Source organism: Lolium perenne, chromosome 7, assembly GCF_019359855.2.
Source record: "Lolium perenne isolate Kyuss_39 chromosome 7, Kyuss_2.0, whole genome shotgun sequence".
Lineage (NCBI taxonomy): Eukaryota > Viridiplantae > Streptophyta > Magnoliopsida > Poales > Poaceae > Lolium > Lolium perenne.
In genome coordinates this window covers 76873169-76945257 of record NC_067250.2, presented here as the reverse complement: position 1 = coordinate 76945257, position 72089 = coordinate 76873169, and the positions used below count along the sequence as shown (strand labels likewise).

The 72089-nt window shown below is 45.9% G+C and overlaps 3 protein-coding genes and 1 long non-coding RNA gene across 13 annotated transcripts in view; 3 read left to right on the top strand and 1 right to left on the bottom strand.

The window, feature by feature from the left end:
• The first annotated feature begins 14292 nt into the window (after window positions 1–14292).
• Window positions 14293–15049, top strand: LOC127312963 (oleosin H2-like). The gene has a single exon (XM_051343512.2). The coding sequence runs from the start codon at window positions 14311–14313 to the stop codon at window positions 14866–14868; it is 558 nt and encodes a 185-aa protein (XP_051199472.1). The 5' UTR covers window positions 14293–14310; the 3' UTR covers window positions 14869–15049.
• Window positions 15050–23116: 8067 nt separating this feature from the next.
• Window positions 23117–26980, top strand: LOC127316981 (uncharacterized). 10 transcript variants are annotated; one of them, XR_007860751.1, is made up of 6 exons: window positions 23117–23461; window positions 23540–24200; window positions 25013–25210; window positions 25594–25711; window positions 25906–25994; window positions 26206–26515. It is a non-coding gene; the product is annotated as an uncharacterized lncRNA (long non-coding RNA). The 10 variants fall into 10 exon arrangements; XR_011749580.1 differs by adding an exon at window positions 26525–26980 and having other exon boundaries at window positions 25594–26329; XR_011749575.1 differs by having other exon boundaries at window positions 23540–23732; window positions 24070–24200; window positions 25594–26515.
• Window positions 26981–57470: 30490 nt separating this feature from the next.
• Window positions 57471–58454, bottom strand: LOC127316982 (oil body-associated protein 1A). Its single transcript, XM_051347490.2, has 2 exons — window positions 57866–58454; window positions 57471–57790 (listed from the first exon to the last, which is right to left on the bottom strand). The coding sequence occupies exons 1-2, from the start codon at window positions 58401–58403 to the stop codon at window positions 57615–57617; spliced, it is 714 nt and encodes a 237-aa protein (XP_051203450.1). The 5' UTR covers window positions 58404–58454; the 3' UTR covers window positions 57471–57614.
• Window positions 58455–70657: 12203 nt separating this feature from the next.
• The window catches only part of LOC127316983 (peroxidase 5), a 1590-nt gene continuing 158 nt past the window's right edge, over window positions 70658–72089 (top strand). The window contains exons 1-2 of the mRNA XM_051347491.2: window positions 70658–71004; window positions 71080–72089. The exon at window positions 71080–72089 is cut by the window's right edge and continues 158 nt beyond it. Coding sequence (XP_051203451.1) covers window positions 70747–71004; window positions 71080–71967 — 1146 coding nt within the window. The 5' untranslated portion in view covers window positions 70658–70746 and the 3' untranslated portion in view covers window positions 71968–72089. The remainder of the gene's footprint in view (window positions 71005–71079) is intronic.

Here is a 72089-nt window from a genome sequence, read left to right as displayed (position 1 = left end):
ATACTCTATACTCTCTTGTTGGATGATGAACACCACTAATTGTGCAGGGATACAAGAGCACCTCAATGCCGGAGTTAACAAGCTCCACAACATTCAATGTTCATGTTTAAATACCTTAGAGTGCAGGATTGATCAACACAACTATACCAAGTACTAACATAGCATGCACACCGTTGATACGCGTACAACACGCGTCCGTTGGGAACCCCTAGAGGAAGGTGTGATGCGTACAACGGCAAGTTTTCCCTCAGTATGAAACCAAGGTTTATCGAACCAGTAGGAGCCAAGAAGCACGTTGAAGGTTGATGGCGGCGGGATGTAGTGCGGCGCAACACCAGAGATTCCGGCGCCAACGTGGAACCTGCACAACACAACCAAAGTACTTTGCCCCAACGAAACAGTGAGGTTGTCAATCTCACCGGCTTGCTGTAACAAAGGATTAGATGTATAGTGTGGATGATGATTGTTTGCAGAAAACAGAGAACAAGATTGCAAGATGATTGTATTTCAGTATAGAGAATTGGACCGGGGTCCACAGTTCACTAGAGGTGTCTCTCCCATAAGATAAACAGCATGTTCGGTGAACAAATTACAGTTGGGCAATTGACAAATAGAGAGGGCATGACCATGCACATACATATTATGATGAGTATTGTGAGATTTAATTGGGCATTACGACAAAGTACATAGACCGCTATCCAGCATGCATCTATGCCTAAAAAGTCCACCTTGAGGTTGTCATCCGAACCCCCTCCAGTATTAAGTTGCTAACAACAGACAATTGCATTAAGTATTGCGCGTAATGTAATCAGTGACTACATCCTTGAACATAGCACCAATGTTTTATCCCTAGTGGCAATAGCACATCCGTAACCTTAGTGGTTCTTGTCACTCCTCCAGATTCACGGAGACATGAACCCACTATCGAGCATAAATACTCCCTCTTGGAGTTACTAGCATCAACTTGGCCAGAGCATCTACTAATAACGGAGAGCATGCAAGATCATAAACAACACATAGACATAACTTTGATAATCAACATAACAAGTATTCTCTATTCATCGGATCCCAACAAACGCAACATATAGAATTACAGATAGATGATCTTGATCATGTTAGGCAGCTCACAAGATCCGACAATGAAGCACAATGGGGAGAAGACAACCATCTAGCTACTGCTATGGACCCATAGTCCAGGGGTAGACTACTCACACATCACTCCGGAGGCGACCATGGCGGCGTAGAGTCCTCCGGGAGATGAATCCCCTCTCCGGCAGGGTGCCGGAGACGATCTCCTGAATCCCCCGAGATGGGATTGGCGGCGGCGGCGTCTCAGTAAGGTTTTCCGTATCGTGGCTCTCGGTACTGGGGGTTTCGCGACAGAGGCTTTAAGTAGGCGGAAGGGTAGGTCAGGAGGTGGCACGAGGGGCCCACACCCTAGGTCGGCGCGGCCAGGGCTTGGGCCGCGCCGCCCTATGGTGTCGCCACCTCGTGGCCCCACTTCGTCTCCTCTTCGGTCTTCTGGAAGCTTCGTGGCAAAATAGGACCCTGGGCGTTGATTTCGTCCAATTCCGAGAATATTTCGTTACTATGATTTCTGAAACCAAAAACAGCAGAAAACAGCAACTGGCACTTCGGCATCTTGTTAATAGGTTAGTTCCAGAAAATGCACGAATATGACATAAAGTGTGCATAAAACATGTAGATAACATCAATAATGTGGCATGGAACATAAGAAATTATTGATACGTTGGAGACGTATCAGCATCCCCAAGCTTAGTTCTGCTCGTCCCGAGCAGGTAAAACGATAACAAAGATAATTTCTGGAGTGACATGCCATCATAACTTTGATCATACTATTTGTAAAGCATATGTAGCGAATGCAGCGATCAAAACAATGTATATGACATGAATAAACAAGTGAATCATATAGCAAAGACTTTTCATGAATAGTACTTCAAGACAAGCATCAATAAGTCTTGCATAAGAGTTAACTCATAAAGCAATAATTCAAAGTAAAGGTATTGAAGCAACACAAAGGAAGATTAAGTTTCAGCGGTTGCTTTCAACTTGTAACATGTATATCTCATGGATAATTGTCAACATAGAGTAATATAACAAATGCAATATGCAAGTATGTAGGAATCAATGCACAGTTCACACAAGTGTTTGCGTCTTGAGGTGGAGAGAAATAGGTGAACTGACTCAACAATGAAAGTAAAAGAATGGTCCTCCATAGAGGAAAAGCATCGATTGCTATATTTGTGCTAGAGCTTTGATTTTGAAAACATGAAACAATTTTGTCAACGGTAGTAATAAAGCATATGTATCATGTAAATTATATCTTACAAGTTGCAAGCCTCATGCATAGTATACTAATAGTGTCCGCACCTTGTCCTAATTAGCTTGGACTACCGGATCATCACAATGCACATGTTTTAACCAAGTGTCACAATGGGGTACCTCTATGCCGCCTGTACAAAGGTCTAAGGAGAAAGCTTGCATTGGATTTCTCGCTATTGATTATTCTCAACTTAGACATCCATACCGGGACAACATAGACAACAGATAATGGACTCCTCTTTTATGCATAAGCATGTAACAACAATTAATAATTTTCTCATATGAGATTGAGGATATATGTCCAAAACTGAAACTTCCACCATGGATCATGGCTTTAGTTAGCGGCCCAATGTTCTGCTCTAACAATATGCATGCTTAACCATAAGGTGGTAGATCTCTCTTACTTCAGACAAGACGAACATGCATAGCAACTCACATGATATTCAACAAATGGTAGTTGATGGCGTCCCCAGTAAACATGGTTATCGCACAACAAGCAACTTAATAAGAGATAAAGTGCATAAGTACATATTCAATACCACAATAGTTTTTAAGCTATTTGTCCCATGAGCTATATATTGCAAAGGTGAATGATGGAATTTTAAAGGTAGCACTCAAGCAATTTACTTTGGAATGGCAGAAAATACCATGTAGTAGGTAGGTATGGTGGACACAAATGGCATAGTGGTTGGCTCAAGTATTTTGGATGCATGAGAAGTAATCCCTCTCGATACAAGGTTTAGGCTAGCAAGGTTTATTTGAAACAAACACAAGGATGAACCGGTGCAGCAAAACTTACATAAAAGACATATTGTAAACATTATAAGACTCTATACCGTCTTCCTTGTTGTTCAAACTCAATACTAGAAATTATCTAGACCTTAGAGAGACCAAATATGCAAACCAAATTTTAGCATGCTCTATGTATTTCTTCATTAATGGGTGCAAAGTATATGATGCAAGAGCTTAAACATGAGCACAACAATTGCCAAGTATCACATTACCCAAGACATTTATAGCAATTACTACATGTATCATTTTCCAATTCCAACCATATAACAATTTAACGAAGAAGAAACTTCGCCATGAATACTATGAGTAGAGACTAAGGACATACTTGTCCATATGCTACAGCGGAGCGTGTCTCTCTCCCACAAAGTGAATGCTAGGATCCATTTTATTCAAACAAAACAAAAACAAAAACAAACCGACGCTCCAAGCAAAGCACATAAGATGTGACAGAATAAAAATATAGTTTCAGGGGAGGAACCTGATAATGTTGTCGATGAAGAAGGGGATGCCTTGGGCATCCCCAAGCTTAGACGCTTGAGTCTTCTTAGAATATGTAGGGGTGAACCACCGGGGCATCCCCAAGCTTAGAGCTTTCACTCTCCTTGATCATGTTGCATCATACTCCTCTCTTGATCCTTGAAAACTTCCTCCACACCAAACTCGAAACAACTCATTAGAGGGTTAGTGCACAATAAAAATTAACATGTTCAGAGGTGACACAATCATTCTTAACACTTCTGGACATTGCATAAAGCTACTGGACATTAATGGATCAAAGAAATTCATCCAACATAGCAAAAGAGGCAATGCGAAATAAAAGGCAGAATCTGTCAAAACAGAACAGTTCGTATTGACGAATTTTAAAATGGTACCAGACTTGCTCAAATGAAAATGCCCAAATTGAATGAAAGTTGCGTACATATCTGAGGATCACGCATGTAAATTGGCATATTTTTCTGAGCTACCTACAGAGAGGCAGGTCGGAATTCGTGACAGCAAAGAAATCTGAAACTGCGCAGTAATCCAAATCTAGTATGAACTTTTCTATCAACGACTTTACTTGGCACAACAAAACACTAAACTAAGATAAGGAGAGGTTGCTACAGTAGTAAACAACTTCCAAGACTCAAAATAAAAACAAAGTACTGTAGTAAAAACCATGGGTTGTCTCCCAAGAAGTTCTTTCTTTATAGCCATTAAGATGGGCTCAGCAGTTTTGATGATGCACTCGCAAGAAATAGTATTTGAAGCAAAAGAGAGCTTCAAGAGGCAAATTCAAAACACATTTAAGTCTAACATGCTTCCTATGAAGAGGAATCTTGTAAATAAACAAGTTCAAGAAGCATAATGCAACAAGCGTAGAAAGATAAAACAAGTGTAGCTTCAAAAATTTCAGCACATAGAGAGGTGTTTTAGTAACATGAAAATTTCTACAACCATATTTTCCTCTCTCATAATAACTTTCAGTAGCATCATGAGCAAACTCAACAATATAACTATCACATAAAGCATTCTTATCATGAGTCTCATGCATAAAATTATTACTCTCCACATAAGCATAATCAATTTTATTAGTTGTAGTGGGAGCAAATTCAACAAAGTGGCTATCATCATATATAGGAGGCATATTGTAATCATAAAAGAAAATTTTCTCCTCAACGCTTGGGGGACTAAAAAGATCATGCTCATCAAAGCCAGCTTCCCCAAGCTTAGAATTTTCCATAGCATTAGCAACAATGGTGTTCAAAGCATTCATAGTAATAGCATTCCCATTAGCATGCATATAAAGTTCCATGGGTTTTTTAATTCTCTCTTCAAACACATCATGTCCTAATTCAAGATAAAGTTCATAAAGATCTCTCATATTTTTGTTGTTTTCCATTATGCTTAACTAGTGAAATAAAAACATGCATGATATTAAGTAAAGTAAGACAAGTAACTAATTTTTTTGTGTTTTGATTTAGTGCAGTAAACAAAGTAGTAAATAAAACTAAGCAAGACAAAAACAAAGTAAAGAGATTGGGAAGTGGAGACTCCCCTTGCAGCGTGTCTTGATCTCCCCGGCAACGGCGCCAGAAAAAGAGCTTGATACGCGTACAACACGCGTCCGTTGGGAACCCCAAGAGGAATGTGTGATGCGTACAGCGGCAAGTTTTCCCTCAGTATGAAACCAAGGTTTATCAAACCAGTAGGAGCCAAGAAGCACGTTGAAGGTTGATGGCGGCGGGATGTAGTGTGGCGCAACACCAGAGATTCCGGCGCCAACGTGGAACCTGCACAACACAACCAAAGTACTTTGCCCCAACGAAACAGTGAGGTTGTCAATCTCACCGGCTTGCTGTAACAAAGGATTAGATGTATAGTGTGGATGATGATTGTTTGCAGAAAACAGTAGAACAGTATTGCAGTAGATTGTATTTCAGTATAGAGAATTGGACCGGGGTCCACAGTTCACTAGAGGTGTCTCTCCCATAAGATAAACAGCATGTTCGGTGAACAAATTACAGTTGGGCAATTGACAAATAGAGAGGGCATGACCATGCACATACATATTATGATGAGTATTGTGAGATTTAATTGGGCATTACGACAAAGTACATAGACCGCTATCCAGCATGCATCTATGCCTAAAAAGTCCACCTTCAGGTTATCATCCGAACCCCTCCGATTAAGTTGCTAACAACAGACAATTGCATTAAGTATTGCGCGTAATGTAATCAGTGACTACATCCTTGAACATAGCACCAATGTTTTATCCCTAGTGGCAACAGCACATCCGTAACCTTAGTGGTTCTTGTCACTCCTCCAGATTCACGGAGACATGAACCCACTATCGAGCATAAATACTCCCTCTTGGAGTTACTAGCATCAACTTGGCCAGAGCATCTACTAATAACGGAGAGCATGCAAGATCATAAACAACACATAGACATAACTTTGATAATCAACATAACAAGTATTCTCTATTCATCGGATCCCAACAAACGCAACATATAGAATTACAGATAGATGATCTTGATCATGTTAGGCAGCTCACAAGATCCGACAATGAAGCACAATGGGGAGAAGACAACCATCTAGCTACTGCTATGGACCCATAGTCCAGGGGTAGACTACTCACACATCACTCCGGAGGCGACCATGGCGGCGTAGAGTCCTCCGGGAGATGAATCCCCTCTCCGGCAGGGTGCCGGAGGCGATCTCCTGAATCCCCCGAGATGGGATTGGCGGCGGCGGCATCTCAGTAAGGTTTTCCGTATCGTGGCTCTCGGTACTGGGGGTTTCGCGACGGAGGCTTTAAGTAGGCGGAAGGGTAGGTCAGGAGGCGGCACGAGGGGCCCACACCCTAGGTCGGCGCGGCCAGGGCTTGGGCCGCGCCGCCCTATGGTGTCGCCACCTCGTGGCCCCACTTCGTCTCCTCTTCGGTCTTCTGGAAGCTTCGTGGCAAAATAGGACCCTGGGCGTTGATTTCGTCCAATTCCGAGAATATTTCGTTACTAGGATTTCTGAAACCAAAAACAGCAGAAACAGAATCGGCACTTCGGCATCTTGTTAATAGGTTAGTTCCAGAAAATGCACGAATATGACATAAAGTGTGCATAAAACATGTAGATAACATCAATAATGTGGCATGGAACATAGGAAATTATCGATACGTTGGAGACGTATCAACCGTCACCGACAGACTATGAAAGGAGGAATAGATCACATCAATACCATCATAGTAATAGTTAACTTCATAATCTACAAGAGATCACAATCATAGCATATACCAAGTACTACATGATGCACACACTGTCAACATTACATCATGGAGGAGGAATAGACTACTTTAATAACATCACTAGAGTAGCACATAGATGAATAGTGATACAAAACTCATATGAATCTCAATCATGTAAGGCAGCTCATGAGATCATTGTATTGAAGTACATAGGAGAGAGATTAACCACATAGCTACCGGTACAGCCCTTAGCCTCGAGGGAGAACTACTCCCTCCTCATGGGAGACAGCAGCGGTGATGGAGATGGCGGTGGTGTCGATGGAGATGCCTTCCGGGGGCACTTCCCCATCCCGGCGGCGTGCCGGAACAGAGACTTCTGTCCCCCAGATCTTGGCTTCGCGATGGCGGCGGCTCTGGAAGGTTTCTCGTACCGTGGCTTTTCCGTCTAGGGTTTTCGCGACGGAGTCCTTAAGTAGGCGGAAGGGCGGCCTCGGAGGGTTTCTGGTGGGGCCACACAATAGGGTGGCGCGCCCCCCCTCTAGCCGCGCCGACCTGGCGTGTGGGGCCCCCAGGGCTTCCCTCTCATCCCTCTCTGGCTCTCTGGAAGCTTCGTGGAACTTTAAGATGCTGGGCGTTGATTTCGTCCAATTCCGAGAATATTTCCTTACTAGGATTTCTGAAACCAAAAACAGCAGAAAATAGGAACTGGCACTTCGGCATCTCGTCAATAGGTTAGTTCCGGAAAACGCATAAAATCATCATCAAGTGTGAACAAAACATGTAGGTATTGTCATAAAACAAGCATGGAACATAAGAAATTATCGATACGTTGGAGACGTATCAGTGACCGTTGCAAAATGGGAGCCCGAGCCAGCCCCGCGCCCGTGCCCGTGCCATTGCTTCCCCTTTCTTTCTCCGTGCCCCATTGTTCTTCTTCTCCGCCAGCGGCAGCCCTTCTCCGGCAGGTGGGTGATGTCTAGTTTCTCTTCGACCTCCCGTTCTTCATTGCCGTAGTATGGACCCGTGCCTTTGACAAGATGCCCTGACTGCCCACGCCAGGAGCCTCTGAAGCTGTCGATCTGTAAGACGGACGAGAACGGCAACCGTTGACGTGAGTTCCTTGCATGCGAGAGCTTGCCATATAGAGAGGGGGATAAGGTTAGATCTCGCTCCAATTTCTCTGTTTTCTCTCGATTTTCTTGCTATTCCCTCGAATTTGGGATTTAGGGTTCCCGTTGTTGTTTTCAGATCCTGAAGAAATGCAGGCACTTCGAGTGGATCGATGTGTACGTTCAGAGGCTTCAATTGCAGGAATCAATTGGCGCTATTGGGGAGCGCAATTTGGGAGGGGGGGACTTGCTGTAGGCAATGTGGCGGAGAGAGTAGCCGTTCCGATTATGCCTAATGCTCCCAATGCAGGACTGGTGGAAGTGAAGGGAGAACTGAAGAAAATGAACAAGCAGTTAAGGCAGCTAATCGAGTTGAAGCAGCAAGCTAATCTGATGGCTGGTTATTTTTCTGTTGTATAATTGCGATCGGATTCTTATCATTGCTCACCAGGCGCTAGAAGTTGTTACAAGGGATACCTTGTTACAAATTCATTATTCAGTTACATGTACTTGTAGTTGTTTTTATAGTTAGTGTGTGCATTCACCGAAATTACCAACTATATTGGAATGCTCCCAATAATTGTTAGAGGGGTGACAAATAATCTAGGGCTCCCAATAATCTATTCACCGAAATCCGCAAATATGTATGCCTCATGTTTATACCAAAATTATACCACTTTTGGGCCGTTTCATATGCCAAAACTATATCCCCTAAAAGAAAAGGAAAGCGAAAGATAGTTGATAATTGTTAGAGGGGTGACAATAATGCATTCACCGAAATCCGCAAATATGTATACCTCATGTTTATACCGAAATTATACCACTTTTGGGCCGTTTCAAATTACCGAAACTATATGCCAAAACTATATCCCCTAAAAGAAAAAGGAAAGCGAAAGATAGTTGATAATTGTTAGAGGGGTGACAATAATGCATTCACCGAAATCCGCAAATATGTATGCCTCATGTTTATACCGAAATTATACCACTTTTGGGCCGTTTCAAATTACCAAAACTATATCCCCTAAAAGAAAAAGGAAAGCGAAAGATAGTTGATAGTTGTTAGAGGGGTGACAATAATGCAATCACCGAAATCCGCAAATATGTATGCCTCATGTTTATACCAAAATTATGCCACTTTTGGGCCGTTTCAAATTACTAAAACTATATGCCAAAACTATATCCCCTAAAAGAAAAAGGAAAGCGAAAGATAGTTGATAATTGTTAGAGGGGTGACAATAATGCATCCACCGATAGAGAGAGAGAGGGGTGGCCACAAAGAGAGAGAGAGGGGTGGCCACGAAGAGACGGGGAGGGGTATACTGCCCGTTAGATCAGTTGATCAACGGTTTGTGGAGTCGATCCGTGTGATAATGGCTCAACCAATCAGGATAAGTTTGGGCTTCTGAGAGCATTTGTGACAGAACTTGGGGGCAAAACTGAGTAGTACTAACAATCCAAGGGCACATAAATAGTAAATAGACTAAGGGATTCAAACAAAAAGAATTACAAAATGAAAAATGCGTGTTTTGTACAATATAATTCATATTAGCCTACATCAAATTATTTGCAATTCAAATATACATGAGTGTGACAATTATGGCATCATTTAGATAAACTATGTTTTTGGGGAAGATGTTTTGCAAAGGGGTTTGAGTGGAAAACCATGCATCTTCATAGCTACACTAGTGATTCTGAGAAGTGGAAATTTGTGGTAAAACTTGATTTATATATGTTTGTTAAGGTTTTTTTGGTGGCAGGTTGCGTAGGAAGACTCCATGAGTAGGTGCCACTATGTTTTTATTTTTTTAAATTTTTTTACGCATGAAATGTCTCAATTAGATATGTTAATCTCATTTGTTGACTCTCTGTTGACTAGCTACTTGAGGGTAAAACTGAGTATATTGCACTTGCGAGTCTAAATACTCGAGGGGAAAACTGAGTACATATAAAATTTCTATATAAGGCCCGAGGTTATAACTGAGTACACCAAACGTCCCAGGGTTAGACTCGTGTCACGGTGCACCACTACTAGAAAACAGGCTATCAGTGGCGCACCACTTTTTATCATCAGTGGCGCACTAGTGGTGCGCCACTACTATCCAAAGTACCAATGGCGCACTACAAGGTGCGCCATTGATAACTCATGTGATGCGCCACTATTCCTCCCAATGGGTGAGCCACTATTACTCCCAAGAGGTGCGCCATAGGTATTAGTCGAAGGTGCGCCACAGGAATACTATGCTGTGCGCCATTGGTAGCATCGTGGGATAAAACAAAAAAAAAGTGCACAACACTCGTACGGTGTTTTGCTGCTCTGATTTTGTCCCTTTTCTACTTTTACATGTAACACCCAATATTTATTATATATAACCCATAGTTACAAGCAGTCTCTAAACTTTGCAACTAACACCCTAAAAGAAAAGAAAACAAAAGCAATCAAGTCCCTAGATCTACAAGGGCGGAGCGCGCCGGCTTCCTGCAGGCTGCCGGTCGACGCCGGACAAAACGCATGTTGCCGAGGACCTTGTCGCCGACGCGGAGCTCGACTACCTCGCCAACGACGAGGTCGCGCGCGGGTAGGCCGCGCAGGTTGACGAAGGCCGTGGTGCGGACGTCGCTGGCCTCTGCGCCGTCGTAGAGCGCGAGCAGGAAGGAGATGACGGCGCGGCGAGTAGGATGCGGACCAGGGCGCGCGGGATCGACGAAGAGGACGCGCGACCGGGGCGAGGTGTTGACGGTGGTGCAGGGCGCCAGGAGGCAGAGGACGGCGAGGCTGAGGCAGAGCTGCATGGAGACCCGCCGACGGAGCAGTCCTCGCGCGACAGAGGCGCACGCCCGCGGCGAACGAAGCGGAGGAGCCGGCTAAAACTGCCATGAAGAGAGAGAGAAAGAGGGAAGGACAAAGCAGGCGAGGGCTAGGGGCGGACTAGCGCGGCCGCGGCGAGTGGAGCAGGGAGGCGAGCCAAACGGGCCACAACGAGTGGAGCGGGGAGCAGAGATGCAGTGGCATGGAGCGGCGCTTGGGAAGAAAGATGGGCGGAGGGAGATGGATGGTGTGAGAAGGAGGCCTCTGTGAGAAGTGGAAATGCTTTCCTGCACAGCTCGTGGAGATAATTATCACATTTTCTTTTCGTGCACAGTAGACTTGTTTCCTTCCTCGGTTGCAGAAGCACAGGAGACCACATCGCCCGCTTGTTATTTCTTGTTGGATATATACGCTCGTGACAGGTCACCTCATGTACGTGTCTGGTGCAGTCGTGCCTGATGCAGTTGACAGTAATGCGTGGTAGGGTCATGGGACACTGGCAGGCATGTGCGTGGTGTGGCTCGGTAACCAACTTCCAGTGGCGCACCAACATCCAGGTGCTCCACTGCTAACTCAGATAGCAGTGGCGCACCACTACCAGTCTACCACGGTGCGCCACTGGTGAGTTCGTGATGGATTTGGATCTTTAAAAAGAATATAGCAATGGCGCATGGATGCAGTGGTGCGCCACTGGTACTTTATCTAGCAGTGGCGCACCTGAAAGTGGTGCGCCACTGGTAAGTCTGTGGTGGATTTAGAATCTGAAAAACCATAGCAATGGCGCATGGATACCATAGCAATTTACCTAGTAGTGGAGCACCTGAAAGTGGTGCGCCACTGCTATATAACAGTGGCACACCACTATCATGGTGTGCCACTGATAGTAATCTTACGGCTAGGCCTTTTCCTAGTAGTGGACGCAGCAGCCGTGCATAGCGGACGCGTGTTGCGGTACACGCCACCTTCGTCTTCCTCTCCCTCGACGCACGTTCTCACTGCAACCGCCTCTCCTGTCCCATCATCTTCTCCACAACCGAAGAAAAAACCCCGAAGAAAACCGCCGGAGATGGAGAAGAATGAGATGCCCATTGTCGGCGCATCAGCCGCCGGTGCATCGGCCGCTGCCCCCGTCCAGGTCCATGTCACTGCTTCCAACGTAGCAGCCGGCGCATCAGCCGCCGGCGCATCGGCCGCTGCCCCCGTCCAGGCCCCTGTCGCTGCTTCCAACGTAGCAGCCGGCGCATCAGCCGCCGGCGCATCGGCCTCCGCCACCGTCCAGGCCCCCGTCGCTTGGGACCCGTACGAACCAGTGCCGTACGTCGCGCCGGAGAACCCCTACGACACAAGCATCGTCGACGACGAGCCGGAGGTAACCCTTTGCTCCCTTGTTCTTATCCCATTTCAATCATTTTGTGTTAGATCTAGCGTTATTAGGGTTCGTCTGTTCCTAGTTCAATCCATTTGTGTTAGATCTAGCGTTATTAGGGTGCGTCTGTTCCTAGTTCAATCCTTTTGTGTTAGATCTTGCGTTATTAGTGCTTGTGATTTGCTTTTGTTTAAGATTTGTGCCGATGATGATGAATATTTGGCCACAAATTGATTCAGGGTTTGGTCAGTAAACAATTGGTGTGTTCAAATTTGTTGTGCATGATCTTTGGTTTACTGACTCAAATCCTGGATATAAGTGTGTCCAATGTAACTGAGGCTACCTATTTTTTTCGAGCCCGTATTATCATGCATGATCTTTGTTCACTCTATGTTCCATCATCGTTGCAATTGACTCCGTGTTTTTTGCACGATCTTTGGTGCTACGTGACAGGTGCAGAGCAGCGACGTCGACAGCGATGACGAGTCCTTCCACACCAAGACTCGTCACGTCCTCAGGAGGCTGCAGTCCGGCCATTACGATGGCCCCTTTGCTCGAGGCATTTACAAGTGCCCCTTCTGCAACAGGAAGCTCCGCGCCACCGACTTCAACTTCCTGGTGAACCATGCTGAATCCATTGGCAGATGCGGCGCTAGAGTTGGAACGACGGTGAACGTGCATGCGTTCATGGCCAAACACAAAGCACTTGGGATTCACCTGCGCAACCTCCAGGCGAGTCACATGCGCAACCTGGAGGTGTTGAACATGCCTACTGCACTTTCTGTATGTGACTGCTCTATCTGTAGAGCAGCTTAAATTCATGTAAAATGTAGCTTATGTTGTAGGGTTCTATCGGTACTACTGTTGGATCTGTCGTGAATATATCTATGCTATGTTGGATGCTGTATGCAGCTTATCCTATATTTTTTCTGAATTTGTGCCCTAGATTTCCTACCTGATTGGGTAAAAACGAAGGCATAAAGAAATGAATGTCGTTAAAAAACAGAAGGAGAAGCTGCTCTAATTTGCTACCAATTTGGGCTATCAAATATGAATGAGATCGAGCGAGAGAGAGAAAAAAGGTACATTAAAAACTGCTAATCTGGGCGAAAGAGACAGAAACCACTCGTGCCCACGTCCCAGACCCACACGGCTCCACACGCTACGGCTCCACACGCTACGGCCACACAAACATGGTCTCGTCCTGTCCCACGCGGTTCCTTCCTACCAGCCTCACACGACGCGGCCCCACAAACGACACGACCCCACTCGTCAGCACGGAACGGCCAACTTAACGGATTCCTTCCGTCCGAACTCCTTCTGCGGGTTTCAGACAAGGTCTTGGGGGAAACTGAGGAAAAACTAAGGAGCTGGGGAAAACTGAGCACAACTAAGGACCCGAGGGCACGAAATAGAAATCCCTTAAAAAATTTGAAAAAAAAGTTATTTGTTTTAAAAATTATGTAACAAAATTTTATAAGGAGCTGATGATGTATCCTACTAACATACAAAATCTCAATTATATATGTTTTATTTTCTGAGTACACTAAAATGACAAAGCTTGATTTCTTTTTGAAGATTTGAATCGGTATGTTGAGTGCACTCATTTGTTATTTTTGTGTAGCGTAAAATACACATTATTTCAGTTGAAAGTTTACACGTTTGTGGGATACATTATTGCCTACAACATAATTTATTTTCAGATTTTTCAAAAATTTAAAAATATGACTTTTAATCACTTTTATAAAGAAAGACCAATGGTGCCTATGTGCACCAAAATCTCTATCCCATTTTGATCCGGAAATAAAACCATGATGAGGAGGAGCACCGCAAGAAGCAGCAACAATCGATCGGCCGCTGCCGCTTCAGCTGCAACTTCCAAACACGCAGGACGTGTGTGTGGGCGGAAGGTAAGCTCGTGCGCCGGAGAAGACAAGGGATAGGAATATAGGATCATAGGATATGCGTCGAGAGTCGTACCAACATGTCACGCCATGGCACCGTTCTCGCGCATGCAGCTCAGGTGGCAGCCCCCTCGCCACGCACCCACCCGACGTGGCAGCTCGCCATGGCCTGCGCACACACCGCCGCTCTCTATATAGCCCGACACCTTACCAGCGCGCCACACGTACCACCGTCGACCTCCGCCGCTTTAGCTACTGAACTCGCCATGTACACGGCCACGGCGTCGCCGCGCGCGCACCGGCAGCAGCAGTACCAGCCGCTGCGCCACATCGAGGGCCTCACGCTCCGGTCCGCGCTCCGCAGCAACCCGCAGGCGTCCGCGCTGGCCGTGGCCGCGCTCCTCGTCCCGCTCGGCGGCGCGCTGCTCGGCCTCTCCGGCCTCGTCCTGCTGGGGACGCTCGCCGGCGTCTCCCTCGCGGTGCCTCTCGTCGTGATCTTCAGCCCCGTGCTCGTGCCCGCCGCGCTCGGGGCGGCCCTCGCCGTGGCGGGCCTCGTCGCCGCTGGCGCGCTGGGCGTGTCGGGGATCTCCACGCTCGTCTGGATCGCGGGGTACGTTCGGAGAGGCGGCGCGCGTGGCGACACCGGCGCGGTGGCCGGGATGGTGGTGAAGCCGTTGGACAGCGGGAAGCGGCATGTCGCGGAAGGGGCGCCGCCGACGTTCGTCGGGCACCGGCTGCGTGACTCGGGGGACGGGTTGAGCAGCAAAGCGAAGGACGTCGCCAGCGCGTCTAAGACCTGTACTGCAAGAGGACGGGGTAAATAATGTACGCCGTTGTGCTAAGCAGTCTTGCAATAACAATGCATTTAGTTTGTCGAAATCATTGTATACGTACTGTAACTACTGGTAGTTTAATCTTTACTATTACTAGCAAAAGTGCCCGTGCGTTACATGGGGAGAAAGAAATACTCAAACGCTTTAGTAAATCATCCGTGTTGACACTTCTCTTTTTCACCGTCGTCGATTGTGGTCACGAATATATAGCTATTTGGAAACCCTTATGTGAAAAATCTACAGCTAGCATCTAACCCGCTCGAACCATGCCATCTAAGTCACATGAAGAAAACTCTTTTGAAAGTCCTGTCACCTTCCCACCAATTCTCGAGAGAACTTCGTCAGTGCACCACGTCTTGCACCCATGCGCGGCGCCGCGGCCTCCCGCTTTTCATCAGCATGGTTTGTCCCTTGTTCCTGCTCCCTTGCTCCACACTCCCATGTCCTATTTCTCTCAAACTTCATCCCTCCTCGTGTCACGCCGGCTGGTCAACGGCGCCACACACCCTGCCACGTCGGCTGGTCAACGGTATGTAGCGTCGACCGCCCCACGGGATTTAAACTAAATTAAACATAGTACCTCCGTCTAGAAATGCCAGCCTGAGACCGGCCTAATGCCACAAATACCACATGCATGCCTAAGCCCTCACTGACAAGGACTCTTGCTCAAAATCCGACAATATCAAAGCTTAGACAAAAAAAAGATTCTACTTTAAGAAGTCAGAAAAGGGGAGATGAGATAAATTGATCAATATCTAAAATCTGCACAAGTCATTGCGGTGATTTGTGCTGAAATCCCCACTTTACAATTTAAATAGAAAGTACAGAGACATATCTGGCTCAAAACCTGACAATATTAGAGCTTACATAAAAAAATCCACAAAAATGACAATCAGAAAAAGAAAGATGAGATAAATTGATCAATATGTGAAAATCTGCAAAAGTCATTGCGGTGATATGTACGAAAACTCTCACTTTACATTTTAAAGAAAGGGTACAAAAATATATTTATTCTGCATCACACGGCGAAATGCACTGGCTAGAGAAAATATCACAGCCATAGTAGTAGATTGGATCAGTGGAGCTCAATTAGTACCTACAAAGAGAAGTGTTTACTTCGTCAATTTTAAGATCTAATTCGCCAGCTCGGTTTACGAAGGTGCTCGTAAAGGTAGGATGTGCATGTGTATGTTTATAGCAGTGATTATATACGCGTGTATGAGAGCGTTGCGTTTGTATTGTGTTAAAACAAAAAAGAGAAAAGCAGTTTGTTTATTTACTATCAGAAACCACATGCAGGCACACACATTCACGTGGCCACATCGACTCATTTGTAGTGCTTGTGTGGCAGCCAAGGTCGAGACAAATCCGCCGCTCTCTCATTTCCCCACGTCCTCTCTCTTCCAGCGCCACCCAAAGCTCCATGCCAGGCATCCATCTTCTTCCACCTCTAGTCCTCTTTTCCCAAATTCACCTAATCCTTAGCTTTTCCATGCCAGCGTGTAATTCCTCATTTAATCTGCTCCCGTACAATTTTTTTTCCTTAAGTCGTTCCGACATTTGCTGCTGCTTGCTGTTCCAATTTGGCTCGGATGAACCTGAAAAACTTAGGCATATAAACTGGTGTGAGTTAGTATAATGGTAGCGAGGTGGGACTATTTCAAGGCTAAACATCAATGCGCCCTCTGCACATATATTTCCTGATGTACATACTGGTAAATGTAAAAAAAAAAAACTCCATCTGCTTGTGGCCTGGCCGGAAGGGCCGATGGACAAGCCAGCCAACAGGCCTAGCCCAGAGAGCAGTCAACGCAGCCCATCCACTCAACCTTATCTGCTCGCTCGACCCCAGCCGCACAAGCTGACACGCACGCCATCGCTTCGCTCCCTTTCTCCGTTACCAATCCTCCGTGCTTCCCGCTGCCAGCGCCTTTCCCCACCAGCCACGATCATCCCCAACTACCCTCCACCTCCCTCCAGCCGGCGTTGCTTCTCCCTCGCCTCGACGCCTCCTCCCTCTTTTCTCCATCTCCTCCTGAGCTTCACGTTTCTCGCGCGCATGTGAAGCTGCCGCCTGCGGCTCCCACTCCCCCGACCAACGATGGCCGTTCCTGTCGACGACTCTTCTTGCACCGGTGCTGCCTCCTCGACCTCCAATCCGGCCGCTGCCGCCCATGTTGACCATGTCCGCCACCAGCAGCTCCTCTACTGCATCCTCACGCCAGCGCTAGTTCCCTACTGCATCCTCACTTCCTCACGCCGGCGATAATTCCCTCCCTTGGCTCGCGTCAGCTCGTCTCTCTGCGGCGAGCTCCGGCGTAGGCCACCACTGCCCTGGGGTCCGCTTCCACCTGTCTGTATTCCGCCGCTGCCCTTCTCCCCGCCGGTGCCCGGTCCCCATCATGCTCCATGACCCGCCGACGGTGTCGTCGAGGTGGCAGCTCCTCTGGGGCGCACCGCCGCCGGATCGGGGACAGTGAGCTCGCCGCGGGGCCTGTACGGAGTGACTCTGGCGGCGGTATACTGGCCGACGGCGGGATGCACGCAGGACGACCGCCGACGGCGCGATGCGCGCGGTACGCGTGGCTTGTGCCGGCAGAGCAGTTCTCTGCTCACCGCTAAAGGAGGATAAGGAAAAAACTAAACGAACCGGTACAGGGTAATTTGGTGTATTATGTAATTTGGTGGGAGGGTAAATTTGTCAAAAAAAATGTTGGACGAAAATTTTGGCAGAAACCTTAGCTCCTTTATTATTGGGAACTAGGAAAATTGCCCGTGCGTTGCACCGAAAAAAATAGGCCAAAACTCATTGTTAGCCTGTGACGTGTAAAAATGAGACTAAATAGATGAAAATGAGACTAAAATCGGATCTGAAGTGACGTTAACTGAAAGCAGCAAAATACATGTATAGTGGAGTATTATCCTAATTTTGTTATCTCTTGACTTCATTTTATAGCAAATTAATTCACAACATTGCTGGACCTCTCATCCTTTCCCCATCTACAGTGAAAGGAGGCGTTTTTTGGGCGAACCCGTGCCGACCAGCTCGCCGCCGGCGATTCGTCTGATTCCTCGCCCTCCGGCGGCCGCTACGGCGGCGGGAGGACGGGGAATCAACGGATCCCGGCGTGTACATAGTCTAGGTGTGCGTGGGGTGGCTGCTGGCGGCGCTGCGGAGGAGGTGGCGCGGTTGGATGGCCTTTTGAAGACGGCGGCGCTCTTCTTCGATCTGGCGGCTCCGGTGGAGTTCCAGGCCGAATCCGTCGTCCTCTGTGTGTCTGCAGCTCGGGGAGTTGCGGTTTGTGTGTTCCCCTCGCCGGTGGCCGTGATGGCGGTGTCGGCGTTGACGTCCTTGAGGTTGGTGTTGTTGTTGATCAAGCCGGCTGTTCTCGTCGGGGTGGATGGAGGCGCGGTGGCGCCGAGGTTCGTCGACCCTCCCTCCGTTTGGGGAGCCCACCCAGTTCAAGGTTTGGCGGTGGAGCAGCGGAGGCCCATGCCGGCGGCGCGTGCATCTCGTCGGAGAAGAAGCTGGAATCCAGGACAAGGGCCTATTTGTATTTTTCTGTGTTTTTCTGGGTTTATCTGTAAGATGCTTGGTTAATATCAATATCACCCTCTTCGCAAAAAAAAAAAAATTCACAACATTGCTGAGGCTACAGGCAACGTTGTTGCCAACGTATTAGAGATGTATAAAAACTGAGGTACTCTTAAATTTAAGGACAGTGCTACTTGCGTAGTGAGACTGTGTGCTCGGAACTTAGAGAAGATTTATAGTAAGCCTGCAATATTGTTGTATCAAAAGAGCCGGCCATACTGGATTGGATCACCTACAAGGTTAGATCGGATTTCATCGTCCATTGAACAGATGCCAGGACGGCATGAAGAAAAGTCCCAGCAATGAAAGGATGAGGAAGAATAGCAACGATGCGCCGACAGGGAGGGACGGCCAAGTGAAGTAGGGTACGACGTGTTTTTAGTTCTTCGTGGAAATCATGCGACGAGTCTGCAGGGAGGCGCGCGTGGAAGTTCAGCTCCATGGTATCAGCAAATCCAGGCATCCTTCGTGTCGTGCCGTGCCGTGCAAATATTGCTGTCGATTTAGAGGCAGCAACGGCGGCATCGTTGGACTGGGCAGAGTCGGCTGCTCTGAGGAGGATGACAGCGTCGGAGAGTATCCCGCAGCCGCTGAGCGTGGTTGACTGCGACAGCGCCGGATGCTCGTGCTCATCGGGATTCACCGATGAGACAGCACCTTGCCCTCGCCAAGCATATTCCCGCGGAAGCAGCAGCTCTACGGAGGCCCGCCATGGCCGAACCAGTGAGGTGCATGGCGACGGCCCTGTGGCTCCCCTGCTCGAAGAAGACCCACCCCTGACCAGAGAGAGGTGCGCTGTCGCTGGATTGATTGACAGCCTGTTTTCTTTTCTGTCGCATCGAGCTGGCCGGTAGGTTGAAATAGGCAAACGATGAACTACCAAGCAAACGTAGCCGCGGGGCGAACCCTGAGCCCCAAATAAATCCGACGCCGGGGTCAAGAGCTAAGAACCGCGGCTAGATAGAGAACCGAGGGCAGTCGATTCTGCAAGGGAGTCGGCGGACTTTTATGGGCGGGGAAGGAAGAAGCTACAGGGCTGTTTCTGAACGACGCACGATGAGTTTTCTGAACGACACACGATGAGTCGATGACACGAAGACCATCGGTTTCCGGATCAAGCACGGCAAGAAAACAAATCATGATCGAAGGGGTAGCGACGGACGAAACCATGAACTAAGGAGGAAAACGGACGAAACCACGGTTGTGCGTATTATGGATTTCGGTGGAAGGGTAATATGGTCCGAAAAAGTGTTGGACCAAGGAAACAATCCTTTCTTTATTATTAGGTATAGATATGTGAGTTCGTACGTCGTCAAAAATGTTTGATATCAAAGATTAGGGACATCCACACCATTGATCTGCATCCAATCTAATCTAACGCACAGGCTTCCGAGAAAGAAAAGGAAAGACAAGATTCAAAAAAAAAAATCACAGATTGCATATATAATCGTACTTCCTAATCCCGCCGCATACATCCGCACAATCCAAAAATATTAATCAAAGATTAGATGCACAATTAAAGGGCTAATTAATTGCCCTTTCCAATTGTACCACATAGTAGTATATGGCTTCGTCTCTCCACAGGCCGTACATAGTCAACCCCCTTCGTCAAGCACGTAGTCCAACTGCTGCCGTGGCCCTGGAGTACCATTGTGTTGCCGCCCTGGAGTCCCTATTGGTTGGTATTTTGAGCTGGCTCGTTTGACTATGAAAAAAATAAATAGAAACACCCAAAATTGCATTGTACTACCAGGGTTGAGAACGTTGAGTCTGCCTCAAGGTGGACGAGACATAGAAAGGGAACTGTGGCGGCTGCGTGAGAGGATTCGGGGACTCGCCGGTGTGCCACCCGTCGGAGCGTGCCAGCGTGGCGCGGGCCTGGGCGACAGATGACAGAGGTCCATGGCACGGGCGTCCATTGGCTGAATGGTGGCGTGAAGGCGAACGACGATTGGCCGGGCGATAGGCGGGGTGCTTCTCCCATAGTCATGTTCTTGTCCTGCCGGTAATTTATTTAATTTCATTCTCTTACGGCAACCAGTCAGTTTGGAACTTTCGATATTGTGGTGTTCACTGTTCAACAATGTAAATCTGTTTCTTATTGGCACCAAGAGCCAAGGTTGAGGCTAGATGTGTTTAGTCCATTGAGTTAAGAGCTTCCGTGTTTAGTCCAACATGAGTTCTTGCAGTAGCGAGTGAGAGGTTTGTACTATGTAATTGCATAAGTAGCTGAAAAAAATTCATTTCTGTTTCATGCTATATTCTGTTCATCAGCTTAGAAACTTTTACAGTCAAAGTCTTAGAGATTATGTCCTAGCGAGTGAGATTAAGATGCATATTTGAATTTGATTATGTCCTTCTCCATTATACCTTATGCAGTCAGCTTCTGAAGAATTATTGAATGTTCGAGCATGCAAGCTATGCATGCACTGCCTGCCAATGCATGGGAGAAGTGATTCATGGCAAGTTTGCTGTTGTGACTTCTAATATAAAAAGATGTTCTGGTTATACTCTGTACATAATCCAGAGAAGCTCTAATGTGAATCTGATTTTATCCATGCCCTGACTAATTAAATGGAAGAATGAACTCAGTTGGGAGACCACTCGAAATATTTCATTACTAATGTCTCGCAGGTAAAGATCCATACAAAGCCTAAGTGACTAACAACTTGATGAGTGGTAACATTATCATATAACGGTTCATTTTCCTTGCTCAAATACATCACTTCTCATAATTTGTTGACCAGTTTTTAAGCAAACCGAGAAAAACATCTTTGAAAAGTTCAGGAAGCGACAAATAAGGTGGATGGCTAAAAGTAGTAGCATACAAATATGTATTTATAAGGGGCGAGACACTATATTTTGGCTTAGTATAGCAGAGTGTTATAAACATGACAAGTAAATAATAAAGAACGAAAAGTAAATCGGAGCAGAGACACAATATTTTAACGTGGAAAACCCCTCCAATACAGGGGAAAAACCAGGGGCGTCAGTCAGCAAAATTTCACTATGTCGGGGAGTGTTTACAAACACCGTGGGTTATCATATAATCTGATAAACCCTAGCCGACGACTTACAAGAAGTATATATAGACGGTGGCATCGATCCTTAATGGTAGCCTCCGGCGACGGCCATCTCCGCTTCGGCCCAAGCCTTCGGCGATGGGCCTCGCTCCGCTCGTCAGAAGTTAGCATTCTTATGAATTTGGATCACAATATAACACATATGAGTATCACGTATAGATGGAGATGCCCAAAAACTATTGACCTGCAGCTTGTCGGTGAAGATGAGTGTAAGCAGTACTTGTTAAACTCCGATCAAAGGAAGTGGGAGAGGATGTGTCCATCTGTAGTAAGCCCATTGAGCCTGACGTCGGCACGTGGAAGACCTTGCGTGATGGGAGGAGCTCAAAGGTGGAGTTTTATTTTGGTGAGGAGGACATCGCGGGTGGCAGAGCAAAGGCCGGCGCGAGCCATCAAACGCGTGGTGGAGGTGGCCCTGGTCGTGGATCCAGTGGAGATGAGGTCCGCCCCTTCGCTTGCGCTTATGCTTAGTCTCCTTGCCTTCCGGGAGCCTCAAGCTATTGTGACTGTCGCCGGGTCTCCGGTACATTCTCGTCCTATTTGGAGACCTAAATGAAAAAAACAAGCGGCGGAGAAGAGAAGGGATGTTCCACGGGGCACGTGATGGGGCCAAGCCTTGGTAGAGATGGGAGATTAGGCGGCGGGATAAAGCCACGGTGGCCGGGGAGAGCAAGTGGTGGCCAAATAAAGGGCCCTTGGGAGAAATAGATGGGAGACTGCGTGAAGCCAGGGAAAGAAGGTAGAGAAAAGTTAGTCAGCGGTACTCAAAAGACCGTAAAACTCAGTGAGCGCTACCGTAAAGACTAGACCCGATGTTGTTGAAAAATATTTAAAAAAATATATAAAAAATAGCGGCCGTAGCAACGCACGGGCATTCAACTAGTAATTCAGTAGTATACGTACTGTAACTACTGGTAGTTTAATTCAGTAAATCGAGAATGTTATCGCAATAACATATGCACATATGCTTCAAATAAGTAAGTGGGTTTCATTTGACCCTGAAGTATTAAGCGGCCGTTTTGCCCACTATCATTACTGATTGTACGTTCGAGCACTTTGTTCAAGTTTCTTGGCATCGTGAAGTTAGAATCCGACCTTAGAATAGTTCTCTCAGCTCTATTTTCGCTCGGGTGGTAAATCTACAGTTGTCATTGCTGGCTATGGCTCCTTGTCCTTCGTGGTGTGGCTAGGGACTAATTAAGAGCCTTTTTATTCGACCAGGCGCATAGCTTTCCTGGTGCCACTTCATCTTATCGGGGGCACCGGTTCCAACCCAGCCGCAACCTCCAAGCCTCCGAACGCGTCTTCTAAATCTCTACTATCTAAAAAGGAGGAACTGGTTCTGTTTCCTCCGGTGGAGGTTTCGTCCTACATATTTTCATCTGATTATTTTATCCTCCCACCAAATATACATTATTTGATCCTACCGATTTTCTTCCATCCGATTCCTTAATTTTGGTCTCTGTAAATAAGGAAGGTGCCAGCGAACAAGTCGTACAGTACCAAATTACGCCGCCGGCCTGCCCAACCCACCCAATCACCCCCCCCCCCCCCCACTGAATCCCGTGCGTCGGCCAAGCCTAGAGGCCGCAAGGAGAACCTCCGCCCGGTGTTGGTACTCGCCATCCGGAGCGCATGGAGCTGGGCGTCCTCGTTAGTCCGTCACGCCGCAGGTCACCTCTAACCGCCGCCATGTCGCCTCTTGGTGACCTGGGCTCCCGGCGCCCCTCCCTCCTCGCCTAGATGCACCGCTCGCCGATGACCTAATCCACGGCGTCCGCATTCCATCACTGTGGAGCTCACCGCGGAAGGCAAGGAGGAGGATATGGTGGTAGCCTTGCCACCGGGATTAATTGAGGATATCCAATCTATTGATTCCGAACAAATTACTCATCAGCTTTCGATGGTAAGTGCAGACTCTCGGATTCATCTGATTTTCTTTGTTCAGTAGTGCTCCTGTAATCTTTTGCAAAATTCTCCATAGGATTGAGCTCCCTCTCAAATTGATTGCCGGTATGGGGAAATACAAAGGATTTCGGGCCCTTGGGGATCGCCGGCAACGAGCGCCCAACTGTGTTGTAAAAGGGAAAGTCGATGAGGCAATTGTTGGTGGAGGTGGACATCACGTTCACAGCAAGCAGCAAGTAACCAGCCCCACTTCAACCCTCCACGTCCAGGTATTCTTGTTTCAACTTCATGTCATAGTTTTTTTAATGTTTTGTGCTAAGCTGTACTCTAGAAAATATACTTTATCTGGGGCAAACAACATAGCAAATGACGCCATAGACAAATTCTTCTGGAACGAAATTCTACAAGTACTTTTTTGGACAAGCTGTAGTTTTGTTATGTAATGTATCTATTGAGATTTACAAAAAATATTTGATGGATAGATTCTATTTTAAGGTGTCTATGGAAATAAAAAAGGTCCTTATATTCTGTAACTTTTTGCTCACAAAGGGTCCATCTGATATGTAATTTGACACGTATATATGACGTACCTTCATATATATACAGATCAGAGTAACAAAAGTATCAAATTCAGAAATGCGGAGGATGCTCTATGATTAGGAAGTGAACCCTTCGTATCTGAAGCTAATATTTCTTTATTTTCTTACATAGTGTTGCTGCCCACATTACAAACCTAGGTGTGCCTCTTTCCTTTCTCTCTCTTTATCTTTTTGTTGTTAGATTGATTCATCCCCATCTGACATCATAAGGATTAGTCTTATTTTTGCACATTGCCTAACTTATCCTATTCATTTCACTGCATTGTTATTTCATTCTTCAATACATTCTCTGAAGAAATAAATCATCAAATTTGGCAGTATCAGGCGGTATTTTGGAAGAAGAAAATCTTCCAAACACTGAATCAAGTACAGAGATATTTAATGTTGTTTTATGAATTGGCTTGCCATTATGCTAAAAAGCTTCTATAAATATCAATACGATATATTGAACGTGTTATTGTAATATGTTTGAAACATCATGAAGAGTAGTTGTATTACATTATGCCTAGCTTAATTGATATTTCAACCACTTGTCATGGTAATAAATTACTAAGCAAATGCAGATATATTTAGTACATTTATTGTCTGAACCACCAGCATCTTCTGGGCTATAAGTTTGGGTCGTTGGCAGTGACAGTATGGTAAATGGTTTTGCATAGTAGTCCCAGATATTCTGTTGTGGAAATTGTAATTGTTAGCATTGCGAGAATCGTAACACTATGTCCTACGGCTTGTTCGAGAGCAGTCATTTAAGAGCAGATGGATGCTATTTTGCTTACCTATGCTTGCTGCATGAAAAAGCTGAGAGGATTCAGATTAATTTTTACTTGTGTGTGGTGCTACTTTGGTCATCACAAAACCAAATGAACTGTATTACTTTGGTCATCAATGTTTTTCAAACTCTTCTTACAACGTATTACTTTGGTCATTTTTGTACCTCTATATCACAGAATGTATTTCCAATGTTGATGCTCCAGTATGGCGGCCAGACGCAACATTCCCTATTTGTTCTTTCTACCGAGGATAGGGATGAAGACATTGTTGATCGTCGGTTCACATACACTCCAAAATTCTTGAGGATCCCGTGGAAGTCAATTGCCATAGCGTTGTTCCTTCTCTTCCTGGGGATCTCTCTTGTGTTCTTCCTGGTATGTCAACGCATACCTCTCTAGTTACTGTATTGAAATTGATATGCATCTGTTTCATCCACGAGCATGAATATTATTTTTCTTGAATTATTCCACGAGCTCTCCTGTAAAAACAATGGCCACTTCCATACACTTTGTGTAAAATTATCTATAAAAGCAATGGCCACTTGCATCACTGTAATAAGTTAAGAATAGGGTACTTTTGCTAATTTCGCTTCCTGTGCAGAATATGTTGTATCACTTTCTGAACCACATGGTACTCTCAGTTTGAACTATCAATTTTATCTTTCCCCTACTGTGTGCCAATCAATACTTTATATGTATTAGGTTTTTTGATTTCTCTATATTTCTCTCTAATTTTTTTATCTGCGTTTATTGTTTAGTAATATCATGTGTGCAAGGGATGGGATGGACGTTTTGGAGAACCTGCAAGACCGTGCATGTCCCTTGTTGTGAACAAGCTTAGAGAATTATTCAGGATAATGGCTAGCAAATCTTTTGGTAACCTAAAGCATAATTGTTTTCCATTCCTTTATTTCCTGATTCATTTTGTTTGGACCATGTGATTTCTAGAGACCGGTCTTTCTTCTCTAAATACATGTATAAATACGCATGTTTATTTTAAGGAGATCAGATTCATCTTATCACTGAATGTAAGCGAGCTTTTATGATTGAATATTATTCTGTGAATACAGGAATATCTTTTTCATATAACATTCGAGATCCAAAAATATTCAAGGAAAGTGCACGAGCAATTTTTGAATCAGAAAATTAATTCAATAAAGTAAGCATAATCCTTTCCACTAAGCATTCTTGTAATTCTATTAGACACATTGGGGCGAGTACACATCTCAAAAGAATATAAGAGTCAGATGATGGCGCTCGGTGGCGGAGGTAGAGCTAATAGGAGCATTGCATGTAGTCTTGCACTTGCATAAACTTTCTCATGATTATTCGTTGTTTTGAGGTTGTCTAATCACTGGTCTTTTCTCTAGGTGAGCTTGGATGGGAGATCTTTGGCAGGCAGTATACTTGACGGAGCAAATAAAAAATATGGAGTCCTTTCTCACATTCAAACATATACCTCCTACGCCATGTTGCAAAGCAGGAGAAATGCAAGTATGGAAATGTTGCAAGGATATTGCAATTCCATCTACCATGAGTCAATATTTTCTAGCAGGATGAACTTTATCCTACACGGCTTGATCTTATTATAATTTGGAATTTACTAATAGACAAATAATTCTATGTGGTCCTTCTTTTGCACACTATCCATTGATGTATCTAAATTAAATTATTTATTTATTTGTATAGAGCAGAGAAGGTGTTATAAGAAATGGCAAATGAAGGTCTAGAGCCTAATCTCAAGATGTATACTACCTTGTTTAAAGGTTGCTAAATGCATCACTTTCAGATGGAGCATTGGAATGTTTCTAAGAGATGAAACCGGTGCGACTGCCTGACGAGGCCGCTTATTATTGCTTGGTGTCCACTTCTCTTGAAGGAAAATGTAATGGAGGGAAGCACATATATATGAATCTTGTGTGTTTGCAGAGAAATGTTTAATAGCCACTTACGAGAGGATATAAACGATATATAATAAATTGTTGTATGCATTGCAGAAAATCTAGAGTGTCAATATAGTTTCTATATAATACTTATAAAAATGCATAAAGTGTATAGAAAAGAACAAAGTGTATAGAAAAGAGAGGCGATCTATATTTTTTTATTGAATTTTGCATTTTGTGTTATTGTTTAAGATTGTTGCACTTTCCGGAGTTGGTTTAATATCAACAAAATTATTATTATTAACGTACTTACATAAAAGTGTTGCTAATTGTTTTAAGCAAAGATGACTAACATTGTTGGAATTCGCTACATTGCACACTACAGAAGAGACGGATGCGTAAAAAAGAGATAAAGAGGGGTTAAGAGTGGTTAGGAGTATGGATAAAATATCAAAGTATAGTATTGTATCGAATACTACAAATCGTCGTACTTATATCACGCAGTAAAATAAGATCACCTCTCCTTATGTTTTGTTTACCCGTGGCAACGCACGGGCATTTTACTAGTAATTTAACAAATTTAAACATAAATATCGCTGATCACATAACTTTGGAGACTACAAACTTAGGCGTCTACAAAGTACAAACTGATCATAGTCTCGACGATCATGTTGTTGCAAATCGCTGCAAGTCAATATCTAGCGAACAAAAAAAAGCGCATATTGCCGATCATCCACCGGGCTAGAAGGCACCTCCTCGAGGGTTACCAATGGCGAAGTAGCTGTCACCCGTGAAGCCTCGGTGGCCGGTGGGACCTCTATCACTGTTGGAGTCGAGGTCGTCGGTGGTGTAGTGGTGTTGGCCTAGGTCGCCGGTAGTGTAGCGGTCCGGTGGACCTTCCTCTCAGACAGGATCATGGCGCACTAGTCCACACACCACACCCTCACCTCGTCTCCCATGCATGTTGTGTCGACCAGCAAGATCGCCAAGACCTCCCTCCTTTTCTTCACCACTTGGCCTTGATCAGGTCGAGTTTGATGTCCTGCCTTTCGATAACCGATGCCCATTTTGCCGCCGCGGCCTCTTCCATCTTTGCTGCATGCTTTGCCCTTCTTGGCGACGTGCGAGACGAACTCAGCCATGCACGTCATGATGGGACGAGTGCAACTTCCGCGTCCCTCAATGACTTGACCTTCTTGTTCCCAACGTGGCGACCGTCTGAGGCCAGCGTTGGCAACTTGGCAGGGTCGTACGTGGAGTTGGCCTTGGCGAGAGTAGTCAGTGTCTCGGTCCACTTGTCACATATCTCAATCCGGGCGATGGGTGAACTTGGGTCCATGGCCGCCGGATTTCTTCTTTGTCCCCACAACCGTCGATCTTCCTCAGCGACCTCGGCGTAGGTGTGGACATCATTTTCCCAAGGCTCACTGTCATCCTCCTTATCGTAGGCCTCGGCTTCTTCCTGTCTGATGGAGTTGCTGCCGTGGGGCATTCCGCCAAACGGTTCCTACGCATCCTAATTGTTGTTGCTTGTGGCGAACCGCTAGAAGCCAGACATAGGAGGAGGCACACCACCGCTGATCGAAGTCCTGGCAGTCCTGCGAGAATGGAGAGGGTTGTGGCATGTTGTTACCTTGGATATCTTGGAACACCGGACCTAGCTCCGACAACAGGCTTGACGGTGAGGGCAATGAGACACTGCATTGGTTCCCACTCCAGACGCGTCGGGGATGTATTGACCTGCTTAAGGTGACGGCACCACCATCCCCGCCATGATATCATCCCTCTGCACCATGGCCGCCTTGGCCACCTCCGCCTCCAAATTCCTTCGCCGCTTCGCCTTCTGCTCCTTCTGTCAGCGACATGCGTTCTCCACCTGTCAGTGACATGGGTATACCCAATCGGTTGCTCATGTAATATCCCAGGTTTAGAGACGATCAGGGGTAGAATTTAGGAAGGGATGTGCATTGCATCGTAAAATCTGGGGAAATTTCGCGCTTTTATTGAAAAACTGCATCAAAGGGGGACAAGTTTCTCTCTCGACACCACACAGGATTAGGGTTTCGAGAGTGCGATAAACTTGAACCTATTTAGTCAACACTTAGGGTTTTCGAGAAGAGAGGGGAACAACTCCTTTCTCAACTTAAGTTGCATGATTGAATTCAAACAAGATATGTCTGAATTTCAAATTCAAACATTAATTAAGTATTTATAATTCAAATATGGAAAATTCAATAAACAATTGAATAAATCAGAATAAGAAATATTAGAACATATAATTAAAACTCATTAGAGAAAGCCTTGAGCTTTATTGATTAACACACAGAATACAATGTCATTTACAATGTCCAAATTGAATTATAAACATTACAACACATTACTGAAATTAATAAATAAAAATGGAAAACAAAAGAATTACAAGTTTAGACAGAATCCTAAACTACTAAAGTAAATCTTCATGATTTGCTTGATCACCACTTGATTGATCTTCACTTGATCATCTCATTCATCCCTGGAAACAAAAACATCAAAATAAAAGAAGAGTTAGGCCAAGTGGCAAAGCCACTTGGCAGGTTAGTGAAATAATGAGGCAATGGAGAGGATAATATCAACTCTGCCGAGCTGAGCATGCCAAAGCCCAAGTTACAACAAGTGCATACACAGGCAGCTCACAAGGCTTGCTGCATGCCTCACAGCACACACACACCAGGGGAGAGGAACCCAGGAAAAGTACTGCTGTCGAGTAAGGTGAGAGCAGGTATAAAACCTTTTCACCAGCATACCCTATGATCCTATCGACGGGATCATCACAAGGGTAAGAACAGGAAGAACAACCAGAGCTATTCAACCTATCCAAAACCACCAAATCATCCAGAACAGTTCCATCAGGAACTGTGTTGTTGAGCAAGCCACAAGGGATAGATCATCATAAGCCAGCAGGAGGAGCAGGGCAAGCTTTGATCATCCACCAGAAGCAAATCCTCTACATCAACAAACTAATCTAGGAGCTGGAGTGAGATATACACATATGATCATGAGCAAGCACATGTTTTGCTCATAAATAAGCATACCCATGCATCACAGAAGCAAAGAGGGGTAGAAAACTCAGTTTGTATCATCACTTGGCTGTCAAGCCATTTGGTGCCAGCAAACAAGAGAGTTAGCTAGAAGGAAATCACCAAGGGAACAATGGTTATGTCAACATAGTGACATAACCAAAGAAATCCATCATGGATTTATCCTATCTAGTCATCCAGATTCACCAAGCACCTACAGCTAGTTAAGCCATCAGACTATGGACATTAATCTGTCTAGTCTCATCTCAACATTAAATATCTTAGCAGCCCATGGATGACCACCAGGAATATTGCACAGAAGCATACGCTAGAGGTAGGAGCAACCATAACTAGCAGGCCAAGTCTGCTAGGGTCACAACAGCTACCTAGCCACACAGAAAAGCCCACTGGAGAAGCACATCATCACCCAACAGGGTTCAACATGAGCTAGGGTACCCAACTAGTGGTTGGCATCCCTCTAGCTTCATTAAATCCATCCATGAGATCATCACTGCTAAGCAGTTCACATCATTTATCCATTCAATAACACAAGGCAACATAGATAAATGAAATACACAAGTTAAACAATGCACCAGACCCTTGCATATGATCCAATGGATCACTGCAAGCATTTAGTAAGTGCTGGAGACAGCAAGATTATGCACCAACACAGGCTTGGGAATCACACAGACCTGGAAGAGCAACAGTATAGGATTCACAAGCAACATCAACCACCAGTACTTGGTGGGGAGCTAAATCCACAAGCAACAACAGCATATGAATTGAATTCATGCACATATATAAGCCAACAGGAAGCCCTGGTGATCACAGGATCATCCAAAGCCACAGATAACCAACCATTGTATCAAATATAATCAAATTAATACATTATAATTGTATGCAGAAGCACACTAACAAAGTATGGAGCTGTATAGTTAGCAATCATGCTCAACAGGGCATCTCTATGAATCATAGCACAAGGGACAACACACCAGGAGCACTGGCACTTGTAGAATGCAAGGACTATTTATAATAATCAAGCCAGGGGCAAGTAAATGAACACACATGAAAGGCATAGCATCAGTAGCAATAGCAGGAGCAACCTAGCATGGCATGAGCATCACAGTATGCTCATGAGCTACAACATCATGGCATAGAGAAGAGCAGATAGGGCAACAGCAGTAGCAACTAGTGTAAGGGTATATTGCCCCTATGTGTGGTTTTGGTAATTAATGACAACCCCTATGGACTAATGTTTTCATTGAGTTTATATGAAGGAATATTCCATAGGTTCTACTTGTATTCCATGTGTTGGATTCAAGTATGGATGCCATGTAAATAAAGATACATCTTGTGTATTGACATCAAGATCATCGGTTTGAAGATATATATGTGATATGATAAAGAAGAAGAAATGAAGAAGGAGTTCTTATGTGGAACTCAATATTGGCCATGCTCTATCCTATGTGATAAGCAATGAATGATCAAGATCTTGAGAGCTTGATTCCAAGTGAAGAATTCTTTATACACCTCAAGATAGTATGATAGAGTATGAGAAGATACAAGGTTGAGTTGGGCAAGTTCAAGATGAGAATCTTGAGTGGATCACATTCTTGAAGCTTGCCGTCCATTTGGTGATAATGGACATGTGAAGATGTGCATCAATAGAGCTTTCCCATCATGGTGTATGGGGGAGCATTTGTGAGTCTTCACGAAGCGACGATGATCAAGTGAGGCATTCCGGCTTGAGTGGAGCTTGAAGAGCTATCATCAAGATCAAGCAGGATGCGCAAGGCAAAGGTATGGACTTGCTAGGTTTTCCTTTTACCGGTCTCAAGGTGGTTGTTGGGAGACCGGATTATAGGATGGATAACCGCACTATCAAGAGGGGCTTTCGGTTGGGTAACTTGATCACATCGTCTTAGGGAGCTCAATCCTTAGCATACTTTGCATATCCCTATTGCTTCTTGGTGTTTCTCTGTGAGAGGTTCTTGAGCTTGTTGCTAGCTTTACAACAAGCCCAAGTTCATCGAAAACGGAATCCGCATGCATCTTCTATTGCGTTTTTGAGTTTGGACATCTTCACCGTTTCTTGACGGTGGGAGACTCCCTCTCTAAAATCATCTAAACTGGGGTTCTATTCGTTGTTATCTTTCCACCAAAATTGGTTTCGTGTCAATCGGGGTCCGGACACAAAAGTTATCACAGTTTTTGTATAACATGTTTTCTTGCTCACCCGGTCAGGGACCCGGTCGGACCGGCCCCTGCGCCGGCCGGTTCCGGTCTGCCGCCCGGTTGACCGGGTGCACGGCCGGGCGCCCCGGCGCCAACCGGCTCCTACACTGATGCCATCCGGGAGGACTACTGCGGAACAATTCCCAGTTCCGGTCTCGGTACGGCCCCTGCCCCGGTTTGGACCGGCTGGTCCGGTCCCTGGCCCGGTCGACCGGTCTGTGGACCGGATGGCCCGGTCGGTGGTCCGGTCTGACCGGTTCCTGAACCGGACGGCCCGGTCCCAGGCCCGGTTGACCAGCCTCCTTGACGGTTGACTCAGCCCAACTTTTCCCCAACGGTTATATTTGCTCTTGGGCTATAAATAGCCCTTCTTCCACCTTGGGCTGAGTTAGTTCTTCCCCTTCTTCACCTCCATTGTTGCTATTTGAAGAACTAGCTTCCTCCCTTGATTCCTCCCATGATTCTTGCCCATTCTTGAGGATTTGAGAGAGGAGATCTAGATCTACATTCCCACCAATCATTTTCTCCTCTAAGTGGGGGGAACCCTTTGGATCTAGATCTTGGAGTCTTTTGTTGACTTTCCCCATTGTTCTTCCTCTCCAATCTCATCCTAGCATTTGTTGCTTGGGTGGGATTTGAGTGTGAAGGACTTGAACACCTCTAGTGTTCTTGCTTTGCATCATTGCATAGTGTTGAGCTCTCCACCACGATTAGTTCGAGTGAGAGACCGTGAGCTTGTTACTCTTGGAGGGAGACCTCCTAGTTGGCTTGGTTGGTGCCCCAGTGACCTCTTCGTGGAAGATTGTGAAGGGGCCCGGGCTTCTCCTTCGTGGAGCTTGTGAAGTGGTTGTGGAGCTTGCCATCTCCGGAGTGGAGGAAAAGCTAACCATAAGGAAAGGGCCATTATCCTTCGTGGGTGTGGCTCGGAGAATAGGGTGAGCCTTCGTGGCGTTGGGGAATCCTTCGTGGGACCTCCACTCCTCCAAACGTGACGTACCTTCTTGCAAAGGAAGGGAACACGGGAATACATCCTCGTCTCCGCGTGCCTCGGTTATTTCTATACCCGAGCTCTCTTTCCTTGTGATAGCCATCGTGCTTGAAGTACATATATCTTGCTATCACTTGTGCTACATATATCTTGTGCCTATCTTGCCTAGCTCTAGTTGTTATTGTTACACTTAGTTGAGCTTAGCATATTTAGGGTTTGTGCTTGTAATCCAAACGTTAGTTTAATTCCGCATTCTTACAATACAAATTCGTAAGAGTTTTTAATTGCCTATTCACCCCCCTCTAGGCGACATCTCGATCTTTCAACTAGTCACCATGGCAGCAGCAGAGAAACCAGCAGCAGCACACGCCCAGCAGAAGCACACGCACCGCAGCAGCACATGCACAACAACAGCGGCCAGTAGAGCCAAAGCAACAGCATGGCATGACCTCTGCATGGGGAGGATCGGCCGCAGCTCAGGCTAGAAGAAGGAGGAATAGAGCTGAGAGATAGAAAGGGAGACGGTGGAGGACTTACTGGTAAAGCGGGTCGACGAACACGGCCATGGCGGCCACGGCGGCACACACCGTGGGCACGGCGACGCCAGGCCAAGCCAGGCCAGGCACTGCATCGCCGCAGTACTAGCACCACCATGGCAAAGCTCACGGCAGCGCCACAGCCTCGGAGTGTCGGCGAACACCAGATCGCCGCGGAACCGTGCCTATGTGCAGACGAGAAGGGGGCGAACGGAGGAGGCGATGAAGACCAAATCGACGCGGACTAGCGGGTGCACCGTCGAGGGGCGGTTCGCCAGAGACCAACCACGTCGCCGGGGATGGCCTGAGACGGCCGGAGTAATTCGGCGACGGCGACGCGGGTCACCAGAGCGTCGAGGAGATTTAGGGTTAGGCAGAGGAGACGTCTACGGGGGCGACTGGGTCGGTTGGACCGAGCCCAACGGGCTAGTCCAACCTGATGAGGACATCCCTACCTCACTACTACCTCTGTCATTGGAAGTTGAAGATGAACCTGCTGTGAAGCTCAAGTCCGATGAAGTTCGGATTGGACCAATTACAAGGGCTCGTGCGAAGCTACTTAGACAACATGTGAACTTGTTTCTAAACGATACTTTGATTGATGAGAACTTTATACTGCCTAAGTCCTGTTACTTATGTATCATTAGGTATCAAGAGGAGATGAGCATCGCACGAGGAGTAGAGGAGCAGCTAGACGTGAAGACGGACGTCAAGATGGACGTGAAGCTGGACATGGAGCTGGATATGACGATATCTCATGGACGCGTGAGGGAGGAGCGGGAGGCATGCGCGAGAGGAGAAGTTGACGTCCAGGCCGGCCCAGCGCCCTGTCAGACTGGCCTCCAGACCGGCGCGCCCGGTCCCTGGCCCGGTTCAACCGGGCGGCACGCCGGATTCATCCCGGCGCCAACCGGGCGTCGTACTGGGGCCAACCGGAAGGACTTCTGCGATACTTCCGGTTGCCGCCCGGTCCCTGGCCCAGTCTAGACTGGCCAGCCCGGCCCCAGACCCGGTCAACCGGGTTCCAGACCGACCTAGTCCGAGTCTGTCTCGACCAAATCTATTCTGGGTCGGTTTTACTTGTATCTTTTCGACCAGAACTTGTCCCGGACGCCTATATAAGTGCCTTGGACGACCCCCTAGCTGTTTTGAGACCACGTTTAAGATAAACCCTAGTTCTTAGTTGTTTGCTCTGCAAAACTATTGAATTCCCTACACCATATTGCTTGATATTGTGTAGATCCTGATAAAGTCTTGTGTGATCTGCTGTTCCATTGGGAATTAGACGGTTGCAACTTACCGCTTCGTGGTCGGCGGCTACGTGCGCAAGTGTGTGGAGTTGCGAATATCTTGCAGGGTTGAGAGCTGTTGCATTGGCGACAGGGACCAATCGAGAGATCTCGTTGCGTCATACAAGTTATCATCCACTACATCATCGTGTTTCTCCGCTGCTATCACCCCGTGATCATCATAACCACCGTTGCTTACTGAGAAGATCGGGCCACCCCTTATCATCTTGGTATCAGATTTCCAGTTTTCCTCGGTAAGCCATCCACAATCCACCCCGTAGTTGAGTTGTGAGTGTTTTCCTATCCAGAAAAAGCCAAAATATTAGGGTTAGGGTTTGCCATAGCCTTAGATTGCACAAATTTCGAGTTTTAGTTGCTTTTCGTAGTTGTTTTTGCGTATCTTTTCCTTGCATCTAGTATTGTTAGGGTTTGAGTCTCTCTTATCGTCTAGTGTTAGTTTTTGTTACTCCGAGTCCACATAGCGTACAGTGTGCTTGTTTCTAACCATAGACACAGCCTATCGATATAAAGTGACTAGGAACTTCCCCAGAAGAGACTAGTTTTACCGCTCAACAGGCTGCTCATTAGGGTTTTGGTGCTTTGCATATCTTGTTGGCCGTGTTATCAAGGAGTTCTGTCATAAAATAAAAAAAACAATTTTTTTTGAAAAGAAGCAAAAAGAGCTACATAGCTGCGTTACAAAAGAAAATCCAAAACAACAAGTGAAGTGCTAGAAGAATCAAGTGAAGGCCTAAGTTTACTTTACTGCACCCGTAGTTGAGCAATCTTGTGCCTGTCTCGTTGAGCTTTGCTAGCGTCTCTCTAGTGCATTGCAACTTTTCCTACATATAGTTGCTTTGCCACATCTATCGCCTTGTGTGAGTATCATTGGTTGTCTACAGTCAGCGCTAGAGCTTGTTATTGGTGCAAATAGGTAGCCTACCTACAACCCCACATATACCCTGCTTTGTCGTGTGATCTGTTCTTATACCCTTGATATTCGCTTCGCTACATCCGTGCACTAGTTGTTACTACAAGTGGTAATCAACACTAATTTACTTTGGAACGGTAAGATCTCCTTTTCTTATCAGTTGTTGAGTGAGTTGTGAGAGTACCACCATATATTTTTGATTTAGTGCACTAATCTACTAACAATGTCTGCTAGTGATCATAAACTTGTTAACCAGGAAAACAAGAGTGCTGCAGACTTCATCACATGGAGGGAGTTTGAGGCTCTTCGTAATGAGATGCGACGTGAATTCCGCGCTCAGGACGATGTGCTTAATGGGAAGGTTGAAGAGATCAACCAAAAGTTGGATGCTAAAAATGCGACCGTCACCACAATGTCTGATCAAGTGACGGATATACAGCGCAATATTGCAGATATGCGCCTAGCTATTGAAAATTTGACTGCACAACAATAACAAGACGATGACAAAGATCTTGAGCTTCAAGATGACGCACACAATGCTCGTGGTGCGCCACGTGGTAATCTTCCTCGCGGTTGGGCTCCACTTGGCCGCAATGGTCATTGATACGCGTACAGCACGCGACCGTTGGGAACCCCAAGAGGAAGGTGTGATGCGTATAGCGACAAGTTTTCCCTCAGTAAGAAACCAAGGTTTATCGAACCAGTAGGAGCCAAGAAGCACATTGAAGGTTGATGGCGGCGGAGTGTAGTGCGGCGCAACACCAGGGATTCCGGCGCCAACATGGAACCTGCACAACACAACCAAGATACTTTGTCCCAACGTAACAGTGAGGTTGTCAATCTCACCGGCTTGCTGTAATAAAGGATTAGATGTATAGTGTGGATGATGATTGTTTGCAGAAAACAGTAGAACGAGTATTGCAGTAGATTGTATTCGATGTTAAGAATGGACCGGGGTCCACAGTTCACTAGTGGCGTCTCTCCCATAAGAATAAGCATGTTGGGTGAACAAATTACAGTTGGGCAATTGACAAATAAAGAGGGCATGACCATGCACATACATGTTATGATGAGTATTGTGAGATTTAATTGGGCATTACGACAAAGTACATAGACCGCTATCCAGCATGCATCTATGCCTAAAAAGTCCACCTTCAGGTTATCATCCGAACCCCCTCCAGTATTAAGTTGCAAACAACAGACAATTGCATTAAGTATGGTGCGTAATGTAATCAACAAATACATCCTTAGACATAGCGTTGATGTTTTATCCCTAGTGGCAACAACACATCCACAACCTTAGAGGTTTCTGTCACTCCCCCAGATTTAATGGAGACATGAACCCACTATCGAGCATAAATACCCCCTCTTGGAGTTACAAGCAAAAACTTGGCTAGAGCCTCTACTAGTAATGGAGAGCATGCAAGATCATAAACAACACATAGATAATAAATTGATAATCAACATAGCATAGTATTCCATATCCATCAGATCCCAACAAACACAACATGTAGCATTACAGATAGATGATCTTGATCATGTTAGGCAGCTCACAAGATCCAACAATGATAGCACAATTAGGAGAAGACGACCATCTAGCTACTGCTATGGACCCATAGTCCAGGGGTGAACTACTCACACATCACTCCGGAGGCGACCATGGCGGTGAAGAGTCCTCCGGGAGATGATTCCTCTCTCCGGCAGGGTGCCGGAGGCGATCTCTTGAATCCCCCGAGATGGGATTGGCAGCGGCGGCGTCTCTGGAAGGTTTTCCGTATCGTGGCTCTCGGTACTGAAGTTATTATCGACGAAGGCTTAAGTAGGCGGAAGGGTAGGTCAGGGGGTGCCACGAGGGGCCCACACAACAGGCCGGCGCGGCTAGGGCCTAGGCCGCGCCGCCCTAGTGTGTGGCTGCCTCGTCGCCCCTCTTCGTATCTTCCCCGGTGTTCTGGAAGCTTCGTGGAAAAATAAGATCCTGGGCGTTGATTTCGTCCAATTTCGAGAATATTTCCTTACTAGGATTTCTGAAACCAAAAACAGCAGAAAACAGCAACTGGCTCTTCGGCATCTCGTTAATAGGTTAGTGCCGGAAAATGCATAAATATGACATAAAGTGTGCATAAAACATGTAGGTATCATCAATAAAGTGGCATGGAACATAAGAAATTATCGATACGTTGGAGACGTATCAGCATCCCCAAGCTTAGTTCCTGCTCGTCCCGAGTAGGTAAACGATAACAAAGATAATTTCTGAAGTGACATGCCATCATAATCTTGATCATACTATTGTGAGCACATGTAATGAATGCAGCGATTCGAAGCAATGGTAAATGCAATGAGTAAACAATTGAATCATATAGCAAAGACTTTTCATGAATAGTACTTTCAAGACAAGCATCAATAAGTCTTGCATAAGAGTTAACTCATAAAGCAATAATTTCAAAGTAAAGGCATTGAAGCAACACAAAGGAAGATTAAGTTTCATCGGTTGCTTTCAACTTGTAACATGTATATCTCATGGATATTGTCAACATAAAGTAATATAATAAGTGCAATATGCAAGTATGTAGGAATCAATGCACAGTTCACACAAGTGTTTGCTTCTTGAGATGGAGAGAAATAGGTGAACTGACTCAACATAAAAGTAGAAGAAAGGCCCTTCGCAGAGGGAAGCATTGATTGCTATATTTGTGCTAGAGCTTTGGTTTTGAAAACAAGAAACAATTTTGTCAACGGTAGTAATAAAGCATATGTATCATGTAAATTATATCCTACAAGTTGCAAGCCTCATGCATAGTATACTAATAGTGCCCGCACCTTGTCCTAATTAGCTCGGATTACCTGGATTATCACCGCAATACATATGTTTTAACCAAGTGTCACAAAGGGGTATCTCTATGCCGCATGTACAAAGGTCTAAGGAGAAAGCTCGCATTGGATTTCTCGCTTTTGATTATTCTCAACTTAGACATCCATACCGGGACAACATAGACAACAGATAATGGACTCCTCTTTAATGCTTAAGCATTCAACAACAATTAATTTTCTCATATGAGATTGAGGATATTTGTCCAAAACTGAAACTTCCACCATGGATCATGGCTTTAGTTAGCGGCCCAATGTTCTTCTCTAACAGTATGCATGCTCAAACCATTCAACTCATGGTAAATCGCCCTTACTTCAGACAAGACGGACATGCATAGAAACTCACATGATATTCAACAAAGAGTAGTTGATGGCGTCCCCAGGAACATGGTTATCGCACAACAAGCAACTTATAAGAGATAAAATGCATAAGTACATATTCAATACCACAATAGTTTTTAGGCTATTTGTCCCATGAGATATATATTGCAAAGATAAAGGATAGAAATTTAAAGGTAGCACTCAAGCAATTTACTTTCGAATGGCGGAGAAATACCATGTAGTAGGTAGGTATGGTGGACACAAGTGGCATAGTGTTTGGCTCAAGGATTTTGGATGCATGAGAAGTATTCCGTCTCGATACAAGGTTTAGGCTAGCAAGGTTATTTGAAACAAACACAAGTATGAAGCGGTGCAGCAAAACTCACATAAAAGACATATTGTAAGCATTATAAGACTCTATACCGTCTTCCTTGTTGTTCGACCCTTACTAGAAATTATCTAGACCTTAGAGAGACCAATTATGCAAACCAAATTTTAGCAAGCTCTATGTATTTCTTCATTAATAGGTGCAAAGTATATGATGCAAGAGCTTAAACATGAGCACAACAATTGCCAAGTATCAAATTATTCAAGACATTCTACCAATTACTACATGTAGCATTTCCCGTTTCCAACCATATAACAATTTAACGAAGAAGATTCAACCTTCGCCATGAATATTATGAGTAAAGCCTAAGGACATATTTGTCCATATGCAACAGCGGAGCGTGTCTCTCTCCCACACAATGAATGCTAGGATCCATTTTATTCAAACAAAACAAAAACAAAAACAAACAGACGCTCCAAGTAAAGTACATAAGATGTGATGGAATAAAAATATAGTTTCACTAGAGGAACCTGATAATGTTGTCGATGAAGAAGGGGATGCCTTGGGCATCCCCAAGCTTAGACGCTTGAGTCTTCTTGAAATATGCAGGGGTGAACCACCGGGGCATCCCCAAGCTTAGAGCTTTCACTCTCCTTGATCATATTGTATCATCCTCCTCTCTTGATCCTTGAAAACTTCCTCCACACCAAACTCAAAACAACTCATTAGAGAGTTAGTGCACAATCAAAATTCACATGTTTAGAGGTGACATAATCATTCTTAACACTTCTGGACATTGCACAAAGCTACTAAAAGTTAATGAAATAGAAAAATCCATCAAGCATAACAAAACAGGCAATGCGAAATAAAAGGCAGAATCTGTCAAAACAGAACAGTCCGTAAAGACGAATTTCTAAGAGGCACCAGACTTGCTCAAATGAAAATTATCAAATTTAGTGAAAGTTGCGTACATATCTGAGGATCACTCACGTAAATTGGCATAATTTTCTGTGTTACCTACAGATAATTAGGCCCAGATTCGTGACAGCAAGAAATCTGTTTCTGCGCAGTAATCCAAATCTAGTATGAACCTTACTATCAAAGACTTTACTTGGCACAACAATGCAACAAAACTAAGATAAGGAGAGGTTGCTACAGTACTAACAAATTCCAAGACTCAAATATAAAACAAAAGTGCAGTAGTAAAATCATGGGTTGTCTCCCATAAGCGCTTTTCTTTAACGCCATTCAGCTAGGCGCAGAAAGTGTGTATCAAGTATTATCAAGAGATGATGCATCTACAGCAGGGTTTGGAGTTTTGTCAACCATGCATTGTATTTTGTATACATAAGTTTCAGAGGCTCCCTTTTCATTAGTCTTGGGCTTGTTACTCTCATCAAACAAATTTTCAGGAATAAGCCAAGCATAATTATCATCTAGTGCTTCATACATTCCTAGGAGCTTACAAGGTATTGGTGCTTTAATCTCCCCACCATCATTAACATAATTAGTGTACTTAATTCTATCCATATCCATCTTTTCAAGTGTTCTTTTAAAATCGGTGAACATACCAAGCCTCTTATGCTTAATAAAAACTTTTCTAGCTTCTTTGGCTATATCCTCAAATTCTCGCACAAGGACTTTTAAAACAAAATCTCTCTTTTCTCCCCTCTCCATATCAGAAAGTGTAAGAAACATGTGTTGTATCATAGGGTTGAGACTAATAAATCTAGTTTCCATCATGCGTACCAAACAGACAGAGGCATCTTCATAGGTAGGGACAGTTTTTGCCAGGGGTATATCTTCAAGATCTTCATGCATACTAACATGGGTGAAAAATTCTTCTATATTATCTCTTCCAATTATAGACCCTTGTCCTACCGGTATATCTTTTAAAGTAAAATTAGGAGGAAACATGATGAAATAAGTAAGGCAAATGCAAGTAACTAATTTTTTTGTGTTTTGTTTTAGTGCAGCAAACAAAGAAGTAAATAAAATAAAGCAAGACAAAAACAAAGTAAAGAGATTGGAGGTGGAGACTTCCCTTGCAGCGTGTCTTGATCTCCCCGGCAAAGGCGCCAGAAAACAGTCTTGATACGCGTACAGCACGCGACCGTTGGGAACCCCAAGAGGAAGGTGTGATGCGTACTGCGGCAAGTTTTCCCTCAGTAAGAAACCAAGGTTTATCGAACCAGTAGGAGCCAAGAAGCACGTTGAAGGTAGATGGCAGCGGAGTGTAGTGCGGCGCAACACCAGGGATTCCGGCGCCAACGTGAAACCTGCACAACACAACTAAGATACTTTATCCCAATGTAACAGTGAGGTTGTCAATCTCACCGGCTTGCTGTAACAAAGGATTAGATGTATAGTGTGGATGATGATTGTTTGCAGAAAACAGTAGAACGAGTATTGCAGTAGATTGTATTCGATGTTAAGAATGGACCGGGGTCCACAGTTCACTAGAGGCGTCTCTCCCATAAGAATAAGCATGTTGGGTGAACAAATTACAGTTGGGCAATTGACAAATAAAGAGGGCATGACCATGCACATACATGTTATGATGAGTATTGTGAGATTTAATTGGGCATTACGACAAAGTACATAGACCGCTATCCAAAGATGCATCTATGCCTAAAAAGTCCACCTTCAAAGTTATCATCCGAACCCCTCCGTATTAAGTTGCAAACAACAGACAATTGCATTAAGTATGGTGCGTAATGTAATCAACAAATACATCCTTAGACATAGCGTTGATGTTTTATCCCTAGTGGCAACAGCACATCCACAACCTTAGAGGTTTCTGTCACTCCCCCAGATTTAATGGAGACATGAACCCACTATCGAGCATAAATACCCCCTCTTGGAGTTACAAGCAAAAACTTGACCAGAGCCTCTACTAGTAACGGAGAGCATGCAAGATCATAAACAACACATAGATAATAAATTGATAATCAACATAGCATAGTATTCCATATCCATCAGATCCCAACAAACACAACATGTAGCATTACAGATAGATGATCTTGATCATGTTAGGCAGCTCACAAGATCCAACAATGATAGCACAATTAGGAGAAGACGACCATCTAGCTACTGCTATGGACCCATAGTCCAGGGGTGAACTACTCACACATCACTCCGGAGGCGACCATGGCGGTGAAGAGTCCTCCGGGAGATGATTCCCCTCTCCGGCAGGGTGCCGGAGGTGATCTCCTGAATTCCCCGAGATGGGATTGGCGGCGGCGGCGTCTCTGGAAGGTTTTCCGTATCGTGGCTCTCGGTACTGGAGTTATTATCGACGAAGGCTTAAGTAGGCGGAAGGGTAGGTCAGGGGGCGCCACGAGGGGCCCACACAACAGGCCGACGCGGCCAGGGCCTGGGCCGCGCCGCCCTAGTGTGTGGCCGCCTCGTCGCCCCACTTCGTATCTCCCCCGGTGTTCTAGAAGCTTCGTGGAAAAATAAGATCCTGGGCGTTGATTTCGTCCAATTCCGAGAATATTTCCTTACTGGGATTTCTGAAACCAAAAATAGCAGAAAACAACAACTGGCTCTTCGGCATCTCGTTAATAGGTTAGTGCCGGAAAATGCATAAATATGACATAAAGTATGCATAAAACATGTAGGTATCATCAATAATGTGTCATGGAACATAAGAAATTATCGATACGTTGGAGACGTATCAGTCGTGGACAAGATGATGAAGATGGATTGGGTAAGCCCAAGTTTTCTATACCCAAGTTTGAAGGAGGAGCTGATGTTGAAAAATACCTCAGTTGGGATCTCAAGATTGAGAAGTTATGGAGCTTACATCCACATTGTACTGAAGATCGGAAGATCAAGCTTGCTTCTTCCGAATTTGATGGCTATGCTTTGCGTTGGTGGGATGCTTTTGTTCGTAACCGAGAAGAGGATGGTGAGCAACCTATACGCACATGGCGTGCTATGAAGGCGACGATGACTTCTCGCTTTGTGCCTACAAATTACTTGCGGAATATATTTGATAAGTTGACACTTTTGAGACAAGGTGTGAAGACTGTGGATGAATACTACATGGAGATGGAGATGGTTATGCAGCGTGGCCGTGTCCGTGAGTCTCTCGAGATGACAATGCAGCGTTTCCTCAACGGTTTGAAGTATGATATAAAGGGCGTTGTTCATCACTACAGTTACACCAATATGAATCAATTGTTACATCATGCAAGAGAAGCTGAATCACAGTTGGCTGACGAAGTAAAGGTCAAAGGTCGTACTACGGGAGCTGGGCGTTTTACACCCCGCGCGCCCCCATCTATGGCGCCAGCGCCATCGACGCGCTCTACACCTTTCTCTACTCCGCCTAGCAAACCGGTCTCCAATGTGTCTAACACAAAGAAGTCTGAATATGCTGCAAGTACGAGTGGCTCTAGCATGTCAACTGCGCGCAACTGTGATATGCTTTGTCATACATGTGGTGGCAAGGGTCACTTCAAGAGAGATTGTCCTAACCGCAAAGTCATGATTATCAATGAGGACAATGAGTATGAGACTGGAGATGATGTTGATCCTAATGCTCCAGAAGATGATGACTATGACACTGATGGTGAAGATGCATATCCGTCTGATGCTCGCACCATTGTTGTGTTGCAGCGTGCTCTTAATGTGTTGCCTAGTGCATCTACTCAGCGCTGCAATTTGTTCAAAACAAAGGCTTTAGTTGGTCCTGACAAGGCTTGCAAGGTCATTATTGATGGCGGGAGTTGCCGTAATTTAGCAAGCAAGGATTTGTGTACCAAGCTGAAGTTGAAGTATCTACCGCACCCGCATCCATACTATATTCAGTGGTTGAGCGACAATGGTGAGATGAAGGTAAACCACATGGTGCGTGTTGAATTTGCTATTGGACCGTATAAGGATTGCATTGATTTTGATGTCGTTCCGATGATGGTGTGTCACGTACTATTGGGTCAGCCTTGGCTCTATGACCGTTCTGTGCAACATAATGGCCGTGCCAATACATATCACTTGGAGTTCAAGGGCAAGAAAATTAACTTACAGCCTATGACACCACAGCAAATTGTCAATGAGTCTCGTCAGAAAGTTGAAGTCAACTTGGAGGATGCTTCTTTAGATAGGCGAGAGAATTGTAATGTTGTGAGTGATATAACGAAAAGTGAGAGAGTGAATTCCTTAGTCTCATTAGCCACCAAAGAAGGCATGAGAGAATTTAGTGAGGATCCTACAGCCATGCCTCTTGTGCTCTTGTACAGGGGTACGGTTTTGGTTTCTAACGACATGACCCCTCTTCCTCTTGGTGTTTCTTATGTTTTGCAGGAATTTGGCGACGTGTTTCCGGATGAGGTACCCGCAGGACTTCCACCATTGCAAGGTATTGAGCATCAAATCGACTTGATTCCCAGAGCTTCGCTACCCAATCGGGCACCATATAGAACGAACCCCAAAGAGACGAAGGAGATACAGAAGCAAGTACAAGCGCTACTCGACAAAGGTTATATTCGCATAAGCCTTAGTCCTTGTGCTGTTCCTGTTATTTTAGTTCCTAAGAAATATGGTACATGGCGTATGTGTGTAGATTGTAGAGCTATAAACAACATTACTATTCGATATCGTCACCCTATTCCCCGTTTAGAGGATATGTTAGATGAATTGAGTGGTGCTGCTGTGTTCTCTAAAATTGATTTGCGTAGTGGTTATCATCAAATTAGGATGAAAGAAGGGGATGAATGGAAAACAACCTTTAAAACAAAATTTGGTTTATATGAGTGGTTAGTAATGCCTTTTGGTTTGACTAATGCACCTAGTACTTTCATGAGACTGATGAACCATGTTTTGCGTGAATTTATTGGCAAGTTTGTGGTTGTGTACTTTGATGATATATTAATCTGCAGCCGCAATGAATCTGATCATACTATACATATTCGACATGTTTTGCAAGTGTTGCGTGATAATAAACTCTATGGTAATCTTGAGAAGTGCATATTTTGCAAAGATAAGGTCATATTTCTGGGTTATGTTGTCTCTAAGCATGGAGTAGAAGTAGATGTGTCTAAAATTGAAGCTATTCAAAATTGGCCTACTCCCATGAATGTGAGTCAAGTTAGAAATTTTCATGGTCTAGCTGGGTTTTATAGAAGATTTGTGCCCAACTTTAGTACTATTGCTGAACCTTTGAATGACTTGACTAAAAAGGGTGTTGTTTTTTAGTGGGGCGCAGCCCAAGATCATGCTTTTGATGAACTTAAGAGATTGTTAACTTCTGCACCGCCGCTTGCACTTCCTGATTTCAATAAGCAATTTGAGATTGAATGTGATGCTAGTGGTATTGGAATTGGTGGTGTGTTGATGCAAGAGGGTCGCCCAATTGCATATTTTTCTGAGAAACTTTCTGGTGCTAAGTTGAACTATCCTATCTATGATAAATAATTGTATGCTTTACTTAGAGTTATTGAGGTTTGGCAACATTACTTGTGGCCAAAAGAATTTATCAACATTGAGGTTTGAAATATCTAAAAGCACAATCTACTTTGCATAAGTGTCTTGCTAAGTGGGTTGAGTTCATTGCGTCTTTTCCATACATTATTAAGCATAAGAAGGGAAAAGATAATATTGTTGCTGATGCTCTATCTAGGAAGATTATGCTATTAACTCAACTTGATGTTAAAATTCCTGGATTAGAAGTACTATGTGATTTGTATGCTACTGATCATGATTTTGCTGAACCATATCGCCTATGTGCTCTTGGTAAAGCATGGGAAAAATATCACATACATGATGAGTTTTTGTTTAGAGCTAACAAACTATGTGTTCCAGAATCGTCTGTGTGTTTGCTCTTATTGCAGGAATCACATGTTGGAGGTTTGATGGGTCACTTTGGGTGTGAGAAGACGTTACTCATGCTAGCTGACCACTTTTATTGGCCAAAGATGAGGCGGGATGTGGACAGGTATGTGAAGAGATGCATTACTTGCAACAAGTCAAGGTCCAAGCTGAAGCCTCACGGTTTGTATACTCCTTTACCGGCACCTACTACACCTTGGGAGGATATTAGTATGGATTTTGTGTTGGGTTTGCCGCGTACTAAGAGAGGCCATGATTCTATATTTGTGATAGTGGACATATTTTCTAGGGATTTCTATTTTCGTGCCCCCGATTCCTTAGTTGTGCTCAGTTTTCCCCAGCTCCTTAGTTTTCCCTCAGTTTTCCCCAAGACCTTTCTGAAACCATCACAGGTGCTGTAACGGCCGGTTGCCCGACAGTTGACCGTTATCTTCTAGACTAGTGGGGCCACGTAGAGCCCGCAAGACACGTCAGACCATCCATCTTTGTTTGACGTAAGCATCGCTGTATCCCTGACCAAAACGCGCACGAGTGGGGCTTCGGTATATCGAATGACAAGTGGGCCATGGCGCTGATACAAGGGGCAATACACGGGTAGGAATAGATTTTTAAACGGATCTCTACAGCGATGGCACGGAGGAGGTGGCCTGCGGGGTGCCGAGATGAGATCGACGTCCACAAAGAACTGCACGAGGCGAGACCAGACGCATTAGATAGATATGAACTAGACGCGTTTAACCATGCAAAGAAGAGAAGAAATGGTCGACGACATCGACGACTACCTCAAAACTTTGACTGACCGTGTCCGACACGAACGCGAGCAATGTAGAGAAAATTAGTGTCTCTCCTTTCTGGCGTGTATAGATGGGTGCTAGAAGAGTGTGGTGGCGAAGGTAAAGACCTCGCGGTGGTCTGTGGCGTCCAGCATAGCGGGGCGGCGTGGCCGTGCTCACATCGGTGTGGATGCATGTTCGGCATTGGCATCAGCATGTACGTTCGGCATTGGCATCGGCGGTATCTCTGGTGTATCAGTGATCGAATGAGGGGACGAGATTGAGGGTGCATCCCGACGGTGACCTAGCAGTGGCGGCGAGCATAGCCGTTCTGACCATGCCGATATCGGCATCGGCAAAGTTTGGAGGCTGTGGTGCTCGAATCAAGGAGGGATTTGTTTCTTGTACGCCAAAAGTGATTTGAAACAAGTTTCGTGTTGAAGGTTAGGTAACGAAAGTTTGTAACTAAGCCCAAAATTATACTAGCGCCATGGTGAGGTTCTTTTTGATAGAGCTATACGGTTGGGCAAACTTTTTTGACACTTTTTAGATAGGGTTCCTTGTTGTTACACGTATGGCGTCATGTATGGCAAATTTGGGGTAATTTGGAGATGTTCGAAAAAATCACTTTGCTTAAACGCATGTCGTTTCGTCTCACTGAAACCAACTTTTCTAACAAGGTGATTTATTCTACCTTCTCTAAATGAACTCAAATTTCATACAGCTGATCTTCTATACATAGATAGATATATTGTTTCGTTTTTATATTTTTCGAACTTTTTATTTCCCTTTATAATAACCAATTGATTTTCAGGTCAAAACCTCGAAAAACAGCATCATGTATGGCATCATTTTCGCCATAAACTTCAAATTTTGTGAAACTTTCCCTTTTAGATATTCCTTGTTGTTATAGATATGGCATAATGTATGCCAAATTTGGTTAGGTCTCACTGAAACCAGCTTTTGTAACAAGTTAGGTTTTTTCGACCTTCTCAAAAGGGATTTTTTTCAACTTCTCTAAATGACCTCAAAAATCATACAGACGATCTTCTATACAAAGATAGGTAGATTGTTTCGTTTTTACATTTTTTTGAACTTTTATTTCCCTTTATAATACCCATTTGTTTTCAGGTCAAAACCTCGAAAGTTAACATAACTAGATGGTGAACCCTTCCAAACTTCAAATACAGAGATAGATAGATTGGTTCGTTTATCATTTTTTTGCGTGAAAATTAATGGCTACAACAAATCGGTGATGGTTTATCATTTTTTTCGTGAAAATTAATGGCTACAACAAATCGGTGATGATTTATCATTTTTTTCGTGAAAATTAATGGCTACAACAAATCGGTGATGGTTTATCATTTTTTGCGTGAAAATTAATGGCTACAACAAATCGGTGATGGTTTATCATTTTTTGCGTGAAAAGTAATGCCTAAAAGAGTTTATAATTTTTTGCACGTAAAAATGAATACAGAAAACCGCCCTTTAGCATACTTAGAGAGTGGAAGGTAACCGCCGACAGAGAGAGAGGGGTTATCCTGCCTGTTAGATCATACGATCAACGGTCGGCGGGCCCGATCCGTGTGACATGGGCTAGACCAATCAGGGCAATGTTGCACGTGTGAGAGAATTTGTGGAGGGAGAGGGCAAAACTGAGTAGTATCAAGAAACCAAGGGCACCTATGTAATAAATAGACTAAGCGATTCAAATATGAGATTTAAAAAATGGAAAATGCGTGTTTTGTACAATAAAACCCATCTTGGCCTATCTCAAACTATTTGCAATACAAATATACATGAGTGTGAGAATTGTGGCCTCATTTAGACAAAGTATGTTTTGTGGAAAGCTGTTTTGGGAAGGGCTTATTGTGGAAAACCATGCACCTTCATAGCTACTAGGTGATTTGAGAAGGCCTTTGAGAAGTGGCAATTTGTGGTAAAACTTGATTTATCTATGACTTACCTATGTTTTGAGAACTGGCAATTTGTGGTAAAGACTCCATGAGTATGTGCCACTATTTTTCGGAATTTTTTGCACATTAAATGACTCATTTAACTAGTTAATCCCATTTGTTGACTGTCTGTTGACCAGCTACTTGAGGGTAAAACTGAGCATATTGCACTAGCCAGTATTAGCACTCAAGGGGAAAACTGAGCACACACAAAATGCTAGTATAATACTCGAGGTTATACCTGAGTATATCTAAATTTCCAGGGTTAGACTCGAGGACGTGTGTTGCGGTGCAGAAATGGAAGACGTGCAGTGGACGCGTGTCGCATTGCAGAAGTCCAAGACGTGCAGACGTGCAGCGGTGGACGCGTAGGACGCAGGTCGCATTAACCACCCCTTGCCTTTATAGACGCCTCCTCCCACTATCTCTGTCACTCTCACTCGCCTACGCAACGCCGCCTCTCTCACGTCCCATCATCTTCTCCAAAGCAAAAAACCCTCTCCCTCTCCCTCTCCCTCTCCTCTGCCGGCGAGATGGACAAGGAGAATGCCGATCCCATCGTCCACGGCGGCGTCGGCTCCAAGCGCAACGCCTCCCTCTTCGACGCCGTCCCCTCAACGGACGTCGCCGCCGCCTCCGCCGGTGCATCGGAGGCTGCTGCCGCCGGTGGCGGTCAGATCCCGCCGGGATATGACCCCTACGAGCCGGTGCCGTACGTCCCACCCTCGAACCCCTACGACACCTCCATGGAGGACCCATGGAACGAGGTAACTACGGTTTGCTTCCTTTTTTGTTCCCCATTCCTTTTTGAACCCTATTTGTGCTGGTGTAGATGGATCTGTGGATGGATGAGTATTGGGCTAATATTTGCGCCGATTTTATTCCATTTTGCTTTGATCCCTCATTGATTTCGTTTAAGATTTGGGGTTCGGCCGTTCGGTTAATTTATGCAAGTAATAATGGGATCTCAATCAGTTAATTTATGCAAGTAATCATAGGATCTCAATCAGTTATTTTATGCACGAATCAAAAGATATCAACCGTTTAATTTTGCAAATAATCTGGAATGTGTTCAAGTTCAGATCTGGAATCTGTTTCTTTGCCTATGATGAATCGGTGGGCACAGATTTTTACAGGGAGGGTTCAGCGAACCATTTCTGTGCACAAATCTGTTGTGCATGAGCTTTGGTTCGCTTACACCGTCCCTGTAGACATATAATCGTGTCCACTCTAACCGAGGCTGCCTTTGTTTTTCCTAACTTTGTTATCATGCACGTTAGTCATCGTTGCAACTCATTCACTAATAGTTCCCGTTTGATATGGATCAGCTGTCTGGCAGCGACGTCGGCAGCGACGACGAGCACCATGACGTCAAGACTCGCCAGGTGCTGCGGAGGCTGCAGGTCGGCAAGTACGTCTCCTACTTCACCGTCGACAAGGGTGTCTACAGGTGCCCCTTCTGCACTAGGAGGCTCCGCGACACTGACTTCAACTGCCTCCTCACGCACGCCGAGAACATCGGCAACACCAACCCCAAGGTCGGCGCGTCGGTGAACCCCCACTCCTTCCGCGCCAAGCACTTGGCGCCCGGCATGCACCTCCGCAGCATCCAGCGGGTGGAGATCTCCGACGGGCGCATGCCTCCGCTCAAGCCCAAGGCTCCCAAGGGGAGCAACAAGTGGAGGCAGAGGCAGATGGGGTAGGCGGAGTCCTGGACGTGTGCTGCTGCTGCCTCCTCCATTTTGTTGTTGGGATCCCTTTGTTGTTAGCTAGGGATCCCTCGTTGTTATGTTGTTAGTATGATGGTGATGTGAAGAACCTCGAACCCTACTATGTTTGGCTGCTGAATGCAGCTTATTATCTAGGGAGGGATCCCTATTATCTATCCCTATTCTACTATATGACCTTGTGAATTTATCGTACATTCCCTGTAGATTTGCTTCTAGATTTAACTACATACATATGGACCAGATGAAGTACTAGATTGGGCTCCCTACTAGATTTGCTACCATATTGGGCAAACAACAAGGGCCAAAAGGCACAAATAATAATTGAAGAAAGACAGAAATGCAAGCTTCTCTAGATTTGATACTAATTAGGTGAAAAAAAGGCAGAGAGAAGGAGGCAGAAAAGGTACTTTTAAAAGGGAAATTCCAATGGTAGAGAGAGACAAAACCCAGCTCCTGCTCACATGCAACCAAACGCTATCTCATCCTGTCCCACGCGGTCCCTTTCTACCAGCCCCACGCGACGTGGGCCCACACGACGCGGCCCCACACGTCAGCACGGAACGGTCAACTTAACGGGAATCCTACCGTCTGAGCTGCTTCTGCGGGTTTCACACAAGCACTTGGGGAAAACTGAGGAAAAACTAAGGAGCTGGGGAAAACTGAGCACAACTAAGGAACCGAGGGCACGAAAATAGAAATCCCTATTTTCTAAGATGTCACACTTTATTGCCTGCCACAAAAGCGACGATGCGTCGCATATTGCTAACCTGTTTTTCAGGGAGGTTGTGCGACTACATGGAGTCCCGAAGACTATTGTTTCTGATCATTACGTGAAGTTTATGAGCTACTTCTGGAAGACGTTGTGGAGAAAGCTGGGGACGAAGCTACTTTTCAGTACTACTTGTCATCCCCAAACTGATGGACAAATTGAAGTGGTGAATAGAACATTGTCACAACTGTTGAGATCCATGATCAAGAAGAACCTGAAGGAGTGGGAAGAGTGTTTGCCGCATGTGGAGTTTGCTTACAACAGGGCGGTACATTCTACCTCGGAGCTGTGTCATTTTGAGGTGGTGTATGGTTTCAAACCCATTACTCCACTTGACTTGTTGCCTTTTCCCATACACGAGAGAGTTAATATGGAGGCATCCAAGAGGGCAGATTTTGTACGGAAGATACATGTGAAGACTAAAGAGTTGATAGAGAAGAAAGGCAAGAGCAATGCTGCAAGGATGAACAAGAAGCGCAAGGAGATGTTGTTCAAGCCTGGTGATATGGTCTGGGTACATTTTCTCAAGGATAGGTTCCCGAAGCTGCGGAAGTCTAAGTTGAAGCCTCGTGGTGCTGGTCCTTACAAAATGCTTGCCAAGATCAATGATAATGCATACTCAATAGATCTTCCAGTTGATGAGTTTGGTGTCAGTAATTCTTTCAATGTTGCTGATTTGACACCATATGACGGAGAAGACCTTGGAGCGTCGAGGTCGACGCCTTTTGAAGGGGGGGAGATGATGACGACATCCCTACCTCACTACTACCTCCGTCATTGCAAGTTGAAGATGAACCTGCTGTGAAGCTCAAGTCCGATGAAGTTCGGATTGGACCAATTACAAGGGCTCGTGCGAAGCTACTTAAACAACAGGTGAACTTGTTTCTAAACGATACTTTGATTGATGAGAACTTTTTACTGCCTAAGTCCTGTTACTTATGTATCATCAGGTATCAAGAGGAGACGAGCATCGCACGAGGAGTAGCTGGACGTGAAGACGGACGTCAAGATGGACGTGAAGCTGGACATGAAGATATCTCATGGACGCGCGAGGGAGGAGCGGGAGGCATGAGCGAGAGGAGAAGTTGACGTCCAGGCCGGCCCAGCGCCCGGTCAGACCGGCCGCCAGACCGGCGTGCCCGGTCCCTGGCCCGGTTCAACTGGGCGGCACGCCGGATTCATCCCGGCGCCAACCGGGCGTCGTACCGGGGCCAACCGGAAGGACTTCTGCGACACTTCCAGTTGCCGCCCGGTCCCTGGCCCGGTCTAGACCGGCCAGCCTGGCCCCAGACCCGGTCAACCGGGTTCCAGACCGGCTTAGTCCGAGTCTGTCTCGACCAGATCTATTCTGGGTCGGTTTTACTTGTATCTTTTCGACCAGAACTTGTCCCGGACGCCTATATAAGTGCCTTGGACGACCCGTAGCTGTTTTGAGACCACGTTTAAGATAAACCCTAGTTCTTAGTTGTTTTCTCTGCAAAATTATTGAATTCCCTACACCATATTGCTTGATATTGTGTAGATCCTGATAAAGTCTTGTGTGATCTACTGTTCCATTGAGAATTAGATGGTTGCAACTTACCGCTTCGTGGTCGGCGGCTACGTGCGCAAGTGTGTGGAGTTGTGAATATCTTGCAGGGTTGAGAGCTGTTGCATTGGCGACAGGGACCAATCGAGAGATCTCGTTGCGTCATACAAGTTATCATCCACTAGATCATCGTGTTTCTCCGCTGCTATCACCCCGTGATCATCATCACCACCGTTGCTTACTGAGAAGATCGGGCCACCCCTTATCACAACCTAACCAGCTCGGCCACCTGACAGGTGGGACCACAGGGGCATTTGGTCATTTATAAATTGGTCATTTAATTGAATCTTTCCAGGATTTTTAGAAAATAAATATAGCTCTAAAAAAATAAAGAAAAATATGTAAACCACTCAGAATAAAATTCTCTATCATAATAAAATATATTGAAATTTTGAGACAGTTAAAAATTAAGTCATAATTAAATGTAAGAAATGAATATCTTTATCATTAAAAATCACCCTTTATATTTTTAATGATAAAATAAGTCCATAAATTCATTTGGACTTAAAAACACCTTGGCAATATTTCAAGGTAGTAATTTACTCTTAAGGAGTCTTCTTGAAATTGTTCTTATTAACCATCTCTGACATGAAATGATAAAACACCGGGGAAGGGGGAACTAAACCCTAAAACTGAAAAGCATGCATATTTGCTTCTTTAACCATTGCCCTTATCGGACAATGATGCTATCCTTCAGAAACAGAGGACAAGGGTCAGTCCACACCTTCCAAGTGCAACTTTGCAGTCTTCAAGCAAGTTCATCGCTTGCTCATGTCATTTGAGTATTTTTACTAAATTACTTGCAAAGTACTATGATTTTCACTCTTGCATGAAAAACAAAAATTCTAATTTCATAACTATGAATATGACTATGTGGTGGGCAATGGAACCATGGTATGAGTATGGTGGAGGTTTCATTGCAAGGGTTTGTATCCATCTAGGATTAAACAACAAATGTCGTCCAGTGATTCTTGTGCCGTAATACCCGTGTTAACCATAAGATCTGGAGTGGGACGGAGTAGTCAAGTGTGTTCTCTCCTCTCGTTCATCAACGGATGCGCTTACCGTAGACACTTGATCTAGTTAAGGACAAGCGGTAGGGTGGGGGTCCCGTTGAAGTCCCCACGGTAATGCGGTCTATGATGGGTTGCAACGACCGGTGAAGGTATCAGGTCGTCGAACCTAGTATGAGTCGAGGTCGGATGGTATCCAATGGATACTCTAACCGGCGAGGACCCAAGGTCGGAATTGCAACAAAGGGTGGGTGTTCAAGGTCGCGGGAGAATGCATTTTGGCTAAGACCTTATACCGGGCCTCACACCACGGAAGTGTGGACGGGAAAGCTGCCTGGTTGGCACCAAGGTAAGATCTCTTATGGGTAAAGCAACACACCTCTGAAGAGTGTAATGAATCGTGACCTATCACTCCCTGTTCCGGGATTTGGAACTGCGAACACTGCCAGAAAGGAACTCCATGAAGTTCTAGTAAACCGGTGAAGGCTGACGGACATAGCTCTTCTGAATAAAAGCAACCTTTTAAAGAAATGATTATAAAAACATGCATTGGTATTAGACTTTCTGGTCTAATATCGTAGCTAGTGCATTAAATATCTCTTTCCTAATATGAACTTTTTGAGTACGCTCGTACTCATACCTCTCACAATCCCTTGCTTAGAATGTCTGAACCACCTCGAGGAGACAGCTGATGGACAAGGCGGAGCCGAGGAGATCTACTATGAGGAGCCTGACCTCTCAGGTGGAATATAGAAGGCGTAGACTATCTCATTGTCTAAGGAAATGAGGAGACACCCGAAGGAAACCAAGCCTGAATTACCTTAGTGTTAGTGGTAACCGAGCAGTACGAACTCCTTAGTATTTAGCTGCTCGGAAGGAAATAAATGTATAACCTGCTTAGACTCCTATATTGTAAGCTAAGTCGGGTTCACCTCGAACCCAGGAGTATTCCTCTCTGGACCTAGGAGGAAATCCAAGATGATGTATATATTTGGTTTGTAATACTCTGAGGGACCTCTATGGACCAGCTACGTTCTGTTGTACTACTCTGAGGGATGTAATAGGTACTTCGCGAATGTTATATCAACGACTGGCATACAACAACATGCAGTGGTATGCAGGGTCACCACAACTCATTATTATCATACCTGGCTCGATCCAATATGAAGAAAGCCCAAGAACCTAGCGCATAAACTAAGGAAGGCTTATAGAAGGAAGAGATCTACATGAACACAACTCCAATATGTAATAGACTACTCTTGTAAACCCTAACTTGGTTGCATATATGCCAGGCAGGGGCACCCCTTAGATGATATTCTCGTACCCGTAGATTAGAAATAGACTAGATACAATCTGCCTACGGTAGCATCCTGTAGACACATCTATCATATGTTGGATTGCTAGCAGAATATAGCGATCCTATTTCTAGCAGAATGTAGCGATCCTTCACCATGGGAACGTGAACCTGGATACATCATATACCTTATTGGTGAACCCTCGCCAGTCGGCGCTAGAGGTTGAAGACCCAATCGATGTTGGTCATCCCTCCGACCGCTTCTTCTCGGCCTTCCCCTTCTTCTCTGGGGGCGCATCCACTGGCCGTACGGGGAGGCATGTACCTTCCAGCGGTATGGTGGCGCTGCAGGCCATCGTTTGGTTGGAAAAAATGAAGAGAGTGAGCGGCGCGGCGGGAGGGGAACGAGGTGATGTGGAGGAAAAATGGAGAAAAAATAAGTGGCTTTTAGAGAAAATATTGACAATGACATGACCTGCCTATTTTTTGAGTTCCATTCGGCGCCTCCCTAGACTCCCTTTGGATTGTGTTGGGGCTAGACTCCCTTTGGATTGGGTTTGTTCACGACAAATGGTAGCCTCTCTCTAGATTGGATTTGGCTTAGAGACGCTGAATAAACAGTGTCCACACGTCAGCGTGAAATCAAAATTCAAAACAGAATAAACAGTGTCCTGCTTCGCTCCTCTCTCTCTCTTTTCCTGAGTTCTCCCCTTTTCCTTGGTAGGTCGGCCGGTGCCGTTAAATTCGCCTGCCTCCCTTCCCCTCTCCTCCACCGGCGGCGCCGGCCGGTGTGGAAGGGGAAGGAAGGTATGTGGGTGTATAGCTGTAGGTGTAGATTTGTTCGGCTGTATGCCGTTCTGGAGATTTTCGCCGGAGCTCGCGGGCGGTGGCCGGCGGCCGGATCTTTTCTCGCCGTGCTTGGCTCCATGGCGGAGTGTGGATGGCGGATTTGGCCGGATCTCCTCAAATAAGCTCGCCTTTTGGTTGGATCTGGAGCGGACCTCGCTGTTTCTTGTTTCTTCCTTTTGCTACCATGGTGGGAGGAGAAGGGAGGTGGAGCAGTTGAGTATTTCGATTCAGATTTTGGTGGAGTTTCAGCTGTTCTATGGAGGGTGCTGTGCTCTTCCTTGTCCTCTAATGTCTTGCCCCTTTTCATCTCTGGCTCCTTGTGGCTCCTTGTGGTGATGGTGAAGAGTGGGTCTGCGGTGCCAGGGACGGAGTCCCGGCCGATGTTCTGGAACCGTATCTTAGTTCCTGTCCATCAGGACAAGCATTTTTGCAGCTCTCAAAGCCTCTAATGGCGATGGCGTATGCAGTTGAGACGCGTGACGTCTTTTTTTCCTTTTCTTTGCTGCAATGGAGTATGGAGTGGAGGATCACGGCGGAAGAGAGATGGTGGTTGGAGACCAAGCACGGTGGAAGATTGGCCCCAGATGGGTTTCTTTGTATTTTCGTATTTTTCTGGGGTTGTTTGTGCAAAAGTGTTATGACAGCTGTGGTAGTAGTTTCTAGTGGTGTGTGTGCGTGTCATGTACTCTGTATGAATTGATCTTATCCTATATGCAAAAAAAAAAAAAAATTTGGGAACAGCGGTCGGAACAAGTTTCGTTTTTGAACGTCAACGCTCCCATGACGGACATCTAGGGAGCACATGCTTAAATGCTCCAATAAAAACATATGGTAATGTGTAAAGGGTGTGAACAATTAACTTTATTTTCAGTCCTACGATATCATCAAATTTCAGTTATGCAACTGAGAAAGGAAATCTAACGGTTTAGTTGCATCTTCGCTTGCAGCTGAAAAAATTTATAGCTACAAGTACACTTGCAAGTCATAAACACAACAATGGGGCTGAAAAAATTATAGCTACAAATCCAAGTCAATTACACGAATCACCATGCAACTGAAAAAATTATACCACTTACAGTTACAAGTAACCTGTTACAGTTACAAGTAACTTTGAAGTTATATACAGTGTGTAAGACTTAGTTCTCGGCTGATCCCATCTTTAAATCCTTACGAAAATGTTACCAGCTCTGCCCACGTCGGCAAATTTCTCCTTGTTCGGGTGTATTTAGATACTTATAAAGTGTAAGATAAAATTCTAAATTTAAACAATTACCGACATCCTTCTTTGGGGGAGGGGTTCAGTCCAAAATAAAGAGAACCTGTTGCCGGGTTTGTAATTGTCGGGTTTGTAAAAGGTCGATGTGGTCCACATTTGCTCTCCCATAGGCATGAACAAAATACAGGAAAAGAAGTGTTCGATGTTATTCCAACTTTCACGCTCGATCTGTTCTCTGGAAACTAAGGTACGGGAGCTAGTACATTATTAGCTTAGCCTATCTCCGGCGACATATCCCACACCGTCGAGGGGACGCAAAGGGGAGTTCAGGTGAAGACCCTGGCTCTAGTCGTCGGGTCCGGGAGATCAACCTCGCGGATACTCGTCTTCAAGCCCTTCCCAGCAGCGTTGGCCAGCGGGTGGATGCCGTGCGCCGGGCCGGTCATGTACGCCCGGTTCTCCCTCTCTTTCTGGAACGACACGCCGAACTTCTTCTCCACACCTGCGCAAGCACATACTTGCAGCATAAGAACTACGCCGATAGAACACAGGTGAGCAAGCAAGTGCGGTAGCTTACACTCGGCGAGGTTTTGCCGGAGCTGTCCCTCCCGCGTGAGCGCCATCATGATCTGCGGGAGGCCGAGCGGGAGCGCGTCGCCGCGGTCGACCTGCCAGAAGTGGACGGTCTTGCCGTAGGTCTTGGCGACCGTCTCGAGGTCCCGGCGCTCGACGACGCCGGGGACGCCCGGCATGAAGAGCACGCCGCCCTTGACCTCGAACTCGTGCGTGTGCCACAGCGGCTTCTCGTCGTCGGGGAGGGTGAGGAAGAGCTCCTCCGTCACGATGTACTCCAGGCCGATGAGCCGCGCGCCGGCGTCGGGCCCGTCGAAGATGAGGCACTGCCGCACGTCCTCGTTGAGGTGCGCGCAGAAGTGGTGCGCCTCCACCTGCCGCGTCATGTCGTCCCCGTAGAAGTGGAACGCGCACAGGTGCTGGTGGATCTGGTTCACCGGGGCGAACCCCTGGATGGCGCCCGTCGCCGTCTCGAGGAGGGAGGTCCCCGTCTCCGTCGGCTTCCCCGGCACCGGGTCCACGTCGTGGCACGAGGCCGCCATTGTTTTTGAGCTGTGTGGTGAGCGGATTCTGTGTTGGGAAACTTGGCTTCGACTTGGAGTGGAGAGGTGCGGCTTCACTTGTGTTTTTGAAGGCGTGGTGGGCTAGCTCAAGCGGTCGCGCGAACACGCGTGCATCCTTTGAGAGTTTGGGGTGGTACACGTGTCCTTGCCGGTCCACCTGGTGCGGGCGTACGTGTCCAGAGGTGGTGGCTGCGGGAGCGGTGATGAGATCAATCCAGCAGGCTTCATCGAGGCCGTTCTCGACATGCAGCTAGCTCAATGTGTCAGGTGCACCGCCACGTAGCCACCGTACGTGTCAGCTTGTCAGGCCTTACGCATACACCATTTGTCGTAGCGGGGCAACCTGCCAAGTTAGGAAATTTTGTCAAAAGGGACCACCTGCCCTAATTCATTGACAAAAAGGACCACCTCTGAGACAAATTGACAAAAAAGACCCCCTCTAGGGTGGCGGCAGCGTCCCCAGCCGACACATGGCGCTTGCCGCCGGAGGGAGGGGCGGCAGGGACCCGCCGCCGCACCAGGTGGCGGCACGTTAGCGGGCGTTGTCGCCGTCCGTCGCGCCGTCAGCCGCCGGCCGCCCCTGGGGCCATGCCGCCGGTGCATGGGGCGGCATCCCCAGGTGGAGCCTGCCGCCGCACCGTGTGGAGGCAAGTCCTCGAGGGAATATCCCCGGCCGACCAGCTCCGACATCAGCTGGTGACACTGACTAAAGCTGGCTGCACTGATTTCAAGCCATGATTTAAGTGTCGGATTTTCCCGCTCGATACAGGAAATTAACCACCGAAAGCGCCCTATATATGTAGGAATTCTGTGCAGATACAGCAATTAGAGCACCGACAACCGATACCAATAACTGTGCGCTAATTTTTTGGTACTGCTCACACTAATTGAAGGCTATATAAGTCGGCTTCCCCGCATAAAAATCGAAACAGCAGGATCAAGTTTGCCTTCTCCGCGTCTCTGTTTCGTGCGCAAAATATTGGAGTGAGTATGAGTGTGCCTTGTTCGGACCAGGATTTTAGGCCGATGAAGGGGAAGAATGCAAGCTTGCCACCGGGGGTGAGAGCAGAGAGGTGTTGGTGCGGCCGCCTTGCGAAGGTGAAGGAGGTGGTTGATTTTTCTGATAAGTTCGGCATGAAATATTTCATGTGTGCGAGCTATGATCGTGATCCACCCAGGCAAACAAGTTCATCGTCCTCGAGGCCTGCGGTATGTTCTAACAGCATGATTAAAAAAATTAATTGTATGTCATTAATTTTTGTTTATTAACCGTATTATTTGTGTTGTAGTCTCCCCCGCCCCTTTGCATGTGGTTTCACTGGATAGACCAGGAGCAGCCGGAGTGGGCACGCCGCGAGGTGGAGGAGAAACAGCGGCGTGCATGGGCAAGGTTCCATGAGGAGGAGCGTTTCGAAAAGGCTATTGCTAATGATAAAGCAGAAAGAGAGAGACAGATACAAAAATTAAGGGCAGAGCAAGCTCGAAATCGCGAGGTAAATCAGAAGCGGATGGATGATGAGGCTGCACGTAGGTATGCAGAGGAAGAGGTGCGCAGGGAGGCCCGTGAAGCGGAAAGAAAGAGATTAAGAGAAAGGGCTGCTGAGGCGCAGGCAGCAGAAGAACGCGGCGACAAGACTGGAAAATGGCCACGCTGGACGCAGGGCAGAGTGATCTGTTATAGTAACTACGTATTTTAAATTTTGTTTTACTTTCGCGTTGTATCTTAAATTTCGTTGTAGTGATTAGCCGTATTTTAATTTAAGTTATATTTCCAACTTTATTTCGGCAGATGTATTAATAATAAATGTTGATTTCCCGGAAAAAGTTCGCGTGTAAATTTTCCCGCCTAAAGTTCCCGCCTTATTTTTTCCCGCCAAAATTTCGCGCCATAAATTCCCGCCAAGATTTCCCGCCTTTTCTCTGAGCCGCGTGCTATAAAATCCCTCCCCGGGCATTCATTTGTTGTACACAATCTTAGTCGCCAGAAGATGGCTCCTCGTGGAGATCGTAGTTTTACTGCACGTATGGCTGCTCCTCTTATCTCCTCTGCTACTTCAGTTATGAGTGCCAATAACATAGAAAATGTCGAAGATCTGGTCACGAATGTGAATCTTCTCGTTGAGGTAGGCAAGCTTTTTTCTAAGCACGCAGGTATGCCTGGCCGAACTCCGGTGGAATTACGACAAGAGCTTCTTAGGTTGCAAGCAAGGTTTGAGAAGAAGAAACCGAAGGATGAGAAGGAACAAGAAGAATTTCTAAGGTATCCATATACATGGGCTTCCTCGACGGAGGATGACGAAGAAGTCTTCACGCCGAGGAGTCTGGCTAAGAGCAATGAATATTTCAAGGGAAAAAGCGCTGCATCCGCTTGCGTTGACTCGGACGATGATTTTATGCCACCGAGTAAGAAGGGAAAGGCTAGTTCATCATCGAAGAGCAAGAAGAAGGGAAAAAAGTGAAGCTTATAATGTTACTCGTAGCGTTTATTTTAAGTTGTGGTGTTGGCATTGCCGATGTATCTTTATTTTGGTAGTAACTTAATTTTATGTTGAATTTTTTGCATGTTGATGTATCTTATTTTGAAGTACCTGTTGAATTATTATGCGAAATCATTGAATTTTTTGCATGTTCATGTATCTTATTTTGAAAAACTGGTTGAATAATTATTCGAAATTATAGAAATATGTCTCATACATAGGTCATACATAGATAGAAATAATAGTAATTATTGGAGTTAATTTAGAAATCAAACTTATTGGAACTAATATTAATATGTCTCCGAGATACATAGAAAAATGTCTCATACATAGATAAATATATGATACATAGAAGTAAGGTCCATTTGTATCATTCTTGTCGACGACGATGACGTTGCTGCCGTGGCCTTGGACCGGAAGGCGACAACCGGGGACGAGGGGGATGAGGTGGACGCAAACCTCGGCCATACTGATTTTCCTCATCCTCTGTACGTGTCTCATCTGCTGGCGATGGAGTCTGAAATATGTATGGAGATTCCAGATTTGGGGGAATCAAACTGGCATCTGTGCCGAAAATAGCACCTCCAAAGAATTCTTCAACTATCCCGGTAACATCATTGCGAGGTTGTTGGGAAGTGCTGCCGTAGTATTGTGGTTGCTGCGTCATATCGGGCCATGTCGGGATTAAAGATTCCTGCGTATTGAATGGCTCCGTCAGAAACATGCACGCAATAATCATGTATGTAATTAACATGAATTAACCTGTGTTGGGTATTGCGATTGCATGTGGTCACGACCACGCAGTGGAGGCATATTGTGGCCTAAACCAGCTCCCATGTTGGACCACGTAGGGTCAACAGATTCATGCGAACGTAAACGACATGTTATTAGTAGGCATGTAAATAATCACGTGTTGGTAGGTAATTATTAAATATTAGCATACCTGAGTGTTGAATCTTTGCGAGTATTCGCCTTCTGTGTAGGCGAATCTACTATGTTCTCGGCTATCTTAATAAGACCCGGGAGAACAATATCACCATGGGACGAAGGAAACATTATACCAAATAGGTACAATAAATACGCAAAAAGATGTCGGCTCATGATCGCAGCATCTGCTTCAGCTGGTAACTCTTGAAAATTATTGACCAACCAGCTTAGAGGGACCCCCCTTGGACGTGACCCTCCGCGGCTCGTAGCAGGCATTGCCACGCCAAGACGGTCCTGTACCTCAGTCGGCCAAATACTAGAATAAGTGGCAGGGACCAAAGGAGTACCCTTGATTGGCAGGGCTGTGATCATGGAAACATCTTTTAGCGTAGGAGTCAGCTCCCCACAACTTAAGTGGAAGGTGTGGGTTTCAGGTCTCCAACGATCAACAAGGGCCGATAGAAGAGATGGGTCTAACGTGAACTTCTCCTTGCTCGATGTCAGCTTAGAAAATGGTAGAAGTCCATGGGCCCTGAGATGTTCCTCAAAAACACTGTTAACAAGAAACCTGTTCTTAATGGTCCGTACCCTGAAGACCGGAGGTGGGTTTGAGTGCGCATTCGGGTTCAACCACAGGTGGCAACGGTGTCCGGCATCGCAGGATCTTCGCAATAGGTCTGGCAAATCCGACATCATAACCTGCATCCATCGATGGTATAATCATACATTAATACATTAATCAGACATTCATAAAAGTTTAATTAAAATATGTATGCATTCAGCGAAACGATAATCATATAATAATACATTAATACATGTCTCTTTATTACAGCACACCAAACATACAAATATTTGAAAACAAAAAATTACATCATGTAGGGTTATTGTTCGTGCGGTAAGGGCATTCCCTTCGCGCATGACCGGGGCATCGGCAAAGGCGACAACGACGAGGTTCTCCTGCCTGGCTATGATCCATGTCATTCCTATGACGACGAGATTGGCGTCGTCCCCTCGCGGTTCTCTTCAATGTCGGGTCCGGAACCCATTTGGTAGTTCTTTCTGGAAACTCATACCTATAGTGTCCGTTGAGTCCCCAGGTCCAGAACTCACCGTTCCAAGTTCCGAGTAGGTTCTGGATGTTGAAGTAGGGAGATATGTAGTTCTCCACGCTGATGTTCTGTGCTGCAGCCGCCCTAAGGACATGACTACATGGGTATCCTAAAAGCTTGGGCTTGTTGCAACTGCATTCACACGTGTTGGGGCCGAGTTGAACAGCTTGCTTTCTCGATCCTCTATGGTGGCCTTTCACATACTTGGCTCGTACGTGGATTTCCCACTTATTATTAAGTGCATCAATTTGACGAAACCCATGACTTTTGAATTTTTCAGCTTTCTCATCCAAATGTCGTTGCATCTTTTCAGACCATTGCTTGTTCATCACATACCGTGTGTTTGCGACCTGCACTCTGTCTGCAAAGTATGACAGAGTCCGGTTCCAAGTTTCAGTAATCAAGGCTGTGATAGGGAGGGCTCGCACACCTTTCAGCACGCCATTGTAAACCTCTGACATGTTGCTGGTCATTATGCCGTACCGAGCCCCTGAGTCGTGAGCTTGCGCCCACTTACTTAAATCAGGGCAGTTCTGATTAATCCATGTACTCAAATTTATTTCAGTCCTCCGGCCCCTCCGGTCTTCTCTCGGCGGCAAGGCAGCACTCTCGATTTCTTTGTTGATTCCAGCCCAAATAGCATTCATCTTCGCCTCAGTCTTCTGCATGCACATCCTCTTAAATAGCTTGAACCCGTCCTTGTTCTTGAACTTTGAGTAAAAATTGGCAGCCAGGTGCCTCATGCACCACCTTGTCTCCAGGTCGGGCCACCCCCAGAGAGGGTCTGATGAATTCTTGATTATTTCGAGAGCGCTCAAAAGGCCTGTGTTGCGATCTGATATGATGCAAACATCAGACCGATCTATCACGACTCCCATCTTCAAGCAGCTGAGGAACCATAACCAGCTATCTTTGTTTTCACTCTCGACAAGTGCATAGGCAATAGGCAAGAGCTGATTATTTGCGTCAGCTGCGATCGCCACCAAGAGTGTGCCCTTGTACTTTCCTGTGAGAAAGGTACCATCTATTGACAGCACAGGGCGGCAGTGATGGAATGCACGTATAGTCTGGGGGAATGCCCAGAATAAACGATCAAGGATTTCTTGGTTTTCCTCAGGAGGGTGTTGACGAACTCTCCTGACCACTTGAGTCCCCTGGTTAGTTGCTGCTATCTGATGGAGTAGTCTCGGGGCAAGATCATATGCCTCCTCATAGGTGCCATACAATCTCTGGAAAATCTCCTCCTTCGCCCGCCTTGCCTTACTAAAGCTGACCGGGAAGCCAATCAGATCTTCCGCGGTTTTTTGCAGCTTCTTTGTACCAAGGGTTATATCTTCTTCCACCGCCACTTGCATGATATGTGATACATATTTTGCAGTGACGTTGCGGTGCTTGTCGAGAGACCCCAATTGCTCGCAGCTATGGGGTTCTATTTTTGAGATATGCCATGGCTGACATACCCCAGGGCTCACCCGAGCGATAACTCTCCCCCTGCAACCCTCCTCATTCAATTTGACGCATATGACTTTCAGCTGCCTTCGATCAGACTGCTTCACTCTGTGTTGCCGAGATATGGCCAACGCATACCTCTTGATTGCTTGGTCAGCCGAGTCCTTGTCTGGGAATGTTTGCCCAACCTGCAGACTGTCTTCCCCTAGGCCTGGAACAGAGTGGAATTCATTGCTGATGGTCATTGTTTTTAAGAACTCAGGGTCCATTGGTGCCGCAACCGCCCTCCGGGAAGGACCGGCACCTTCTTCGTCCGACGAGGATTCAGACGAAGAAGAACGAGCGTCATCGTCCAATGCCTCCGGCAGTCCCTCCACACGCTCGCTAATATCAATGAACGCGGACCAGTATCCTGGCTCGGCAGCAAACTGGGCGACCATCTGCTCCGATGGGCCGGTGCTATGGCCTGCTGTCAGTGCCGCTTGCTCTGATTGGCCTATCATGCCTGCTGCAGTCAGGGCCAAATGGTCCGATTGAACGGTGCTCGGTCCTGTGATGATGGCCATCTCCTCTTCACCAGCGCCGGTACTGCTTCCGGCACCATCATCACCTGATATAAACTGAACATACACCATGGGCTCTCCGTACATAGCAGCACCAGGTGTGCTTGCAAACCTCATGTACGTACCCCAATTTCTATCACTCTTTACCTCCCGCAAACCCCAACGTGCAGGTGTCCCATCATTCCCTCCTACGACGATGAGAGCCTCAACGGTCATCTTCTTCCCACGCATGGCGCGCCCAAACTGTGCTCGGATGCATCTTCTAACATCCAAAAATTCTCTATTGACCATATATGTCACTACAACTTTCATCGAGTCGCAGCGCGACATATCGACACCAGAAAATTCATCGCGTACGACGTCTCCATAAAATACTAACACAGTTTCCATCGTACCTACCGCACAACCATATTTTTAAAATTATATTAGATTACAACACAATAATATTTAACATGTGATTAACATTTTTAAATAATCATAACACAACAGCATCTTTAATATTTATAACAACATTCCATAATAATTGTATTACAAGCCTACCGCTCACTCATTCCATAATAAATTTAACACCAAACATAACACGAGACTATTTTTTAATAAGCGACAAATTTTAATACTACAAACTAAAATTAAAATAAGTACAGACGGATTTTACTACCTCTACTTCAGCCCGTGCGCTCCACTTCTAATTATATCTTAAAATACAAGTTTAACATATTTAGTTGGAACATTAATATTTCAGCACCGTAATATTATATGTCTATTTTAACATGGGTTTTGAATGGACCATTATTTGCTAGTAATGTTCACCATGCTAGCTTGTACGTAACACATAAAATCGTAGTCTCTATACTCTACATATCGCGTACAAAAAATATAAATTCTATACAACACATTTAATTAGCTATCTACGGATTAATTACATGTTGCCCTGCATGCAGCATTAACTACTAATATATTAACACGCATGCTAAAAATATAAACCGTGTGCATGCAGCATCGATTGGTCATGCAGTGCATGCAAACTTTAACAGCTCACCCGAAATTAATGTGAAGAGATAACGAGACCGCATACCACGGGCAGACTAGGGAAGTTAATTCCGGGAAGCACACGCTAATTATTACTGCAGAGAGTTAATTTAGGGATAAATTCGTCCACAGCTACCGAACCAAATTTCTCCTTAATCCGAGTGCAAAAATATATACGCCCTATGCTGTGAGATGGAGGGAGTACTCAATAATATGCCGTACTAATATTTTCATCCTACCTATGCACGCAACTACGGAACATGCACCACTTAAACTAATTACACTACACAAATAATAAGATTCTAACTACGTAAATAAATACAACATGCTAGCTTCTTGTAATCCTTACCTTGAGCAAAGACGGAATCAACCAGGCTCCACTCAATCAACAGACATAAACTAACTGAGTAAGAGACATTAACGACGCACAGCAACAGACATTAACTAAGTGAGCAGAGACTGAGTGTGTTCACAGCGAGAGCGAGAGCGAGAGCGAGAGCGAGTAACGTCTTTATATAGAATCGGCTCAGCACGACGGAATGAATCACACCGTCGGCAGTTTCGCAGCAATCAGACCGAAAGCAGCAAAGCAGCAATTTACAACAGTTCAAAGCACTCTGATTAGCAGCTTTTTTACAGCAAAGTGCGTGCATGTCGGCAGATTCCCGCCGCGCGTGGTCGATCATTGCATGAAACGGGCGGGCAGATTCCCGTGTCACCAGCTTTAGTCAGCTTTAGTCAGTGTCACGTCGGAGCTGGTCGGCCGGATGCAAATTTCTCCTCGCGCCGACGACCGCGCGTGCAGCATGGCGGGGCCTGCCTCCACACTGTGCGGCGGCATGCTCGACGTGGAAAAGCCGCTCACGCGTCCGGCGGCATGGCCCACAGGGGCGGCCGCCGGCTGACGGCGCCACGAACGGCGACAACGCCCGCTAACGTGCCGCCACCTGGTGCGGCGGCGGGTCCCTGCCGCCCCTCCCTCTGGCGGCAAGCGCCACGTGTCGGCTGGGGGCGCTGCCGCCACCCCAGAGGGGGTCTTTTTTGTCAATTTGTCTCAGAGGTGGTCCTTTTTGTCAATGAATTGGGGCAGGTGGTCTCTTTTGGCAAAATTTCGCCAAGTTAGAGCATCTCCACTCGTACCCCAAGAGTTAAAAATAGCTAGAATAAAAACGAAGAGAAAATAGCTCTAACCAAATTCCCCATAAATAATTTTTACCTTGACGTAATTTTTTTTTATCCGGTGCCTACAGGCCAGCCCGGATCGTAGGACGGTAACCAGGGTGCTGGCTAGCACCACAACTTTCTCTCAAAAAAAAAAAAAGCTAGCACCACAACCAAGAAAAACAGACAACACACATCCTACGAAACTACAACATCATCTCTCTATCCTCCTAAAGGGTAAAAAAATCAAAATGGGGGAACTTGGTCCATATACTCTTTCCTATAATCAAAAAATCACCGACATCTCCCGTACCAGAAAACACCGGATCTTGATGCAGAGGCTAGGGCTAAGCTCCTTTATCGGAAAAAAAAACGAGAAAACACCGGATCTTGTATGGGGGTTTTGAGTGGAGATGCTATTACGTTGCCTAGTTGTGGGATGGAAAACATAACTCTGCCCAGTGCCTTTGTGTGCCACATATACCACAACGATTTGGGCCGCTCAATTAGATCAACGGATAGGATCAAACACCGGTTAATATCTCACACCCGTCAGTCTCCTTTTTCAAATGGAACATATGATCCATCCTCACATGTTTTTTTCTCCTCGCCAAATTCATTTCCCCCAACTCTATTGGAGTGAGAGCTCGACGAGCCGCAACAAGGCATGGACATATGATACGTGTCGCCTATACCTAGGCATTTCTCGGGCTGGGCCAATCAAAACCCGACGCGGAAAATCTAGGCCCGATCCAACCATCGGGCCAAAAAATTAGGCCCAAGCCCGGCCCATCAGATAGAAAACCTATCGGGCCTTAGGGCAGGCTTCTTTTCTAAATCATGGAATATCAAGGTTCGTGCCTGGCTCAGCCCGACCGTTGGGCCAGAAAATCGGGCCCAAGCCGGCCCGGAGGCATGGTTGGGTCGGGATTGGCCCGGGGGTTTCGGGCCGAGACGGGCCAGGCTTTCCATGGCCAGGTTAGTGTCGCCTAATCCATTCGGCGTTATTTTGCCCCGTCTTTTGTTTATCTGGATATGTGCAGGCCTCCTCCCAGAAACCCGTTACCATCCTGAAGTTAGATTTCGCCAAGACATTTAACGCAATTGAGCATGATGCAAAATAATACAAGCAATGTAGCACATCGATCTTAACAAATTGTGGCTTCAAATGAGTTAAGGACATTATGTATATTGGGGAGCGACGATTTGGCTCCCGGGAGCATTTGCTCCCGATTTTTTTCGAAAAATCAAAACAAATCGAAAACTTATCAAAAAATTCCGAAAAAAACATGCACGTACCTGACCATGGCACGCACCAACGTGTAAAATTTCGTTGAAAAATGTCATCGTATGCGCCCTGGACAAAAATGACAAAATTTTGACATGAAATAAGATCCAAAAATTTGAATCTCAGATCTGGAAATTTGTCATTTTTCCCCAGGACGCATACGATGAAATTTCGCAGCGACATTTCACAAGGTGGTGCGTGCCATGGTCAGGTACGTGCATGATTTTTTTCGGTTTTTTGAAAAGTTTTGAAAAAACAAAATTTGCTCCCAAAATATCCGGGAGCAAATGCTCCCGGGAGCCAAGACGAATTTCTGTGTCTATTGGTGCTTCATTTATCTTTCTTAATTTAGTAACAAAAAAATAGCTTGTTTGCAAACTAGAGTTTACACAAGAAGACCCTCTTATGTCTCCTATATGTCCCTCTGCTCTGAGCTGTTATAGGTTGTGGTCAATCGTTAAATGAAGCAAGGACTAATCTCTCCTTCTATTGTTTCTCATGACGCATATTTTTCGCTCATATAGTATGCTGGTGGCATAGCTTTAAGAAAACCATACTGATAGTTTTAAATACATTTTAAAATGTGTTGTTGCAATCCATTGGCCGATAGCTTTGTTAAGAATTTTAGGCAAAAAGTTGTCAAAAATAGGCCTAAAATCATTTACACTTTTAGGGGACTAAACCTTCACCAGAGTGATATGCAATCCATTTATATTCTCTAAGTTCAAGTTTACTGTAGGTGAATCTGTTGTCAGGATGTAGAACTTATTCTGAATTACTGGCCAACATGTCTTTAAGAATAGTTCATTAAAATTATTAGGTCTATGTGCTTTGTGTAGTTACCAAATCCATATTTTTCCAGGAAAAGTGTGGTCATGTCATCTAGACCGTCCACCTTTTTATTCACTCTTGCTAGAGCAAATTGCATATTTGTTTCTTCAATGTGCCCCATTCTATTTTTGTAGCAGTACAAAAGCATTCCACCAAGATGTTTTGATATAATTTCCCCATCTTTGCTCCTCAGCATGGAAATTGATATTATTTGCCATACCATGAATTGTTTGCATTATGAATCAGTTCTTATTTTCATCAAACCAAAATTAATTTTGAACAGAGAAACCGAACGAAATGGTTGGGTCTAACCGAGTGCCTAGCCCTACACTTAGTGAGCTGACATTTGTGTTAGGTGTAGATCCTAGATGCCTAAACCGGTCAAATACTTTTGCACAAACAAGTAAAAAGTGGGAGAAACTGGATCGGTCACCCTACCTTAAACCTCTAGTAGTAGTTGGCACAAAAACCCTTCGTTTCTTGATCATTGAACCTTTTTGTCCATATAGGCCTTCTGAGGGCAGCATTCAGGCTGCACCACTACACATGGTCGTGTGTTATCTAGTCATGAACATTTCTCGGAAAAAAAACAAATCTAATCGTGCACCTTACCTATCATGATGTGGCGAAGGTCCACCGCTTCTGCTCGATTTCTACGGCCGACATTGACGTCGTGGCATCTGTTCTCTCCCTCCCCTGTCTCTCTCCCTCATACTTCTCGCCTACAATGATTGCCTCCATTTGAATTTTGATTTGTCCTCTATACTAGCTTGCCGACATTGCACCCGACGACTTGCATGGATGTGCGGCCCCTTCTCTGCTAGCAACGGCTAGTTAGCTCACATCAACCTATCTCTCAAGCTACTCCTACATCCGCATCTATTCCATTACCATCCGATCAAAAGTTTGTTTCTGATATTTTATTGACTTCCATTGACGGTGGCACCTATGTTCCTCGAATAAGTGTCAGATTTCCTTCTCATTGGTTTACCTGGTAAGAATTGAGGACCGACACTGAATCCTCGGTTAGATTATTTCCAAACACCAATCGGTTCTCGTTTTCAGCAAACCAAGATTACTTTTATACCGAGAAACAGAACCAAACGCCTAGCCCTACACTCAGTGAGACGACATTTGTGTTAGGTCTAGATATTGTGGATGCCTAAACTACCCTAATCTTTGGGAGTACAAAATTCATATTCTTTAGTCCATATTTATTTTTCGTATGGCCGTCACGTTGTCAAAACAGCATTCTGTTGTTTTCTGTAGTGAAATATGTCGAAGCTAATTTGACCGTCCGTGGACGTGCGGGCCTATTGTTAGAACTGTCTCCACAAAGCAAATGGCTAAAGAATATGAGGCTTAAGTTGCTCGGCCTCTTGAAACAAACATGCTCTTAAGCTTCCACACCCGTCTTCCAAATGCAAACAGCTCGTTCCGTGTGGAACCCCTCTCTTCTCTAGCTCGCCCTACCGAGGCACGCCGCCGATGCTATTTGAACCAATAACCGGCATGTCGCGGCTCTCGATGGCGATGCTGTTCTTACTCTCCCTTGTGCTGGCGGCGGCTCCGCGCATCGCCGTCGTCGAGGCTGTTGTCGTCCAAGGCCTGCAGGTGGGGTACTACAACCATTCGTGCCCGGAGGCGGAGCAGGTGATCCGCGACGTCGTCGAGGCCGAGGTCAGCATGGATCACAACATCGCCCCGGGCCTCATCCGCATCTTCTTCCACGACTGCTTCATCACGGTATGGTCTTTTCCGTGTCATGCCAATGCGGAGCACAGAATGTTTTCTATAACAATAATGGTCGTCATTGTGTAGGGGTGCGACGCTTCCATCCTGCTTGACGAGACGCCGGCGGGCGACGTCCCGGAGAAGGAGTCGTCGGCCAACGGGTTCACCCTGGTCGGCCTCAAAACCATCGACGTGGCCAAGACGACCATCGAGGCCATGTGCCCGCGCACCGTCTCCTGCGCCGACATCCTGGCCTACGCTGCGCGCGACGCCGCCGTGGCCGCCGGCCTCCCCAGCTACGAGGTCGGGGGCGGCCGCCGCGACGGCACGCACTCCCGGATGGACGACCTCCCGGGCAACTTCCCGGTGCCCGGCCACACGGTGCCGCGACTGACGGAGCTCTTCAACAGCCGCGGCCTCTCCCAGGAGGACCTAGTGACACTGTCCGGCGCGCACTCCATCGGCGGCGCGCACTGCTTCATGTTCTCCAACCGCATCTACGGCTTCTCCAAGACCTCGGAGATCGACCCGTCGCTGGACCCGGCGTTCGCGGAGAGGCTCCGGAAGATGTGCCCGCGGCCCCAACCCGACGACAACCCGGAGGCGTCGCGCAAGGTGCCGTTCGACGAGCGCACTAGCGAGAAGCTCGACAACGTCTACTACCAGGAGCTGCTGGAGAGGCGCAGCCTGCTCACCTCCGACAACACGCTCGCCCAGGACCCGAAGACGAGGCCCCTCGTGGAGAAGTACGCCAAGGACATGGCCCTCTTCCAGAAGAAGTTCGGCGAGGCGATGCAGAAGGTGAGCGCGCTCGACGTGCTCATCAACCCGGACCAGGGCCAGATCAGGCGGAACTGCCACCTCGTCAACAAGGCCAGGGGGCAGCAGTTCCCGATGATCAGATGGCCCAGGGCCCCCAAGCACCCCATGCTCCAGATGATCAACTGGTTCATCCGCGGCTTCCAGCAAGACTGAGTGCCCCAGACACGAGGCCTGGCCTCACTGGGAGTCTGACCAACATTATTTCATCCTAGTAGATACTAAAGCGGTACGGTTGTGGAGTTTAATTTTCACTGTCTTCCATTTGGCCGTCGCGT

What these genes read in the sequence shown, in the direction of transcription:
- LOC127312963 (XM_051343512.2), top strand. Translation starts at nt 14,311, where the DNA reads ATGTACACGGCCACGGCGTCGCCGCGCGCGCACCGGCAGCAGCAGTAC.
- LOC127316982 (XM_051347490.2), bottom strand. Translation starts at nt 58,403, where the DNA reads ATGGCGGCCTCGTGCCACGACGTGGACCCGGTGCCGGGGAAGCCGACG. An exon ending in CCGGCAAAACCTCGCCGAGT is followed by an intron (nt 57,791 to 57,865) that starts GTAAGCTACCGC and finishes GTGCTTGCGCAG; the next exon opens with GTGTGGAGAAGAAGTTCGGC.